Source organism: Tursiops truncatus, chromosome 1 (genome assembly GCF_011762595.2).
Source record: "Tursiops truncatus isolate mTurTru1 chromosome 1, mTurTru1.mat.Y, whole genome shotgun sequence".
In the NCBI taxonomy this organism is placed as follows: Eukaryota; Metazoa; Chordata; class Mammalia; order Artiodactyla; family Delphinidae; genus Tursiops; species Tursiops truncatus.
The window spans coordinates 94,812,248-94,877,118 of record NC_047034.1 but is presented as its reverse complement, the minus strand read 5'-3'; the positions used below and the strand labels follow the sequence as shown (position 1 = coordinate 94,877,118).

Sequence of the window (64,871 nt, the reverse complement as noted above, 5' to 3'; positions counted from 1 at the left end):
TGAATAGTGTTTCCTCCAAGGCCACAAAGCAGGTATGGAGGGGCTTGGAACAACTCCTGTCCGGAGTAAGAGGTTGCTTCAGGAAGGGGAAAAATTTGATGGAGACGTGATTACTGGACTTGTTGACACTGGGGAAAATTTCATGGTTAGTGGAAAATTTAGCTCCTGACTAGACCATGGAACTAGAAAATAAAACTTCACTGACCAACCTGAAGCAAGAGTACCTGACTGCTATTTCAAATCCAGGATGACTGCTACAGCTAGTGTTTAGAAAAGGTGAAGAATTTATTCCAGGGTTTCTCTGGTGGCGCAGTGGTTGAGAGTCCGCCTGCCGATGCAGGGGACATGGGTTCGTGCCCCGGTCCGGGAAGATCCCACATGCCGCGGAGCTGCTGGGCCCGTGAGCCATGGCCGCTGAGCCTGCACGTCCGGAGCCTGTGCTCTGCAATGGGAGAGGCCACAACAGTGAGAGGCCCGCGTACAAAAAAGAATTTATTCCAAGGAGCTCATCCCTTTGGGGCAGGAAACATAATGAATATGGACGCAAATAACATTGCAGAGAAATTAAATGTTTTTCCCAATCACGATGCATATGTAAATCACATTAAAACTAAATTGCTACTGTATTTGATAATGCTATCCATTAAGTGCTATTCATATAAAACATTTCTCCCCTCAGTTTAAGTGTATGGGGGCAGGGGACTGGCTTTCTCTCTTAGACGTGTCTTTGTGCTCGTTCAAAATGTTTCGAGTGCTTTAACCTTTACAAAAACGGAAAGGTTGCCAGTAAACATTTCTGTGTTGCTACTAATTTTGATCCTGCTGATTTCTGGCTTGTAGAAAGAAATAATATTGAGATTTTTTTCAAAATCTTGTTATGACCCACTAAATTGACTTGATGTCTCATTAATGGGTCACAAACCACATTTTGAGAAATAATTAGGTGATTGTTACATTCATCCATGTAAGAACAAATGAAAGGTATAACTAAAGTAGTAGCATAGTGAAGTAGTGAAAATGAGAGAAATAGATGCAATAATTATTTGGGAAGTAGAATCAACAGGTCCTTAAGACTGCGTGAGGGGAAGAGAGAATGAGGAGTTTGCCAGCCTGGACGACCTCATTCATTGGACAGGGAGCACACTGGAGGAAGTGCTCTTTTTTTAAAATTCTTTCATAGTTACATGTTTTATTAATCACATCTGAGAAAAGTCATTGATTTTCATTTTGTACAGCATTATCTTGTAAGGACAAGATACAGTGACAACTTCCAAGCTTTTTGCATATCAGAGCTGAAATTGAAAGTACCTCCATAACTGAATTTTCACTTATTTGTAATAACTTTATCCTTAGGAGGATACTTTCATAGTGTTTGATCACAGATGAGTTTGGGCATTGCTATCACTCAATAATGTTAAGCATCTGTCAGGTTCTCTCCTATACTATATATTAATTTTTTCTCCGTGAAGCAAATATTTATTGGCGGCCTGTGGGAATAAGATACACCTAGGTCCTCTTTCCTTGGTATATTCACAAAATTCTCTGAAACTAAATTTCCAAGTCAGGTCATACTAAGGCCTTGCATAATAAGTAGGAAGAGCTCTTTTGATGGAAAATAAAATCTGCTTTGGAAATACTGAGTGTGTGATGCCCAGGGGCATCTAGACAGAGTTGTCTAGTAAGTATGTTGGAAGAGTGAGTCGGAGATGAGGAGAGGAATCTGGGCCGGGGGGATAGATTCATCAGCATGTAGATGGTAGTTGAAGTTATGGCAATGGACTTGACTACTGAGGGGATCAGTGGGGAAGGTGGGCCAAGAGTGGAACTCAGGATTAGCTGAAAGAAAGGTAGAGGGAGAAGAGGCAGAGAAGAGATGGAGAGACCCCAGAGAGACTGAAGGTAAAAGAGAAGGGCCTTTGAATAATACCCCTTTAGTTACCTGTACTCAAGTTATTATGCAGTCAATGGCACCAAGGTGCAGTAGAGTTTGGCTGGAAGAAGGTGACTGGCTGCTTGGTTTGCAGAAGAGATCTGGAAGAAGAGCAAGAGCGAGTCCCAAGATAACCTTCACCTCAGCTGACAGGTTTCTTCCCCTATGAAATGAGAGTGTTGAGCTAGATGATCTGTGTGGTGTTTAATTTGGAGCAGTGGGTGGATGGATGGAGAGTCCGAGAAGATATGAAAATTCACCGATTCATTCCTTCAACAAATATTTATCGACTTTCTATGATGTTCAGTTACTATTTTAGTCACAGGGACATAAAGATGAACCGGACAGATTACAAAGCTGACACTGCAGTGATGGAAACAGACCATAAACAATTAAACAATGTAAGTTATAGTGTATTTTCAGGTACCGCTAAGAACTAGGAAGAAAAATAAAATGCGCAAGGAAAAGATACAATGATTTGGGCAGATTTCTTTAAGTAGCTGATAGAGCTGAATGAAGTGAGGATGCTTTAATGCAACGGGTTTGCTGAAGAGCATTCCTGTAAAGGAGGACAGCAAGTGCAAAGGTCCTGGAATGACTTGGCATATCTGAGAATCAGTAGGAAGGGAAAATTTACGTGAAGACCAGTGCAAAGAGAGAGCTGTAGATGTGAAGCCAGACCAGCTTGGGCCTTGTTGGCCATGGTAAGATCTTTGGATTTCTTTTGCGATTGGGAAGCTATTGTAGGGTTTTTACAGGTGAATGGCTTGACATGATTTCTGTTTTTAAAACTTCTGTTTAAATATAAGGTGGAAGTAATGTAGTATAATGTTAGAGAAATATTGTCCTGGGATCAGTCTCTCAGCCTTTTCACATATTCTTAGTCAAATGCAATTTCCATTTGGGAAATCGAATGGGATAGTTTACTAATAATGCAGCCAAACATGCGAGTCAGCCAGATATCACTTTTATCAGCAATCAGTCAGTGAGCAAATGTTTTTAATAAGAAACTCCCAGGAAGCTCATCACCTCGGACCTCAGGTCAGAGTACCAGGTACTGCAACCCTCAACTTTCTAGGGTTTCTAAGAGGGCAGATTCTCCCAGCTAGAGAATTAAAGCTGACTTTGGCTTTGCCACCACAGTGCCCCTGCCTCCACCGCTGCCTGTCGGTTGCTGAACCTCTTCTGCATAACACACAAGATTGCACAATCCCAAACTTGCTCAGATTAACAAAATACTGCCCCCTTGTCTGCATCATCCCACCTTAGTATTTGCCTTTTCGCTTTATCTGACCTCGGATGATCCAATCCCTTTAGACAGGCCTCAAACTTAAGACTCACCCTCCTGGTCCTGTCTCGTCCTCCCTGAGCCGAGTCTGATGCCTACTGAGCGCTTACTTTGCTAGAAATGCTGCCTGTCTTGATTGGTAGGGTGGGTGGTTACTCAAGTACATATGTTTTTCAATACTCATCAAACTATACACTTAGCATCTCAATTTTAAAATACTTCATATTGAAAAATGATATTATGCTAGGTGCTTTTCAAATAAAAAAATTTTTTTGCCCTCAAGAAGCTTATAATCTGAAGAAGGTATAATAGCAAACAATAGCAGATAACATCTAAGTGCTAAGTGAGTAGCCTCCAAATAAATGTTATAGGAATTGGATCGTGAAAAAAAAAAAAACTTCACAGAGAAGAGGTCCCTTGATTTAAGCATTAGGGGTTTAATAGACCGAAGAAACATAGAGAAGAGGAAGATTCTAGACAAGGGAAATAGTGTGAGCAAAGGTGCTGATACGAGAATGAAAAGAACTTCTGGGGAGACTGTGAGTAGACCGGCCTGGATTTATTTTAAGAAACAGTGGAAAGTAATATTGAGAGGGACCCAATTTATCGAGGCTCTTCATTGTCAAGATAAGAAGTTTAGAAAGTACTGTAAGGGCAGCAAGGACCTATCGAGAGTGGTTGAGCAGAAGACGTATGTAATCTGTGTTTTTTAAAGGAAATCTGCCCTCCCCCTCAACATTCCACTGCAGAATCATTGGTTTATGTGACTCACAGTTCGAGGCATAGAGTGTTTTCGGTATATCCTCCTTAACAAGACCTTCTGGGACATGGGTCAAAGAAAAATGTCCTAGCTCTGGGTAATCAGATTTTCATGCATCCATGGCCCTGTTTTCATTCCAGAGCTTTTTCTACCTTTATTCTGAGTCTATTCCAGCTGTATCTTCACATTCTCTTCTTCACTTGACTTTTCCATCCACCTTTAAAAAGTGTGGCGACTGGGCTTCCCTGGTGGCGCAGTGGTTGAAAGTCCGCCTGCCGATTCAGGGGACACGGGTTCGTGCCCCGGTCCAGGAAGATCCCACATGCCGCGGAGCTGCTGGGCCCGTGAGCCATGGCCGCTGAGCCTGCGCGTCCGGAGCCTGTGCTCCGCAACGGGAGAGGCCACAGCAGTAAGAGGCCCGCGTAACGCAAAAAAAAAAATGTGGCGACTTGTGTCAATCGCCCTTCAGGCTCATCTGCTTTTCGAACTGCCTTTTACTAAGGCATTTCTGATGACAGAGAAGGAAGTAACAGCCTCCGTCCTTGTTTTCCTTAACTCTTTTGCTACATTGATTCTGTTGACCTCTTGAGTTTTTTAGAATTCTCTCTTCCTTGGTCCCATTAAAGTCATGACCCTGGTTCTCCTCTTGCTTCTCTGGGTGACCTTCTCTGTCTCTCACTAGTTTTTCTAATATTCAAACATCCTCATCCTCTCTTAAATGGACCATTTAAATTCTATAAAGAAGCTCAGTTGAATCCATCCAATATACTGCTACAAAAATATTCTTCTTAAGACATTGTGTTAGTCCTCTACTCAATATCCTTCAGTGATTCCCATTCAGTTGAAAAAATAAAGCCAAATGCCTTCCGCCTGAATTTGAGGCTCTCGTGTACTGAATCCAATCTACCTCTCCAAGTCTGTCTCATCACTCTCTTTCCAGTACCCTGTGATCTGTCCAAACTCAACTACTTGCTGTTTCCTGGACATTTCTCACACTCTCTTACCCCCATGCTTTTGCTTACACTGCCTGCCATGATTAGATACTCCAGCTGAAACCCCTTCATTTGACACGGTCCAGCTTAAATTCACGACGTGTCTGTTCCAAATTGAGGGAAATGGGCCTTTGCAAGAGATTGGGTAACTCTACATGTACTTTGCATACTCTAAAGAACCTAGTACAACGCCTAGTGCAAACTGAGTTTTCAATCAATGAAGGTAAAAATGTTATCTGAATGTAAATATACCTGCTTTTACATCTCCAAATGACTGCCAGCATTTCTTTTAATAGGACATTTTTCCTTACTTTTTAAAAATTATTTTTAAATTCATGAATATATTTTTATCATAAAAAGGAAATCAAACAATTGATAAATTGCTAAAGGTTTCTTCACTATTTCCAATCTGGTTCTCCAAAACGGGATTTACTGTCAGCCACATCATATGTATCTTTTCAGATCTGTTTCTGTGCATTTGTGTCCCTATTCAAACAAGTAGTTACATACATAAATGGTGAATCAACTTATGCTCTGTGATAAGAATGCTGAATTCTAAATTTAAAAACCAATTTACACATGGATATGAAATATTCATAATCAGTATCATTCTGAATTTAATCATTTTAAGTATGTAGGTGCACCCAATAATAATGCTACATTCATTGGACATTTACTCCTTTTATTTATTTATTTATGGCTGCATTGGGTCTTTGTTGCTGCATGCGGGCTTTCTCTAGTTGCAGTGAGCAGGGCTACTTTTTTTTTTTTTTTTTTTTTTTTTTTGCAGTACGCGGGCCTCTCACTGTTGTGGCCTCTCTCGTTGCGGAACACAGGCTCCGGACGCGCAGGCTCAGCGGCCATGGCTCACGGGCCTAGCCGCTCCGCGGCACGTGGGATCTTCCCGGACCGGGGCACGAACCCGTGTCCCCTGCATCGGCAGGCGGACTCTCAACCACTGCGCCACCAGGGAAGCCCGGGGCTACTCTTTGTTGCGGTGTGTGGGCTTCTCATTTTAGTGGCTTCTTTTGTTGAGAGCACGGGCTTTAGGTGTGCAGGCTTCAGTAGTTGTGGCTCTTAGGCTCTAGAGTGCAGGCTCAGTAGTTGTGGCTCACGGACTTAGTTCCTCCTCGGCAGGTGGGATCTTCCCAGACCAGGGCTCGATCCCGTGACCCCTGCATTGGCAGGCAGATTCTTAACCACTGTGCTACCAGGGAAGCCCTGGACATTTATTCTTGCCAGCCACTCTTCTAAGTGCTTCAGGTAAGTGAATTCTAACAACCATGAGGTAGCTACTATTGTTATCCTCTTTACAGAGATGAGGTATTGTAGCCCCATCAAAGTCTGGTAATTTATCTGGAATCATACTTCCAGCTCACAAATGGAAAAATGAAATTCTGACCCAGGAAGTCTGGCTCCAGAGCCTGCACCCTTAAACACTCCATTCTACCTGTGCATGAGTCCTTCACTGAGGCAAGAAACTTCATGAACCAGGGTCATGCCTTTAATGACCCTGTTAAATAATTCAGTGCTTGTGATTATATCCTCATGGTTTCTCCTCCAGCGTGACGGTAGGTGCTGCGTTTCTGGGCTCAAACCTCCCTAACTGCTCACGCCGTTTGGATGACTACTTGGTAGTACTGCATATCAGACCACCACTCAGCTAAGTAGAGAAGGAGGGGAGGTCAAAATTAAATAACAACTGTCTTATACTCATCCTTCCCACAAATGTAAGCTCCATGAGAGCAAGGACCACGTCCCTCTTGCCCACCACCATATCCCCCATGCCCGACATGTAGTGATCAGCAACAAATATGTTGAGATGAATAGAATTGTACTCAGTCGACCAGGGAGTTCCTGAGTGAGTGTGTCTTCCATTCCAAAAATTGAGAGCTAGTTGTGAAAGCCGTGGATGGAAGAAAGGACTGAAGAGAAAGAGCTAAGCTGGTTTTTTATTTTCCTTATTTTTATCATGTGCATACATATGATAGAAGATAAAATAAAAGGGTGTATAATGAAAAGCAACAATCCCCTGCTCTACCTTTCCCAACCACCAGTTACTTTCCCAGGGCCAACACTTGAAACATTTTCTATTTTTAGTTCTTCTAGTGGTTAGCTCCATATCTTTAAATATGTTTATGTCGTTACTTCTTAATTAATTAACTTAGACACTATCATTACCTTCCCATTGAGAAATATGAGGATTTATAAGCTTGTTCTTTAAAATATGAATATATGGTAGAACTGGGGTAGTAAGAAGTAAGCCTGCTTCTTCTTTTTTTTTTAATTTTAAATTTATTTATTAATGGCTGCGTGGGTTTCTCATTGCGGTGGCCTCTCTTGTTGTGGAGCACAGGCTCTAGATGCAAGGGCTTCAGTAGCTGTGGCTCGAAGGCTCTAGAGCGCAGGCTCAGTAGTTCTGGTGCACGGGCTTAGTTGCTTGGTGGCATGTGGGATCTTCCCAGACCAGGGCTTGAACCCATGTCTCCTGCACTGGCAGGCGGATTCTTAACCACTGCACCACCAGGGAAGCCCAAGCCTGCTTCCTGTCTAAGGATTTACTAGAGCTCTCTGTGCATAATTCTATTATATTAAGGCAATTGTCACATTCTTGGAAATCATCAACTTTCTTGATGGTTCCCTTGTGAGAAGCTGAGTAATTTGAGGACAACAGTCATATCTCTAATTTTGTGTCACCCAGACCTACCAGTGCCTTCCAATTAGCAGACAAGCTCATTATATCTATTTATTGAATGAATCAGTGGATGACTCATTGATAAATTTACTGAATGAATCAATGACTGTTGGTAAAGTTACTGAAAACTGATGAGTCATAAAAAAGGGAAGATCTCAATGACTGATCATCCAAGAAACAAGTGAACAACTGGTTTCAAGGTTGACTGACCAAATCTTCCCGCCACCCAAACAGCCAAAACTTGATATGGCCAAACACTGTCTGAACTGAGCATGGATAGACTGCATCCATTTCCCAGTGAGGGGAACTGTTCTCATCATTTCTGAATAAGTAATAAGATGTTTAAATATAAGAATTATCATTATTACCATTATGTCATTCAGAAAAACAGGGAAGTCATCAGGAAGGCAACCTTAGGAAAGACGATGGGTTTGTTTTGGGAGTTGTTGACACTGAATTGCTAGATGGTCATCTGAGCTGAAACAAACACCAGTCATTTGAAGATCCGTGTTCCTGCACAGAGAAGATGGTCAAAGATGTAGGCATGGATAAGATGGTCTGGTAGAAAGTGTAGAGCAAGAGAAGGATGATGACAGAGACTTGAGGAATGGTTTACTTTTAGGATGTTGGAATATTAGAAAAACTAGTGAGAGACAGAGAAGGTCACCCAGAGAGGCAAGAGGAGAACCAGGGTCATGCCTTTAATGGAACCAAGGATAAAGAGAATTCTAAAAAAAAAAAGGAGAGGTCAACTACTGATAGAAGTAATTCTGAGTAGTATAGAGTCATAGTTGATACATTTTAAGTGATTATTTAAATTAACAGATCTTTTCAAACAGGAGTTGGAGATTTATTCTACTCTTAACAATTGTTTCAAACTAATAATTTTAATCAACTCTATTATATTCCATAGTCTAGAATTAGAACCTAAAAATTATATATATTTATTAACTATTTTAGAAAGGGCCTATAAGTTCCTCTCTAAACTTGATCTTTCTCCTTATTTCCTGTCTCAGTAAATGACATCTTCAGGACTTCCCCGGTGGCGTAGTGCTTAAGAATCTGCCTGCCAATGCAGGGGACATGGGTTTGAGTCCTGGTCAGGGAAGATACCACATGCCACGGAGCAACTAAGCCCGTGTGCCACAACTACTGAGCCTGTGTTCTAGAGCCTGGGCTCCGCAACAAGAGAAGCCACCACAAGAAGCCCGCGCACTGCATCGAAGAGTAGCCCCCGCTCGCAGAAACTAGAAAAAGCCCATGCGCAGCAGTGAAGAACCAACACAGCCAAAAATAGGTATAAATAAATAAATTAATTTAAAAAATGGCATCTTCATTGACTGAGTAATCCACACCAAAACTCGTTTTCTTGGCCTCTCTCTTGTCCCCTATGTATACTCTGTGATCAGGGCCTATTAGTTCTATTTTCTTAGTATTCCTTGCATCTGTTTCCTCCTACCAACATCTCTGTAGCTCCCATATATCAGGCAAGCTCTCATCACCTTTTTTCAAGGCCTTTGCAATAACCTCCTGCTTCAGTCTCCCTCCATACTCAATCAACAATCCCTCTGCCACATGCCACCAGAGTGGTCTTTTGAAAATATAAATCTCATTAGGGTATTTTTTTAATGTACCCAGGTTGTTTGATGCTCAAGAGCTCCCTTAGCCTGGAATACCTTCCACTTCCTTTCTCCCATCCTCTTCTTGAGGCAGGCTATCTTAGAGCTTAACATTAATTTGACTATTCATCCTGATTTGTCCAGAACAATCGCATTTTATCGTGTTGTCTCTGCATATTTACTGATAACTACCCTTTGGCCATTCTCAAAAGTTTCCCATTGTACATGCTTGCTAGGACTGCTATAACAAAATACCACCAGAGACTGAGGTTGCTCAAACAACAGAAATTAATTTTCTTACAGTTCTGGAGGCTGGAAGTCCAAAATCAAGGTGTAGGCAGGTTTGGTCTTTCCTGAGGCCCCTCTCCTTGGCTTGCAGATGGCCTCCTGTGTCCTCACGTGGTCTTCTCTCTGTGGGTATGTATCCCTGGTGTCTCTCCCTGTGTCCTAATCTCCTCTTATAAGAACACCAGTCAGATTAGATTAAGGCTCACCCTAAGGGCCTCATTTTAACTTAATGATCTCTCTGAAGGTCTTCTCTCCAAATACAGTCATATTCTGACCTACTAGGAGTTAGGAATTCAACATATGAATTTGGAGGGACACAGTTCAGTCTGTAGCACCCAGATTGGGTGTTGTAAAGTTACTCTACTTAAAATAGGTCTTCTGCAGACCTCTGTCATAGATCCTAAAGCTAGGTAAAGGAAAATGAGGTGGAAATGGCACTAAAAGTCAGGGAGAAGAGTAGTATCATGTCTCTCTGGCAATTCCTGATGCACCCTAATAGTCAAGGGACCTAGAGGGCAGGATTGAGGGAGAGGATTGATAAAAGATATGTAGTTGATATTCAGGGTTAAACTCTAGTCCTTGGTGGCAGATGGAGGGTTAGGTAAGGAAAGTGAGACACGAGTACAAGGATGCAGGTAATGCTAGAGTTCAGAGGCTTCCTGCATCCAGACCTTCTTCTGGGTACACCAGATGCACAGGCTGTCCACAGCAAGACTCAGTTCCAGGCTTCACCCGCACAATGCAGCTGATGCCCCTACCTATACTACCTGCCTCCAGTTAGTTGATTTTGGAATGAAGAGTAATTCTCAACTCTGGGGAGCAAGTATCAGCATAGTCAAAAGTTACTCCTGATTCTAGGAAGTTCAAGTCCGTTGAATCACATGAAAATATAAGTGGTACTTTCCACTACCATAGAAAGTAATCATTTTCACTGAATACATCAATATATAATAATTCTATGAAAGCTAAACTGTTCCTTCCAAGATTCACTAAAAGCCAAAATATTATTTCAGTAAAGTCTTGCTCAGAGAAATGAGAATAATTGTTTTACTCTTTGTAAACTCTGACTTTTATCAATGATGTGATTAGATGATTTTATAATTTTACAATTTGGGGAGATTAACACTAGACCTTAACTCTTTAAAACCACTATATAACTCAGTGAGTTTTATGTGACTTAATCAAATGTAACTTAAAATTTTTTTCTTTGAATTAGATGTCCAATTTGTTTCTGAAAGAAGAGGGTATGGACTTGTTAAACTCAAAGAACAGCAGCAAACAGTTAATTCATCTCACCTACCCATTACGGAAAGGAAAGCAGAAAACTGGAATTGATTTCTACACAAAAAACAAATCGATTAATGTAAAATAAGGAACATTCCCTATCAACTTGTTCATTTTCTTTCAAAAGTGCTAAACATTTTCATTTTATATGATACATCTGTACTACTGATATGCTTTTCATTCCTTTACCTCTGTATGACAGAATACTGTATTTCATTGTATATAGTTTTTCAAATTTAAAACTAAGCCCTCTATTGTCACTTCACTGCAGTAAGAGGATTATTTTAAGTATTAAAGTGTTTACTCTTTTTTTTTTTTTTTTTTTTTGCGGTACGCGGGCGTCTCACTGTTGTGACCTCTCCCGCTGCGGAGCACAGGCTCCGGACGCGCAGGCTCAGCGGCCATGGCTCACGGGCCCAGCGGCTCCGCGGCATGTGGGATCTTCCCGGACCGGGGCACGAACCCGTGTCCCCTGCATCGGCAGGCGGACTCTCAACCACTGCGTCACCAGGGAAGCCCTTTTTCCCTAATTTTTGTCCTCATTTTTTATTTGTTAATAGATGTACTCTCTTTCTTATGTAACTGGTAGGCATACTCCTAGGTCATAGAAACACGTGGGCTCTTGAGTTGTGTCCCAAATACCACCATGTTAATCCCATTATCCAAGAATTTGGCTGATAGAATAAGGTAAAGTAAGCCACTTAAATATTGCGTTGACAATATTGAAGAACTACCATGAAAGAATATGAAGTGTCTTTGTATTCTATCTTCCATTTTTGGAAATCTCCTATTTATCTGAATTCTGGTTTTTACTGAAGAGTTCAAATAGCTAGGGTTCCCCTCTTCCCTTTGCGTTAGTTTCCTATGGCTGCTGTAATAAGTCACCACAAAGTTAGTGGCTTAAAACAACACAATTTATTCTTTCATAATTCCATATGTGAGAAGTCCAAAATTGGGTCTTATGGCGTTAAAATCAAGTGTCAGCAGGGTCGGTTTTTTTCTGAACGCTCTAGGGGAGAATCTATTTCCTGCTTTTTCCAGCTTCTAAATGCTGCCTGCATTCCTTGGCTCCAGGCCTCTTACATCTCTCCAGCCTCTTCCGTCCACCCGTACATATCCTTGTACTGAATTTGATCCATCTGCTCCTTCTTATAAAGGCCCATGTGATTACATTAGACCCACTCAAATAATCCATGTTAATCTCCCCATCTCAAGATCCTTAACCTAATTGCATGTGCAGAGTCCCTTTTGCCATATAGACATCATATTCAGAAGTTTCAAGGGTTAGGATGTGGATATCTTTGGTGGGGAGGCATTACTTAACCTACCATACCCTTATTGACGTCTCTATTTTTATCCTATTGCATTATACTTTTGTACATTTATTTTTTTATAATTAGGTATTGTAGCAAACAATATACCTTGGATTTGTTTTAAAATCACCCAGTTTATATAATGGACAGTGCCTCTTTTGACTCCCTTAATGGATAAGGCTTAGGAGAGTCAGAGCCCAAATTCTTGCTACAGAAGCTCAGGGGGCCTGATTCTCCCTTCCCCCATGCCCTGGCATCTGAGCTGTTGTTCTGTGACCTTGGTCCAGCCCATGTGGACTCCAGCTCCATATACAGAAACCATTTAGACATTCTTTACAGTACGGTGGGACAGCCAGGGTCCAATGGCAGCAAATCCATACAGCTCCTGTAGAATGACGTCAGCTGTGATTTCTGCTGTCTAATCTCCTTTGGCTGATTTTTAAAAATTGAAGTATAATCAACGTATAACATTGTATTGGTTCAGGTGTACATCATGATTCAATATTGTATACATTGCCAAATGATCACCACAATAAATTTAGTTAACGTCTATTACCTTGTATAGTTACAAATTTTTTTTTCTTGTGATGAGAACTTTTAAGAGCTACTCTCTTAGCAACTTTCAAATATGCAATACAGTGTTATTAACTATAGTCACCAACCAGTACACTACACCCCCATGATTTATTTATTTTATGAAGCTTTTACCTTCTGAGGCCCCTCCATCATTTCTCCCACACTCCAGTCTCTGGCAACCACTAATCTGTTCTCTGTAACTATAAGCTTGTTTTTTGTTTTTTTTTCTATTTCTTTCTTTCTTCTTTTTTTTAGATTCCACATATAAATGAGACCATACAGTATTTGTCTCTGTCTGACTTATTTCACTTAGCATAATGCCCTTGAGGTCCAGCCTTGTTGAAAATGGCAAGATTTCCTTCTTTTTATGGCTAAATAATATTCCTATATATACATATATTTACACTATATTTTCTTTATCCATTCAACCCTTCACGGACAATTAGGTTGTTTCCATATCTTGGCTATTGTAAATAATGCTGCAGTGAACATGGGGGTACATATATCTTTTCAATTTAGTATTTTTGTTTTCTTAGGATAAATACCAGAAGTGGAATTGCTGGATGAAGTTCCATACTGTTTTCCATAGTGGTTGCAACAATTTATTACATTCCCACCAACAATGCACAAGGATTCCCTTTTCTCCACATTCTTGCCAGCACTTGTTATGCATTGTCTTTTTGATAATAGCCATTCTCACAGGTGTGAAGTACTATTTCACTGTAGTCTTGATTTACATTTCCCTAGTGATTAATGACGTTGAGCATTTTTCACGTACCTGTTGGCCATCTGTATGTCTTCTTTGGAAAAATGTCTAATCAGATGTTCTGTCCATTTATTAATTGGGTTGTTTCTTTGCTATTGTGTTGTATGAGTTCTTTATAAATTTGGGATATTAACCTGTTATCAGATATATAATTTGCAAATATTTTCTCTCGTTCAGTAGGTTGCCTTTTCATTTTGTTGATGGTTTATCATTATCTTTCAAATGAATTTCTTTTATATTTAGTTTAGTCAGAGTTAGTTTCGGTTGCTTTCACAAACAACATTCTTTTTTTTTTTTTAATTAATTTATTTATTTATTTATTTTTGGCTGTGTTGGGTCTTCGTTGCTGTGCAAGGGCTTTCTCTAGTTGTGGCGAGCGGGAGCTACTCTTCATCACGGTGCACGGGCCTCTCACTATTGCAGCCTCTCTTGTTGTGGAGCACGGGCTCCAGACGCGCAGGCTCAGTAATTGTGGCTCATGGGCTTAGTTGCTCCGCGGCATGTGGGATCTTCCCAGACCAGGGCTCGAACCCGTGTCCCCTGCATTGGCAGGCAGATTCTCAACCACTGCGCCACCAGGGAAGCCCAACAACATTCTTTTAATATAGGGTTCTTTACTTTTTTCTTAATTATTTTTTAAATAATTAACTGTAGTCTAGGGGTCTCATCATAATTATGTATTATCAATTGAGTATAAAAAAATAAATATCAGTAAGAGGAAGAGTATTTACTAATCCAAGCTCTTAACCCCATGTACAGATAGAGCTTGTACAATGGTAAATGGTTCCTTAATGACAACTGTGAGATACACATTGCCTTTTAATCATCAAGGAATGATTTAATGTTGTGTTTAGGTATTGAGTTTATTTTTAAATTGATATTACCAGGACTTCCCTGGTGGCACAGTGGTTAAGAATCTGCCTGCCAATTCAGGGGACACGGGTTCGAGCCCTCTTTCGGGAAGATCCTACATGCCACGGAGCAACTAAGCCCATGCACCACAACTACTGAGCCTGCGCTCTAGAACCCGTGAGCCACAACTACTGAGCCCACGTGCCACAACTACTGAAGCCCACATGCTCTAGGGCCCATGTGCCACAACTACTGAGCTCATGTGCTGCAACTACTGAAGCCCGGGCATCTAGAGCCCATGCTCCACAAGAGAAGCCACCACAATGAGAAGCTCGTGCACAATTAGAGAAAGCCTGCGCACAGCAATGAAGACCCAACGTAGCCAAAAAATAATTTAAAAAAAGAATTTGATGTTGGCAAATACAGACGTCTCTATTACATAACAAAATATTTAATTGGAATGCTCTAGCCTTTAACCACTAGATAAACAGGAACGTATTAAACAGTTGTCTAATTGCCACAGGTTGATTTTCCTAATTCAAAAAGCTTGGGTATTATAGCATATTTTGAGAAAACACATTCAAGTAACCACGACCACAGTGTTTGGGTTTAGCCCCCTCAGTGAGTCATATTTTACCCATGGCACTTATTGAATGCCTGCCATGTGCTGGCTTCTGGATGAGATGCTGGGTACAAGGATGAATAAAGCTCCTGGCTCCTCACACAATGCCTGGCAGTGGCAAGAGACCCCTGATGAATGCTTTTTGAATTAATGACCTAATCCCTGCCTCTAAGGATCTCTATCCTGTGGGAAAGGCAGACACCTAATTGTGACGTACCGTGCTGTGTCAGTGCCCAAAAGTGCGTTTGAGTGAGAGTGGGTGTGCAGAGGCATGTTTCAGTTGCCTTTGTGAGTTCTTATCATGGTGTTGAGGTCACACTGTCCTGTCCAATAACACCTCCTGGCTCTCAGAATTGTTATTCCGGCCTCTCTTTCCAGGCCCTCATAGTTAAGCTTGTGACACTGTGTTTGAACTCCTATTAATAGGCCGAGTCAGCTCCTCAGCAGATTGCATCTTAACATCAAACAGCCAGAATCCCCAGCAATCTCAGCAATGACTTCTTGGCGCAAAGCCAATCCTCAAGCATCAAAGCCATATTCCTCGTAAATCAGCTCCACGTGATGATAAATAATGGCATCAGGATTCCAAACCAATTATCCCCCAGTGAAAGGCATATTCCTCAAGGGCACGCTGGGCTTTATTTAAAAAATGGTAACATCACAGGTGCTAGCCCTGAAACGTGAACAATGAACAAAACAAGCGGATGAGAGCAACACACACATTGCATCAACTCTCTTGAAAAGTTCAAGAAAAAGTGCGTCTAGGAACACTTTAAAAACTTTCCACCAGGAAAGCTACTGGAACCCTATCTTGCCTGGAACTGTATAATGGAGTAGACGCGTGTGCTTTTAAATTCAGATCCTAACACTCGCATTAGCTATGTGATCGTAGGCAAATAATTCTCTAAGCCTCAATCTCCATACCTGTAAAATGAGGGGTATTAAGACCTACCTTAAGTCTGTTTTATGGATAGCAATATCATGTCAAAAACTCAATAACTGGTAGATATTAATGTTAATTAGAACTACTATGTCAATCATCACACGAAGCATTTTACGAGCAGTATGTTAGTCCTCCTATCAACACTCTGAGGTAGGTATTTTTACCCCCAACAGTAGATGAGCAAATGGAGACTTGGGTTACTTACCCGACACCCCAGATAGTGAGAGAGAGAGTGGATTCAAACTCAGGCTGGCTGACTCCTATGGCCAGGCTCTTACCCACACTGCTGATGCTTCCCTCTGACAGCCATCAGGGTCCTCATCTTGCTGTCTTGTTCCTCTCTATTGCTCCCACGACTCCCCATATCTCTCAGTTGACCTAACCAGCACAGGACAGTCATCAACACTGTGTTCACCAGATTCACTGGACAATCTGCCTTGTGAGTCAAATTCTCATGGCGGATATGCAGCAAAGGACCTCCTTAGGGATCTTCATTGAAGTAACTCAGTTTGAAACAGAATATTATATTTGACCCAAACAACACAATACTTCTCAATCATCAGCAACTAAGCCATTAACTAAGTGTATTGGAAAAAAACACTGGCTTCAGAGGGTCTGGAAACTTGCATTTAAGTCTCAGATCAGGGATTATGAGTTGTGTCAATTTAATCGGGCACTTAATCTCTCTGAGCCTGTTCTATTCTGAGTTAATATATGTGGTTGGTTATTCTCTGGATTTTCCCCCAGACACATTTCCCTCCCCTCCTCTGCTTTCTCTGTGCCCTAAGGATTTGCTGTCTCCTACTAACTCCATTGCCAGAACCCCCTTGCCATCTGGCTTCTGGTTCAGTAGATCAGAAGGTGGGAAGGAGGAACAAGATAATTCTGCCTTGGGCTTCCCTGGTGGCGCAGTGGTTGAGAGTCCGCCTGCCGATTCAGGGGACACGAGTTCGTGCCCCGGTCCGGGAAGATCCCACATGCCACGGAACGGCTGGGCCCGTGAGCCATGGCTGCTGAGCCTGTGCATCCGGAGCCTGTGCTCCGCAGCGGGAGAGGCCACAACAGTGAGAGGCCCGCGTACCGCAAAAAAAAAAAAGATAATTCTGCCTTCTCTCACAGCTTCCATACTACATCTGTGGCATCAGCAGGGTGACCCCTCTTCCTTAGCTCTTAACTTTCCATGGGGCTCTGGTAATGCTGTTTTCATCTTTTAGACGTTAGGTTCTAGAGGAAGTAATGGCTTTCTGCTCTCGCTAGTCTCTGGTGGCCTCAACATCCTTGTTTGCTCTATAACCTCTCTACAACCTCCGTAAGTAGTCCCTTCATTAAACTCTTTTCATTGAATCTTCTGAGCAAATTCTGTTGTTTTCCTCAGAACCTGATGGGTACAGTATTCAAAAATATTTGAAAACTATAAAACACTATCTATAAAAATATGTCATCAGGGACTTCCCTGGTGGTCCAGTGGGTCAGACTCTGCACTCCCAATGCAGGGTGCCCCGGTTTGATCCCTGGTTCGGGGAACTAGATCCCACAGCAACTATGAAGTCCACATGACACAACTAAGAGCCTGCATGCCACAACAAAGATCCTGCATGTTGCAGCTAAAAGATCCCACATGCCGCATCTAAGAGCCGCACAGCCAAAATTAGAAAAACAAAAAAAGTCATCAAGTTAGTGGTACTTATTATTATTTGTCCACATTTTCACAATCAACACTATATTCTGAAGTTTGCAGAACTTACCCGATTCATCTAAACATTGTGCCAGCCAGAAATTAAAAAATGAGAAGCCAGTGAGCAAGGTTATGTTGATTAAGATGCACCTGGATCTGATTTGCTTCCTCTTTATAAATTAGGAAATGGTGACAAAGCTGAGTAATTATCAGAACTGAAAGATTTCCAATCATAATTAAACTCTACATCTTCAAGGAATGGTTGCCTGAAAGCAGAATAAGTAGATATTGTTTTTGTACAGATGTAAATATATGTGTGTCTATACACACACACACATATATATATATATATATGACCTTTCTTAGTGAAGGGACTATGGCAGTGGCTCCCAAAGGAAACTATTACAGTGACTCATTTTATTTCTGCTCTAAGAATCTCATTTTGGAAGCTGGAGTTTACGTGCATTACAGAATTTATTTGAACATTAACAGTTTTACATAAAAATGCCAGTAGGTGCAGTAGTTGGGAATCTGCCTTCCAATGCAGCAGACACGGGTTCGAGCCCTGGTCTGGGAAGATCCCACATGCCGCGGAGCAACTAAGCCCATGAGCCACAACTACTGAGCCTGCGCGTCTGGAGTCTGTGCTCTGCAGCAGGAAAGGCCGCAACAGTGAGAGGCCCACGCACCATGATGAAGAGTGGCCCCCACTCACCGCAACTGGAGAAAGCCCTCGCACAGAAACGAAGACCCAACACAGCCAAAAATAAATAAATAAATTTATTTTAGAAAAGGCCACTATATTTATAATTCCTTTTTAAAAATAATGTTTTTTTAAATAAATAAATAAAATGTGTTTTTTTAAGAATACAGTTTTTCTCAATACATTAAGAAAAGTTATGCTTTTTGAGTATATATTTAAACTGTGTTTTTGTGCCCTGGGGAGCGAACTTTTGGATGACTCAAGGAAAAACAAAATTAATTCTCATTTTTGTCAGTCTCAACAAATGTATTTTTAAAGGTCTGATAATTATTTATTACATTCTCCAATCTATTTATATGGGTAAGTATATTAGGATTCATTGGGCACAAGCAACAGCAGTCAATTTAGGCATATTGAAGTAAAAGGGAATTTTACTGGAAGGATATATGGGGAAGTTCAGTTAAGCTTGGTGATCTAGATGGCAGGAAAGAATGGATGATTTCTTCAGGCCTCCACCATCAGAAAGTCCTGGCTACAAATATTTTCTGACCTTGAGTCACCCTGCTCAGGATTCAAATCCCAGGAGAATCAGCCTCGCCTGGCTCAGGTCCCAGGCACAGTGGTTGGCCAAGGGAGTTGGGTTGGTTGATTGGCAGTCCTGGCATGTGGAATGAAGTGGATGGTCTGCCAGAGGACAAGTGGGGTGCTGAGATCGGGGGAAGAGGGAAGAAACTTTAAACCAGCAAAAAGAACAGATTCTACCACAAAAATCTTTGGAGCATTTTATAACATATTAAGATATTGGATATGGTACATTTTTTTCCTTAAGATAACTTCTCCAATTTGGACATTGGAACATTAAGAATATGACATGAACCTAGGGTTCAAAGGAGGCCACAGAGGTGGTTCTTGAAATTCCCGGAGAAACTACAGTTTCTTCGCCCAGATTGCCTGCCTGAGGAGGGTGCAGGAAGGAGCAGCTTTCCCTGCTCCTTCTTCAATGATTCAGTTAACACACCTTCCATAAGGGGTAGCAAAGATTTCCTTGTCACAGTGAAAATGAAATAACATTGGCAGCAGTAAAGACTGTTACCCATATCCATCCCTCCAGTTAGAAACAATGTTTTGGATTTCAGGAGCTTTTCAATTGACAAACAGGAGAGAGGTAGTTATTAACTTTAGGGTAAATGTGCTATGCAGACTCATGCTTTTTCAAATCCATGCCTTCTCCATGAAATCCTGGTATGAATATAAAATATTTGCCCATGAGGACAGGGATTGTGTCTATACTGTTGCTGCCATTTTCTGTACCAAATAAGCCCTTGATACATAATTTTGAACTAAATGGGCCAATGACTGAATGAATATACCTGTTATTAATAAAAGACATCTTATTACTACATACATTTCTGCAGAAAATTTCTTTAAAAAGTGAATGGGGGCTTCCCTGGTGGCGCAGTGGTTGGGAGTCCGCCTGCCGATGCAGGGGACACGGGTTCATGCACCGGTCCGGGAAGATCCCACATGCCGGGGAGCGGCTGGGTCCGTGAGCCACGGCCACTGAGCCTGCGCGTCCGGAGCCTGTGCTCCGCAACGGGAGAGGCCACAACAGTGAGAGGCCCGCGTACCGCAAAAAAAAAAAAAAAAAAAAAAAAAAAAATATTGAATGGTTTTTGCTTTCATAGTATGCAGAAGCTTTGAAATTTTTGGAAGGAAAGAAAATATATTTCAGGACTTCCCTGGTCGTGCACTGGTTAACAATCCACCTGCCATTGCGAGGGACACGGGTTCGATCCTTGGTCGGTAAAGAGCCCACATGCCGCGGAACAACTAAGCCCATGCGCCACAACTACCAAGCTTGTACTCTAGAGCCCGTGAGCCACAACTACTGAACCTGCATGCCACAACTACTGAAGCCTGCGCACCTAGAGCCCTTGCTCCACAGCAAGAAAAGCCACTGCAATGAGAAGCCCGTGCATTGAAACGAAGAGTATCACCCACTCGCCACAACTAGAGAAAGCCTGTGTGCAGCAATGAAGACCCAATGCAGCCAAAAATAAATAAATAAAGTAAATAAATTTATTTTTAAAAAAAGAAAATATATTTCAACCATTTCCTCTGTTTTGGATTTAGATTTATTAGTTTTAACTCTTTCTAATGTGCTATATAATTTACTTATTTATTATGTTTGCTGTCTATCTCCCCTTGTTAGAAAGTGGAATGCACAGGGATAGAGATCTTTGTCTGGTTTGTTTACTGCTAGGCTTCTAAATATTCAATAAATATTTTAATGGATTAATACTACATAATTTACTTATTATATTGATGGTTAATTGGATGTCTCCTCTATTAGAATATAATCTCCACAAGGGCAAGAATCTTTTTCTGCTTTATTCGTGAGGTATATCCCAAGTACCTTGAACCGGACGTGGTGCTTTTTTTTTTTTTTTTGACCATATCACACGTCTTGTGGGATCTTAGTTCACCAACCAGGGATTGAACTCAGGCCCACAGCAGTGAAAGCACCACATCCTAACCACTGGGCCACCAGGGAATGACATGGTTAATTTTTGGTTTTAAACAAATATTTGATGAATGGGTTAAAGAATGAATACAATATCTTAATAAAAGTCATTCTATCTCTAACCACACCTCAATTATAGAAACAGTTTCAGAACTTATTTAAAATGTTGCTAAATTGAAGCTTTAACGTAATATTTCCTTATTGAAGATTTTTTTAAAAAAATAAGACATAATTGACATTTAACACTTTGTAAGTTTAAGGTGTACAGTGTGTTGGTTTCCTACATTTGTATATTGCAACATGCTTACCACAGTAGAGTTAGCGAACACATCTCTCACATCGCATAATTATCATTTCTTTTTTTTTGTGGTGAGAACATTTAAGATCTAGTCTCTAAGCACCTCTGAGGTTTATAGTACAGTATTGTTAACTATAATCACTACGTTGTTCATTAGATCTCCAGGACTTATTCATCTTCAGGTTGCCGTTTTGTATCCTTTAACATCTCCCCAATCCCCCAAGTTCTGGTAACCACAATTTTACTCTCCATGTCTATGAGTTCAGCTAAAGATAGCCTTTAAAAAGAACATATACTACAGGACCACATTCTCTGCTATTTGTAGAATTTGCACAAGATTTGAGCCCTACTGGAACCTATTCCCACTTCCATTCCAAGAACAATTCCAAGAGGCTGGCTGAGCCTCTCCTTTCTCAGTTCATAGTTCAAAAAGTCATTTACAATATTTAATAAAACTTTAAAGGTTTCCTCTAAAACTTCATTTTAATATAATACCTACTTAAGTTTAATCCTTATTAAAAATAAAAGTCAGTGGTGCCCACATTCCAAAGATCAGTTAACTTGTTGAGGATTATACGTTTATTTGTCTGAGGAAAATACAGAAGGTATTAAAGAGTCAGAACAAAGAAAATCATTCTCTGCCAACTAGTTTCTTTTTCTGTCTCCATAGGCAAAAATATCACCTAAGTAGCAGCTGGAGCCCTGCTTCTTATATAATTAACAAAAGGCATGCTGGTGGGCTCTTCATGAACTGTTTCCTAGGAGGCCCAAGAGGTCTAATGATAGCATTAGAATTGGGAATAATTTTCTTCTTTGCAGAATATCTACTTCAGAGAAAAAAGAAAGGAATATTATCATACTTTTTGTTATAGCTGTAGTCATTTTACACACAAGACAGCCAGAATAAATTTTTTTATGTTACCTAATTACAAGAATATTATATATCCTTGCAAATGAATTCTAGTGTTGAAAAGATTGACAGATCTCACCTGAAACATACTTGTATTGTTCTGATGTATATGTGATTATGTAGATATGAGCTAGAGGTTTCACTCACTTGCACAACTAGCAGTTATTGACACCTTGCTGTGCACCAGGCATTGTGCCAGCGAGACCACAATAAACAGCATGACAAAATCTCTGGCCTCATAGAGCTTACAATCTAATAAGAATATCCCCATTATGCAGACCAACTACACAAAGATTCAATCAACTGTGACTTAATATGTGCCAAAACAGAATACAAGTGAAATGCCAGCATGTAACATGGGGGCTTGACCCAGTCAAGAGGGTCAGGGAAGGCTTCCCTGAGAAGTGATGTTTAAACTGGCACTCAAAGGGCATGAAGAAGGAGTTAGCCTGGTGCAGAGAGGGTGGTGGGGCTGGTGGCAGGTTGGAAAGAATATTTCTTACAACAGAAACAGCATGTGTGAAGGCCTTGAGGTGTGCAAGGGCAGGCATGTGTAGAGAAGCAAAGGAAGTCCCCTATGACTGGAGAATAAAAAGCAAGGAGGGAGAACAGATAGAAATGCAGAGGTTGGCAGAGGGTCTTGGAAGCCTTTTTAAATATCTGGGCTTCATTCTAAGGACAAGAAGAAGCCTTCGCAGGATTTGTTTTTAAAACACAGTAAAGTTTTTAAAAACTTCTTCTGTTGGAGGATTGACACTGCCCAACTTTAAGTCTTACTATAAAGCTATAGTAGTCAAGATAGTATGGTATTGGTGAAAGAATAGACAAGTAGATCAGTGGAACAGAATAGAGAGCCCAGAAATAGGTCCACATAAATACAGTCAAGTGATATTTGACAAAGAAGTAAAGGCAACACAATGGAGAAAAGACAGGCTTTTTAGCAAATGGTGTTGAAACAACCAGACGTCAAACATGCAAAATAATGAATCTAGACACAGACCATACTCCCTTCACAACAATTAACTCAAAATGGATCATAGACCTAAATGTAAAGTTCAAAATTATAAAACTCCTAGAAGATAACATAGAGGAAATCTAGGTGACCTTGGGTATAACAATGCCTTTTTAGATACAACACAAAAGGCAGGATCTGCAAGAGAAAACATGGAGAAGCTGGACTTCATTAAAATTAAAAACTTCTTGACACTGTCAAGGGAATAAGGAGATAAGCCACCGACTAAGAGAAAATATTTTCAAAAGACAAATCTGATAAAGCGCTATTATCCAAAATATACAAAGAGCACTTAGGCTGGGACGAAGTGAGGGAGTAGCGTGGACATATATACACTACCAAACGTAAAATAGATAGCTAGTGGGTAGCAGCTGCATAGCACAGGGGGATCAGCTCAGTGCTTTGTGACCACCTAGAGGGGTGGGATAGGGAGGGTGGGAGGGAGGGAGACGCAAGAGGGAGGAGATTTGGGGATATATGTATAAGTATAGCTGATGCACTTTGTTATAAAGCAGAAACTAACACACCATTGTAAAGCAATTATACTCCAATAAAGATGTTAAAAAACAAAACAAAACAAAACTTAATGATAAGAAAATGAACAACTCAATTAAAAAATGAGCCAAAGACCTGAACAGACACCTCACCAGAAAAGACATACAGATGACAAATAAGCACGTGAAAATATATTTAACATCATATATCATTAGGGAATTACAAAACAACAGTGAGATACCTCTGTACACTTATTAGAATGACCAAAATCCAAAACACTGACAACAAATGCTGATGAGGATGTGAAGCAATAGGAACTCTCATTCATTGCTGGTGGGAATGCAAAAACGACACTTTGGAAAACAATTTGATAGTTTCTTACAAAACTAAACATGTGATCCAAAAATTGTGCTCCTTGGTACTTACCCAAATGAATTGTTATATCCGCACAAAAGTCTGCACACAGATGTCTATAGTAACTTTATTTATAATTGCCAAAACTTGGAAGCAACCTGGATGTCCTTTAGGTGGTGAATGGATAAATAACTGTGGTACATCCAAATTATGGAATATTATTCGGTGCTAAAAGTAACTGAGCTGTCAAGCCATTAAAAGACATGAGAGGGCTTCCCTGGTGGTGCAGTGGTTGAGAGTCCGCCTGCCGATCCAGGGGATGCGGGTTTGTGCCCCGGTCCGGGAAGATCCCACATGCCGCAGAGCGGCTGGGCCCGTGAGCCATGGCCGCTGGGCCTGCGCGTCTGGAGCCTGTGCTCTGCAACGGGAGAGGCCACAACAGTGAGAAGCCCACGTACCGCAAAAAAAAAAAAAACAAAAAACAAAAAAAAAAAACAAAAAAAAAGACATGACAGAACCTAAAACTCATATTACTAAGTGAAAGAAGCCAATCTGAAATGGTTCTATACTGTATGATCCCAACTCTATGACATTCTGGAAAAGGCAAGCTATGGAGACAGTCAAAAGACTAGTAGTGGTTGTCAGAGGTTAGCAGGGAGGGGGTGATGAACAGGAGGAACACAGAGGACTTTTAGGGCAGTGTAACTATCCTATATGATACTATAATGGTGGATAGATCTTTATATAGTTGTCAAAATTAGAGAATGTACAACACCAAGAGTGACTCTTAATGTAAACGGTGGACTTGGGTGATTATGATGTGTCAATGTTGGTTCATCAATTGTAACAAATGTCCCATTCTGGTGGGAGATGTTGGCAGTGGGGAGGTTGTGTGTGTGCAGGTATAAGGGGTATGTGGGGACTCCTTGTACCACCCACTCAACTTTGCTGCGAACTTAGAACTCCTCTAAAAAATTAAGTTCATTAATTTAAAAAAAATGGAATTACCTAGCAAAAGATGAAAATAAGCTCCTTGTTGTTCCTGAGTGGAGAATGGACTGGAGATGAGCAGAAGCGGAAGCTGAAGAAACTACTGCAGTAATCCAGTGAGAGGTGATGGCAGCTTGGACACAAGGGGGACACTGGAACAAGAAAGAAGTGGACAGATTCAGGATGTGTTTTGGTGATTGGATGCCAGAACTTGCTGAAGGATTGGATCTGTTGGTAAAGAAAAGGAACAACCAAGGGTGACCCTGGGTGAGAACTGGAAAATGGGAGGGAGCTGGGGGTGGCTGTGGGGCACAGGGGGTTTTTGGGAAGGAGAAACCAAGCGTTCCACTGTAGTTGTGCTGAGTCTGAGATATTCAATTGGAGACAGTAGGTTATTTTTGTTTGTTCTTACTTTGTGGCAATAGAAGTTTCACTCTCTGATGGCACAGTTTCTCAAAAGTGACCTTTCCTGATTTGGATTTTTAACTTTTCATTTACATAACTGTTGGGCCCATTTTGATGGTTTTTCAATAAAAGAAAAATCTGACTCAGATACATATTGAGTGTCAAATTCTCCAGAAAATTGCTTGCAGTTTTGAAATGAGTTTTTCCATCTGTCTTTCCATCCTTGCCGAGGTTTCAGTGATTTGAGGCCAGTTTCAGACAGCTCAGGCCCTAGTAGTCTCTACAAGAAGGAAAACTCTGAGTCTGGGTGCATAAGAACACAAGCTCAGCTGAGGACGTGGAACCACACACTGATGACAATACTTACTGTGCTGGACGGTACATATTTTTTATTTCTCAGTCATCCCTACTAGACTGTGAGCATGCTAAGGCCAGGGATTTTATATCCTTAGCATTAGCATATATGCAATATTGGATATTTGTGTATTGGATTAACATATAGGCCAACTTTGAGCCACTGGGTTTTTCATTTAGAGATTCAATGCTGTCTTACCCGAAGTCAGGTCAATGGTTAAAAACTATAACCAAGCAACCTGTTGTTTTCTCTATGCAATGACAACCAGTTAAGACTGATTTCTTTCACTGGATTGACTAAATTTAGTAATTTAGTCATAATTTAGCGGAAACTCCCTCTTGTAAAGTTGATGCAATGCCAGTGTTAGGTGTGGTTTGAGGCTGTCCATAAACACTGTTATGAAAGCTCTAGATTTTACTTTAAAGATTTAGATGTTCTGATTCTTTCTTTTTGGCCTTTAATGAGAACTGGTTTTTTTCAATCAGAGAATATTCACTTTCCAAAAAAACAAAATCATTTGGTGTTTAAGGAGAAATATCACTATTTTTTTTGTGATTTTTCATTCATTCACTCAACAAATATCTGCGTGACTGCTGTCTCAGAGACTTTTCTGGGCCACCAACAAAACAGTTCACTTCTAGAGTTTATGCTCTGGTGGGAGAAGACAAACAAATTACGAACAAATGATGTGTTTGGTGTTAATTTAAGTACTATAAAGAAAAATTAAGTAGATGGAGTGTAGAGAAAATTGTGCATTTTTAGATAGGGGTCAGGGCCAACTTCTCTGAGGAGACAACATTTGATCTAAGATCTGAATGAAGTAAGGATGGGAGTTATTTGAGGATAGTAAGAACATTCCAGAAAGAATAGCAAGTGCAAAAGCCTAGAGTTGAAGGATTTGCACACAATTTCTAGTGTATTTAAATAACAAGCTTTAATTATTTTCCTTTTCATTACTTAAAGTAGCTTATTTTTATGTGTAATATACACATACTTATGTATATCTAATATAGACATATATATAATAACATATAAGTACTTATATTACCTAAAGTAGTACACTTTTATTTCAAATAAGCAGGACATCAGGGGAGTAATTATTTTGGAGTAACCTTCCAAAATTCCTCAGTTTTCGGCAATTTGAATTTAACCATCGAGAGAAAACTCCAGTGGTTGAAAATCCTTGACTGAATTGTGGGACCATAGAGAAGTCACTTTATCTGTTTATCCTTTTGTCTTTCTGTTCAATTATCAACTTCTCCTCTGCCACAGAAAAGAGATTTAAAACGTTATAAGCAATGCAACATATAAGAGTCACGATGGACTGAGGGCAAAATAATCTGTGAAGACAAAGTTTACTAAGCTGTTTGAGTCTAAACAATTCTTAAGGGCTCTGAGTAAACATGTTAAGATCCCTTAAGCCCTTGAGAGGCATTTGTTTATCTCACATATATGAGAGCTGGTTTTGACCCATTCTTCTCATTCAGTCAAAGCCACGTCCTGGGACTTCCCTGGTGGTGCAGTGGTTAAGAATCCGCCTGCCAATGCAGGGGACACGGGTTCGAGCCCTGGTCTGAGAAGATCCCACATGCCGCGGAGCAACTACGCCCGTGCACCACAACTACTGAGCCTGGGCTCTAGAGCCCGCGAGCCACAACTACGGAGCCTGTATGCCACAACTGCTGAACCCCGTGCACCTAGGCCCTGTGTTCCACAACAAGAGAGGCCACCGCAATGAGAAGTACACGTACTGCCATGAAGAGTAGCCGCTGCTCGCGCCAACTAGAGAAAGCCCACGTGCAACAACGAAGACCCAATGCAGCCAAAAATAAATAAATAAAATTAAAAAAAGAAAAAAGCCACCCCCTAAACAATATGTGGTTACCCTCATTCTTGTAATTCAGGGAATTTTAATGGAATTAGGCTGAATTTACTTTTAAAATACTTTTTTTTTTTTCTTTTCTGGCCACATTGCGCAGCACGCGGGATCTTAGTTCCCGACCAGAGATCAAACCCACGCCCCCTGCAGTGGAAGCGTGGAGTCTTAACCACTGGACCACCAGGGAAGTCCCAATACTTTCTATTTCGATGTCTCACTAATCTGATTCGGCCTTTTCTACGTAACAACGATTAATGTGATTTTGCCATGTTGATATTAACAAATTTGCAGGAACAGTATTATTTGTAATTTATGTAAATAAAATTTACATCATCATGCAAAACTTGCTGGACAGACTTTTCTCAAAATGAGAGGTTGTAATTAAGATGGTTTGACTTAAAATATGTAGATAAAAACTTAGAGTGCCACAGGATACCCCAGAAAGACTAGGTTAACATTCTTCAGTGCAGCTGGAGCAATGGAACAAAGAGAGATTAAAGTTACTGTCTCTAGGAACATGAACCCTAGACGGAGGCAACAAAATTATGAAATTCTTCTATTAAAAAAAAATTTAATAAACTGTATTTTACTTTATTTTTTAAAGATCTTTATTGGAGTATAATTGCTTTACAATGTTGTGTTAGTTTCTGCTTTATAACAAAGTGAATCAGCTATACATATACATATATCCCCAAATCTCCTCCCTCTTGCGTCTCCCTCCCTCCCACCCTCCCTATCCCACCCCTCTAGGTGGTCACAAAGCACCGAGCTGATCTCCCTGTGCTATGCGGCTGCTTCCCACTAGCTATTTATTTTACACTTGGTAGTGTATATATGTCTATGCCACTCTCTCACTTTGTCACAGCTTACCCTTCCCTCTCTCGGTATTCTCAAGTCCATTCTCTAGTAGGTCTGCATCTTTATTCTCGTCTTGCCCCTGGGCTCTTCTGATCATTTTTTTTTCTTTTCTTTTCTTTTTTTTTTTAGATTCCATATATATGTGTTAGCATACGGTATTTGTTTTTCTCTTTCTGACTTACTTCACTCTGTATGACAGTCTCTAGGTCCATCCACCTCAATACAAATAACTCAGTTTTGTTCCTTTTTATGGCTGAGTAATATTCCATTGTATATATGTACCACATCTTCTTTATCCATTCATCTGTTAATGGACACTTAGGTAGCTTCCATGTCCTGGCTATTGTAAATAGTGCTGCAATGAACATTGTGGTACATGTCTCTTTTTGAATTATGGTTTTCTCAGGGTATATGCCCAGTAGTGGCATTGTTGGGTCGTATGGTAGTTCTATTTTTAGTTTTTTTAAGGAACCTCCATACTGTTCTCCATAGTGGCTGTATCAATTTACATTCCCACCAACAGTGCAAGAGGGTTCCCTTTTCTCCACACCCTCTCCAGCATTTCTTCTTTGTAGATTTTTTGATGATGGCCATTCTGACTGGTGTGAGATGATATATCATTGTAGAATAAACTGTATTTTAGAGCAGAATTGAGTGGAAGGTACAGAGATCTCCCATATACCATCTACCTCCACATCACAGCCTCCCCCATTAGCAGCATCCCCCACTAGAGTTTTGCTACAACTGCTGAACCTACAGTGACACATCATTGTCCCCCACAGTCCAGAGTTTACAGTATGGTTCACTTTTGATGTTGCACATTCTGTGGGTTTGGACAATTGTACAATGAGTGACATGTATTCATCATTATAGTATTATACAGAGTAGTTTCACTGCCTTAAAAATCCTCTGTGCCCTGCCTATCCATCTTTCCCACCCCCCCAACCCCTGGTAACCACTGATTTTTGACTGTCTCCATAACTTTCCAGAATGTCATGCAGCTGGAATCGTACAGTGATTCTATTCACTATTCTATTTACTATTCACTTAGTAATAGTGCATCTTAGCTCCCTCCATGTCTTTTCATGGATCAATAGCTCCATATCTTTATAATTAGAAACTAAAATAAAAAATCAAAATAACACTCCAATTTATAATCTAGCTGCTTTCAAATGGTTCATCTCATTTGACATAATTCAGGATGAATCAGAGACACTTTTAATTTATTCATTCACTCATCATCAATATTTATTGAGTATCTCTATGTGCCAGGCACTATGCTAGGTACTAATATATAATATACAGCAGTAAAAGATACAGACAACATGTTGTCTTTATGGAACTTACACTCCAGTAGGAGAGTCAGACAATAAACAAATTAGTAAGCAATATAGAATAGCAAATACTAGTTGAGTATTTCTCTCTTTTTCCCTCCTTTCGTTTATTTCTTCTCTCCTTCATCCCTTCAACATTTTCATTTAACTCTTCTTCAAGCACTGGTAAGGAGCCAGGAATCTATCATTTCTCATCTGGCTCTGCTACAGACTCTCTGTTAGACCTTGGGCAGCTCACTTTCCTTCCTAGGCATTTTCCTTAGCCTGTAAAATGAGGATGACAATCCCTGCTTACTACTTAGTAGGGAGGTACAAACAAATGAAAAGTTGTGAACTTGTTTTAAAAGTATAATAATACCTTCAATTTGTGAGATTAAAATGCCTTTGGATTTCTTATCAATTTAAAATTCGTATTTATGTACAGACAATTCAGTTCAATCTCCTTAAACACACAAATGTGGCAGCAATCACTGTTTCTTCCTCCTCGTGGCCTGCTCTGCTGGGCGGTGCAGAGCAAGATGTTCTCTTTAGGTTTTATCTCAACACTGCACAACTGGGAAAGAAAATTACAGCCCAGAGTGCCCTTAATTACCTCTTCAATTCATGTGAATAATAAGATTTTTTGAGGCTTGTGAAAATGACACAATAAAAGAAAATACAAATGTAAAAGACAGCTAACTTCAAACCTATAAGGCACATTTGGAAACTCTAAAAACAGAGTTAGATAACATAAAATTTGTTGGAGAATCTGTCTTCATTTTGCTTCTAAAATACCTGGAGAAATGATTCAAGAGAAAGATCATCTATTGAGCGGATTTTCAAAGCCAACGACTTCTTGATTTAGTTTATATGAAGCAAAATTCCTTCTGAAATTTTTATTCACTGTAAATTTATATATATTTATATAAATTTTTATATATAATATGAATTTATATATATATTACATATATAAATTTATGTGTAATTTATATAGAAAAATAAAGTCATTTTAATTGATTTTCTTTATTTAATAAATTCATCTTGAATACTTAAATTATTTATTTATTTATTGTTTATTTGGTTGCAGCAAGCAGGCTCCTTAGTTGCAGCTCACTGTCTCCTTAGTTGTGACATGCGAACTCTTAGAACTCTTAGTTGTGGCATGCATGTAGGATCTAGTTTCCTTACCAGGGATCGAACCCAGACCCCCTGCATTAGGAGCATGGAGTCAACCACTGCACCACCAAGGAAGTCCCTTGAATACTTAGATTTTGCTAACATGTTACTTACAGATGTGTAATCCTTCAATTGAACAGAGATTATTTTCCCTCAGGAGAAAACTTTCCTCAGAAGAAGGTGGTCTTTCTTTTCTTTTTTTGGGGGGGGGGGCGTGCTGTGTTGAGTCTTTGTTGCTGTGCTAGGGCTTTCTCTAGTTGCCGCAAGCAGGGGCTTCTCATTGCAGTGGCTTCTCTTGTTGCGGAGCACTGGCTCTAGGCATGTGGGCTTCAGTAGTTGTGGCATGCAGGCTTAGTAGTTGTGGTGCATGGGCTTAGTTGCTCTCTGGCATGTGGGATCTTCCCGGACCAGGGCTCGAACCCGTGTCCCCTGTATTGGCAGGCGAATTCTTAACCTCTGTGCCATCAGGAAAGTCCTGAGAAGGTGGTCTTATGGAATGTTAGAGAGGCTTTTCTGCAGTTCCGATGTCCCTCAAGACCCTCCAGCCTGGTAGAGTTAAGGGACCCACCAGTCACGTGTTTGCTGAGAGCTGCTCCCGGCATTTACCACCCTACGCTCTGGCTGCCTGATGCTCTCCTCACCACTGGCCAAGCAAGGTTCCATGGCAGATGGAGCAGAGGCTCAGCCAGGCCTTGCAGTTGAGGTCCTAAACTGGAGAAAAAGAGGTAGCAGTTGTAGAAGATTGTTTTGGGGGACCCAGGACCCAAGAAAGCAAGTAATGGAGAGCTGGAGGTAGAAAGGACTTTAGAGGTCCAGAGAGAGGTGGAAACTTGTTTTAGGCCACTGAGCGAGTCCGCTGGGTTGGTCCCATGGCTCCTACTTCAGAGCTCCCCTCACTGGGCCTGCTGCTCTCAGGACAGAGTTCTACTCAGGCCTTCCTGATGTCGTTCCAGGGAGCCCCGAGTCTGCCATGGTGCACTGGTATCCAATGCCAGCCACTCAGAGAGGTCAACGCTGGCCACCCAGAGCAACAACTCAAGGCCACGTCATCCTGCCTTCATGCTCAGCATTGTTCTCATTACTTTCTGATACCTTCTTATTTACTTATTTCTTTAGTATTAGTCTTCAGTATAAGAATGTAAACTCCATGGTATCAGGGAGCTTATCTGTCTTTTTCAAGGCTGCAATGCCAGTTCCTAGAAGAATGCCTGTTGGTTCATAGTAGGTGCTCAATGACAAATTATTGAATAAATAAATGAAGGTCCATTTTTATCTCTATGATTCCAGAATTGCTTTAGCTTAGTTTCTGATTAGTACTTAATCATCAATGGTTTGGAACATTACAGCTTTCAGTTTCTCTTGGTATGTGTCTATTGATCTGTAAAACACATACATGTGGTGTTTCTTGAAGGGATCTTGCTATCCTTCTGTTATGTAAGGAACCCTTCCCTCCCATGGAGATTACCTGTCCACCCTCAATAAGCAGAAAATACAGAACTTAGGCATTTAGGAAAGCAACTCTGATGGTGGTCAGGCCAGTTAGGAGGAAGACATTATAAATAGGGGATAAGGACCTAACAATGACACTGGAAGGATGGTGAGGAAATGAATTCAGAAGCCCCTTCAGAGGACAACAGTCTTGGCAGCAAATTTCACATAGAGGGTGAGACAGAAGGAGCAGTCAGAATGGACTCAATGTTGTAGCTCGTCTGATGAGATGAATGGATGCCGTTAACTGATATGTATGACAAGAGTAGGTTGAGTTGTTCCGAAAAGTGAATGGTGAAAATGACATGGCTAGGCCTTGGATATTTTTATCTTGAGGTGGGTGTGAGACATGCAAAAGGAGGCTTCCAATAAATATTTGGGAATTGAGTCTGTAGCTTAAGAGAAAGGGGGCCTAGAGATATACAGTTCAGAGTTGTCTACATGTGATAGAAAAAGTCCTAGAAGTAGATGAGGAAAGCCAAGAAAGGGTAAATGAATAAGAGGGTAGACCAAGGATACAGCATTTGAAGAGGCAATATTCACAGTGGGAAAAAGCTGGGAACTGGGACAAATTACTTAAGCTTTCTGTGCCTCAGTTTCTTCACCTGTAAAATGGGTTTTTTAATAGTATCTCGCTTGTAGAGGTGTTGAGGGGACAAACTTATTACAAAATGCTTATTTAGTACAGTGACTGGAACATAATACAGGTTATATAATTATTTCCTATTACTGGAGTAAGGATATTCAAGATAATATAGAAAAGGAGAAGGCAGTTAAGAGTTCTGGGAAAGAGCAATCTGAGTCAGAAGAGAATGAGAGAGAGTAGCACTACAGAAGAGCCCAGTGGAGAGTTTCAACAAGGGGGAGGTCAATGGTGCTAAATGTTACAGTAAGTTCCCCTAAGTGAGGATTCACTAGAGGCCTTTGTCTCTGTCCATTAAAGAGTCATTTGTGTCCTTAGAAAGGGCAAGCTCAGGAGAACGACTGCAGCAGAAGCCAGACTGCCGCGGGTTTAAGAGAAAATGGAAATGACCTCTCTTCAGAGGTGGTAAATTAAACACTTTCACTTCCTTCTACTCCTACACTTCAGGGACATAATAGTAAAGGGCTTTTTTTTTTTTTTTTTTTTTTTTGCATAAACAAACAAAGAGAAGGAAAAGACAAGTGATCACAGCAACAAAATTCTGAAAACTGAAAAGCAGAGGATGGATGCTAATTTACTTAGTACAATTAGGAAAACTGAAAACTAAGGCTGCTATAGACCAAAAACCAGGTGAGTCATGCTATAGAACTGCAGAAAAGCCCCAAATTGGGAATTTTAGGTATCTCTGAAAGTGGGGTTGAAAGTTAAGACGAAAAGAGAAAGTCTGCTTTAGAAGAAGTTAAACTCTTGTAAATCAACTTTATATATGTGTGTGTGTGTGTGTGTGTGTGTGTGTGTGTGTAACAACTACATAAAACATTTTAAAAATTAGAAGCTGAAAAAATCTTTAAAAAAAAGAAAAATGAAGCAGTTAGACTCATCTTCATCCCCTCATACTGTGACCTTCACTAACCTTGCATAGCCAGAGTGAATGTCTCTTTCCCCTTGGGGCAGAAGCTGTGGGGTAGAACAGAATGACTTTTTAAAAAATATTTTATCGGAGTATAGTTGATTTTCAATGTTGTGTTAGTTTCAGGTGTGCAGCAAAGTGATTCCATTATACATATACATATTCATTCTTTTTCAGATTCTTTTCTCATATAGGTTATTACAGAGTATTAAGTACAGTTCCCTGTGCTATATAGTAGGCCCTTGTTGGTTATCTATCTTATATATAGTAGCGTGTATACATAGAACAGAACAACTTTGACTGTGGAACACTACAGTAGAAACAGGTGGATTAAGTGGAAGTCTGTATGCTGAACAGTTATATATGTCCAAATGAGGAGTCTGTAATTTCTCTCATATTTTATTGAAATAATCCTAAGCTTATTTCCAAATTGCAATAGTTATACCCTACAAATACTGAACATATACACAAATTCTGATCAATCTTTTTTGTGTGAATTCCATCAAAAATGGAAAAAAGTATATGATGTGTTTAATAATTATATATACTAAGTTATCAAATATATTCTGGAAAGAAGAGAACTTCTGTTTTAACTAGGTATTAGTGAGAATCAAATGCTCCAATTACAATTTACACACAACATCTCTGGAAGAATTTCCCCAGACTAGCTTCTGGCTCAGAGTCATGTGACACTGGCCTTGCATTTTATATCGTGATAGCGTGAGTAGCCATGGAGGGCAGTGCAAGTCCTGAAAATCAGTTCTACACTAGGAGGGCTAGTAATAACATGGAAGTAACTGTGAATCTCACTCACATATCTTCTAAACTCAATCTAAATATAGCCCCCTCCTCCCCTTATTCAATCTAAACGCAGCTCAACTTCCCTTCAGCCAGATCCCAAAAATGCCTACAGCAACTCCAAAACCACCCCTACATAGAAGAAAATGAAATAGAGAAGGCTTCCTAATGGAAGGAGACAACAAACTTAGCCAGCTATGGTTAAAATGTCTTATTTTTAATATTTATATAACCATGGGGACATATTGCTAGGACTCCTTCCAGGACCTTGGAAGCGGGACCCTAAAGTTTGAGCTACATTAGCTTCAAGGTTAACTGCCTCTGACAAAAGCAATACAATTTTGGAAAACAAATTAATGTGTGTAAACGACTTGTCAGACTAGAGAAAGTTGAAACTTGAGCTAGAAGCAGGAGAATCCTAGAAGCAAGTTAAATTCCCACTACAGATCCTCAGCTAGGGTCAGGAAATGCAAGCTCCAGGTATTTCTGAAAAGTGGTGTAAATGCTGATCTGAAAATAAGAGGACTGAGTGTGAAACACTTACTAGAGAGAAGATGCTCTATACACCACCTCCTACCCGCCTCTCTCCAACCCTACTAGACTCATTGCTTTCAGCATCTTACTTCTCATTCATTTTCCTTTTTGATTTTTAAATCAAATTTTTAAAAATCAAAGTAAAATTAGCAGCCAAATCTCCAGCCCTCCATTTCCAACTTGTACAACAGGACAAATACCAATACCCCCATTTCAGCAGAAGACTGGAGATTTCCTGGAGGCTAAATCAGAGGGGTCTTTGGGACACCTGGTTGAGCTGAGAGTATGTATGTGGGGATCCCCATTATTGTGATTCAGTCAAATCTAAATACTGAGTGGTAAGATTCTCCCTACTTCTCTTCCCTGCTCTTCCTTGATTCACTTGAGAAAATATTAGAAGGCAGACAAGAGATTTTGGAATTCCCGTCTAGTGAAATTGACCAGCCTAGGAATAGAGATCTCCAGATATTGACATTTTGGGCCCTCCAACAAAAGAACACAGCCTGGTCACCCAGCACCCTTCCATTGACAAGCTCCGCACAGAGTTTTAACTAGCTTTCAGTGTCTCTGTCTGAAATATGAATAGGCAGCCAGAGATCCCACATGCCTTGGAGCAAAACTAAGCCCGTGTGCCACAACTACTGAGCCTGCGTGCTGCAACTACTGAAGCCTGCATGCCTAGAGCCTGTGCTCTGCAACAAGAGAAGCCACTGCAATGAGAAGCCCGTACACCTCAACGAAGAGTAGCCCCTGCTCACTGCAACTAGAGAAAGCCCACGCGCAGCAACGAAGACCCAGTGCAACCAAAAATAAATAAATAAATAAAAAAGAAAAGGAACACCAATAAGATTTCAAAGTGGTTGGGAGGATTAGAGGGTCAGGGAGCCTCGGAGGACTGATGCTCTTCCCTGCGAGTTTTCTACTATTTGATTTTTTTAAACCATATGCATGTATTAATTTTATTAAAAATAATTTTATTTTACAGTCAAAAAGGAAGGTGAATGGTAAGATGGAAAGTGAGGTAATAAAAGCAGTGAATATAATAGAGTTAAAGATAGAGGTGGTGGGAGAGTGAACATTTACCATAATATTTTTTTTAAAAAGTATTTATTTATTTGGTTTCATGGGGTTTTAGTTGCCGCAGGTGGGCTCCTTAGTTGCAACACGTGGGCTCCTTAGTTGCAGCATGCATGTGGGATCTAGTTCCCTGACCAGGGATCGAACCCGTGCCCCTTGCATTGGGAGCATGGAGTCTTATCCACTGTGCCACCGGGGAAGTCCCTTACTGTAATACTCTTTACACACATGAAGCTCTTTAATCCTCCCAATGACTGAAAGAAATATCACTATACCATTTTAGAGATGAGGAAGCTGAGGCTCCAGGAAGTTAAAGGAACTTGCCTAAAGTCACACAGCTAGGAACTGGCAGAATTAAGGCTGAACCCAAGTCTGTCTGGTTCCAAAGCTCAACCATGTTCCATTACATAGTTTTGAATGTTGGCAAACAAGAGAAGAGAGAGTCCTGGGACCTAGTGTGAGGGGTAGACAGTGAGTTTTTGGTAGAGGAAACACATAACTATTAAGGTAAGTTTCAAGTGAAGAGTCATCAGAGGGAAAGAGCTGAAAATACAAAAGAGAGAAGGAATAATTGTCTTAGAAATTTTGGAGGAAGCAGCATGGTGATACAGGCAAGAGGAGCAGAGCTGTGGGAAGGAGGTTAGGGTGGGTGAAGTTATTATTAAGCTGAAATTTATAAGTGGTGATACTCTTTTCTCCACGAAGTCAGAGGCTAGTTATTCTCCTATGAACAAATGAGTAAGTAGAGAGTTGGATCTTTACAGGTGACTAGGGGGAGGAGAGGGAGTTGGAAAGTGAATGGAGCCTTTAGGAAAGAGAGTGGAGTTGCCAGATTTAGTGAATAAAAATACAGCTCACTCAGTTAAATCTGAATTGCAGATTAAAACAACAATTTTTTCAGTATATGTCCTAAATATTGAATGGTATTTTATCTGGCAACCCTTAAAGAGAGACACTGAGGCATGCATAAAGAACAGCAAAGCTGCTTTGAAATCAGAAATTTGGAATGGATCAACCTCAATGTGATGGGCATCAGATGGTAACCTCAGCATGCCAGTAAGTAAGGGAGGAACATTGGACTTGCAGCAGAAAGGAAGCCGGGCTAACAGCTTTTTGAAGATGCAGTTCTTGGGGGGCTCTCATGAGAGTAATGGGAAGAGACACATGTGGGAACCAGAGACTTGAAACTGGCAGGGAAGCCATTGTGGCAAATCACTTTGCCTACTTTCTAATTTTGCCCGAGTGGTCGTCTATATTTTGTATCTCATAGCTGTGCATTAAGGATGAATATTGCTAAGTAATCGTCTGCAAAGTGTTTGAGCTCTTCTAAATGTTGAATCAATATTGAATGTTGTCCTCACCAACATTATTCACAAGAAAAGGACTGACTTCCCTCACACAAATCTTTGACATGGTTGAGGTTCATCGCGGTGGTTTAGAGCAGCAGTTAAGAATCTGCAGCTTGTCTACGGTCAAAGCCCACGCTAACCAAGTTACTTAATAGGTTTGGAACTCAGTTTCCTTGTTTGTAGAATTAGGATATTAACAGTACCTAACCTGCAGAGTCATGGTAAGGATTAGATGTGTTAATATGTGTAACACTTGCATAGTCAGGAAAGAAGTGGTTTTAAAGGACTTCATTTGTCAAACCGTTGTATACATACAGAACACCTTAACTGTTTACTGAAGGCATTTGACATGGCATCTGCAGTATTTGAGTTTTGGAACCTAGCTCAGCCACTCATTAGCTGGGACATCTAGTGGCTTAAACTGCCTGACATTTCCTTCATCAACAAAATGACCAACAATGTTTGCTTCATAGAGTAGTAGCGTTAAATTAGATAATCTACCACGTCTGATATAGTCTGGGTGTGCAATTTACTTTAATTCCTTTTCCTTTAAAGAACTCATAAATGAGTGGATGAGGTGAAGTTTGCCAAGTCCACACATTTTGTTGTGCTGAGTAGACACAACATATCTTCCCTTTTAAGTGAAATACATTCTCAGACCCAATCAAAGTCTATTCTAGAGTATAGAGGACAGTTATCTTAGTTTCTATGTCGTTCGCACTTACTGCTGTTAAATTTTTGGGTGTGTGCTGGGTGCAATGCTGCTGATGAGAGCTTTCGGGCAACTGTGTATTAACTGTCATTTTTTTCCTTTGCAAAGTCGTAAGATCCCAGAAGACAGGAGTCTGTTGTTTATTCATTCAGCCTCCTTCTGAGTCATTCAGGTACAGGGTGTGTCTGTACTGTGTTAATTGAAACTGCACAACGGAGAAGTTTTGCGTTCACATCTGTTAGGATGGGAAGCCAGTGCGACCAGGAACTGGGTGGAAACCGTCTTTGAAGCAGGCGGGCCGTCAGAAGTGCTCTCAGCTTATCATTTAGGCGGAGCTGACCAAGGCCGCCTCGCAGTCTCACGTTCTGAAGTAGCATCCAAGGGAAAGGAAAGAGTGGGCGAGTTGTGAGCATTGAGGCTTGGGGGCCTCTCAAGTAGAAAGGGAGAGAAGCGCGCTGGCCCCGAGATGGGCAGCTGCAGGCCCCAGGCTGATCGGGCCCGGCAGCTCTTCCCCTCTGGAAATTCCTGAGCTGCCCAACTGTTTAAATCTCTCGGGCCCCGGCAGCTGCCCACCTCCTCAAAGACCTCACCACTGGCCAGAATCTAGGACACAAGGCCTGATTTTGCACCCAGTTGAGTGAGGGGAACCCCCGCCCAACACCTCGCCCGGAGCTGGCCCATTTCACTGCGCGCCCCGAGAAAGCCACTTTCTGCCCCTCAGACCGCAAGTTTCGAGGCAGCAGCGGGATGGGGGTGAGAGATGGAGGCGGGCAGAAGGGGAGGAACCTCCCGGGCCATTCTCCCTCCCAGGCTGCTCGCCTCCTCCATACCTCTGGCAGCCCCTTCCCAGCCTCTCCGCCCCCAGAACGCAGCCGGGACTCGCGGGGTCGCGGCGCCTGTTTCCCCTGCCTCCGCAGACGCGGCCGGGGCCGGAGAGGAGGGCGGAGCCCGGCCACAATCACCGGACTCCAATCCCCCAAGGGCTGCGGGGCTGGGGGACCAGAGAGGTGCACTACACACGCCAGGCCGTCCTCTGTCCCTTAAGACTTTTCTGGAGAAAAGCTTCCAACAGCTCTTCACCTCCCCCCTTTTCTAAGGCGCGGGAGAACGGTCTCCACCGCCCAGGAGCGGCGGATTGCAGGGCGAGGGCCGAGATTTATACATTAAGAGTCCTGGGGGCACCAGGCTCCGCCCCTTTTCGGGTTTTTTTTTTCCTTTTTTTTGGTTGCCTGTGGGGAAGGCGGGGTTCTTCTTGTGTGTGTGTTTCTGCCCCAGATCTTTCCTGGACAGTGAGTCTCAGCAGCACTGATCCTGAGGCCCCCAGCCGCGGGCGGAGGGCGTGTGGGGTTGAGGCACTCACTCCTCCCTGTCTCTTCCTAAAGAAGCCACTCAGCCTCAGCGGGGCGCTCGGCGACTTCAGCTGACCGGTCGGCCGGGCCGCGGCGAGCGCGCTGGCCATTGGAGTGCGCGGCTGCGGAGGGAGGGGACCCCGACGCGAGTAAGTTGAGAACGCGGCGCGCTCAGTCGAGGGCAGCAGCAAGATGCCGAGCGCGCCGTGCAGACCCGGAGCTCCCCGAACGCAGCTTCGTCCAGCCTGAGCCAGGTAGGGAGTGCGCGCGGAGGAGCATCGCGGCGGGAGGTCTTCAGAGGCAGAAACAAAATTTTTAAACCGGAATGAAGCAAAACGAACACTTTTAAAACATCTGTCTTTGGGTGCTGAAAACAAGCATCTCTGGGCTACCAAGGAGACCAACCGGATCGGATTGTTCTTGGCGCACTTGTGACTTAACAAAGTTTGGAAAAGGGTTAAGTTCCCATTGTAGAACCGTCTGGGGTTGGGAGATAGCGGAAGCTGCGGTGGGTCGGAGGAGAGGCGCTTATTCTGGGAAATCCTATAGACAAAGACCGGGGGAGGTGGGGTAAGGGCTTAAACTTGCACTGCGAGCGAGCGGGGTGTGGAATTAGATGAGGGAAACGCGGAGCTACTGGGCGCGAGCTGCCTCTGCAGTCCTGGGAATTTCTGGAATTGCTGTCGCCTCGATGACTCCACTTTTATCGCATTTGCTACGTTACCTTGAAACACTTCAACAACTCTCTGGTAGACTTCTGATCACCAGTGCCACGTTTCATTCCCCCCACACTTTCTAGTTCTATGAGAGGAGGCAACGTGTTGGGGAAGAGCAGTGAATAAAACTGCCCGCGCTAGCTTAGCAATGCACCGACAGACTTCTGTTTGTGTGAGTTTCTGGAGAGTAATTTGGCATTTGGAATTTGGAATGCAGTGGCATGTATCTTTATCACTTGTAGTTTAACTTCTCTTATTGTGTGCGTGTTTCGGCTATATCCACAGTAACTAAAAATACTCCTTTTGCAATCAACGAATGTACGGCACTTCTGGGATTTATTGCAATATCTTATGAATGATTTTCACTGCGTGCCTTTATATTTTCTTGCACTGGCTCGCAAGAAAAAAAAAAGAAGAAGAAGAAGAACGAAAAGGCTGTTGCTTCACGGAGGCGCTAAGCTTTCCTGTTTACCGCAAGGCCAGGGCGGGCTTGGCTGCCCACACCATGCTGCGCCTTCGGACCCTAAGCACACCTGCTCCTAGAGAGTTATTAATAGAGCCCAAAAAGTGACTGACGCTGTCAAATGGTTTTCGTGCAAACCTAATTTCTTGCATGGCAATTAGGAGGTGGTTTTAGCTGGGTGGTGGTGGAGGGCAGAGGTGTGCGTCTCCGCCCTCACATTGGCGGTTGAGGCTCTTCGAAGGAGCGACCAGAAGCTGGTGGTGAGCCCGCCGCCGAGCGGGTGAACGTTTCAGAGACTCTTTCGACTGCGGCTGGAAACCTTGTGGGGTGGGAGCAGCGTTGGGCGGGGGTGGGGGGGGGGTTGAGGAGGCAAGAGTGGGGATAACTGAGGTTCACTTTTCCAGTTTTCCCATTTCCATTTAAGTGGATGTAACCATAGGGGACGATTTTCGTCTTGTCGCGTCGGAGTTTTCAGTTTGGGTACATTTTTGTTTTTTCTCCCTTTCTTTCTTCCCCTTCTTCCTTTTTTTTTTTCTTTGCAAGAAATGAGAGTTTGATTTTTTGTTTTGTTTTGTTTTCTTTAATCCTTCTTCCTGCACTCTCCCCAAGTTTCTTTAAAACAAATCAACAAGAAAACTGGAGCAGTACCTTCCTTAGAATGAATGACGCCAGTGTGCTGTGGCTTTTTCCCTGACTCTCTCTTTGTGATTTGTTTAAGGCTGCGGTTTCTGAGGCCCTCTCCAGCCACGGAAAAGCTGCACAAAAAAGCCTGGATCTCTCTCGCTCAACCACCCCCGCTGCCAGTGAAGGCTCTCTCCGCCTCGCCCTCTAGCGTTCATCTGGAGAAGTACCGCCCCGGGCTCCTGGGGACAGCGCGCATCATGGGGTCCACCAACATCCCTCTGGTCAAGGCCCTCCGCAGCTCTGTCTCCGATTATGTCAACTACGACATCATCGTCCGGCATTATAACTACACGGGAAAGCTGAATATCGGCGCGGACAAGGAAAACGGCATTAAACTGATCTCAGTGGTGTTCATTCTCATCTGCTGCTTTATCATCCTAGAGAACATCTTTGTTTTGCTGACCATTTGGAAAACCAAGAAGTTCCACCGACCCATGTACTATTTTATTGGCAACCTCGCCCTCTCAGACCTGTTGGCAGGAGTGGCCTACACAGCCAACCTGCTTTTGTCTGGGGCCACCACCTACAAGCTAACCCCCGCCCAGTGGTTTCTGCGGGAAGGGAGTATGTTTGTGGCCCTGTCTGCCTCCGTGTTCAGCCTCCTAGCCATTGCCATTGAGCGCTATATCACCATGCTGAAGATGAAACTCCACAATGGGAGCAACAGGTTCCGCTCCTTCCTGCTCATCAGTGCCTGCTGGGTTATCTCCCTCATCCTGGGGGGCCTGCCCATCATGGGCTGGAACTGCATCAGCACGCTGCCCAGCTGCTCCACAGTGCTGCCGCTCTACCACAAGCACTATATCCTCTTCTGCACCACGGTCTTCACTCTGCTCCTTCTCTCCATCGTCATCCTGTACTGCAGGATCTACTCCTTGGTCAGGACTCGGAGCCGCCGTCTGACTTTCCGCAAGAACATTTCGAAGGCCAGCCGCAGCTCTGAGAAGTCGCTGGCACTGCTCAAGACTGTGATTATCGTCCTGGGCGTCTTCATCGCCTGCTGGGCGCCACTCTTCATCCTGCTTCTGCTGGACGTGGGCTGCAAGGTGAAGACCTGCGACATCCTCTTCAGAACGGAGTACTTCCTGGTGTTGGCTGTGCTCAACTCTGGCACCAACCCCATCATTTACACTTTGTCCAACAAGGAGATGCGTCGGGCCTTCGTCCGGATCATGTCCTGCTGCAAGTGCCCCAGCGGAGACTCCACCGGCAAATTCACACGACCCATCATCGCCGGCATGGAATTCAGCCGCAGTAAGTCAGACAACTCCTCCCACCCTCAGAAGGATGATGGGGATAACCCAGAGACCATTATGTCTTCTGGAAACGTCAACTCTTCTTCCTAAAAGTGAAAACTGCTGACCCATGGGGAGCTTGCATGGTTGCCCACCACCCCAGTGTTTGGAAAAAAACCCAACAACTCTGTGCCTCCGCTGCTGCCAGGCAGGAGCTGTCTCAAGCCAGAGGGAGGGAGGGGGAGCTGAAGAACAGCCTGGTGGTGCCTGGTGTTGGTGGGTAGACTTAGTTCCTGTGAACAATGCACTGGGAAGGGTGGAGATCAGGTCCTCGCCTGGGATCTATTTCCTCCCCTCGCTGGAGCTTTGATTTTGCACTGAGCCAAAGGTCTAGCATTGTCAAGCTCCTGAAGGGTTCATCTGGCCCCTCCTCAAAGACTAATGTCCCCGTGTGAAAGCGTCTCTGTCGGGAGCTTTGAGGAGATGTTTTCTTTCACTTTAGTTTCCAGCCCAAGTGAGTGTGTGCACTTCTGCTTCGCTAGGTATGCTCTGCATATCCTGCCCTCCCTTCCCCTTCACACCCCTCCTCAGAATTCCTTTACTTTATATTTTAACTACCTGGCATTCAGAGTTGGGAGTGTGGCACGGTCCATTTCTTGATGATGTGTAGCAGGTAGGCTGTGTCCAGCAGGTAGACTGTGGTGGAGATGGTTTGGAAATGTAAAGCAATTTCACTTGCTGAAGCCAAAGTTTCCACGTAAGCTGGATGAGTGTTTTTGATTTTAGTTGCAGTCACTTTAAAAAAAAAAACCTTTGCAATGAAATGTATTACAGTATCATATCCATCATGGCTGAAAACTGCATAAGGAAGTCCAATTTATTTAAATGACATCAGCCAGGATCCTTAGTGTTATAGGAGAAACAAACAAGCAAAACAAGGTGAAAACTGACTGGGGGGTGACTTTGTAAACCAAGAAAGATTTCTTAACGAATTTGTCTAACAAATACAGCATCTGTCTTTGGCACTTTTGTTGATGTTTCTTTCAGAGTGTTGTGTGAATCATTTCAACCAACAGGATGGCTGTATTTTGTTGTGTTAAAAGTACTTTTTTTAATAATTTTTGAATGTATTTGTTTCAACATTTTATTGGATTTTCCTAACCTGTGTTAACACCATTGAATGCGTATTTCTTCAGAAGATACCATCCTCTTGTGCCCTTAAAGCATTACTTTAACTGATAGGGAACATAAGAAGTTTTTCAGTACATTAAATAGTTAATTGAAGATGTGTATAAATGTCACAAAGAATAAAAATATATTGGTGTCTGTTTAGTGTGGTTTCCAGTGCAATTAAACCGAGAAATGTCTTTTTTTTTTTAAAAAAAATAGTATTTAATAGGTTTCTGACAATGTGGATCATTTTGCACATAGCTTTATCAACTTTTAAACATTAATAAACTGATTTTTTTTAAAGATTCCTTTGTGAAGAGCATTTTTAAAAAAAATAATTATTAAGACATTCTATTTGACTATGTGCCTCTTCAGAACCAGTTAAAGGCAAATTTCTGTTATTCTTTAGAGGATTTTACCCTGATAAACTAGGGTGTGAAAAAAGAATGTGGTTTGTTTAGAAACCACTCTTTTTTTTTCAGGAAGAGAAACTTCAATAACTTAACATTGAAGAGTAGTAAAGAATGAGATGAAAACCACCAGCTTCTAAATACCACATTGACAAGTAAATGTAATTGTTTGAGTTTTAAATGACATTCAAGCCAAACTAAATTAAGTACAATAATTCCGTCTTAAAACATGAGTTTTAAAAGAAATAATGTACAACAATGTGGTTGTAAATCAAAGTTAAATTATGACACTCAATGGTCGGTTCACACCCATCCCTAGAAGCTTACATTCTTGGCTTGCCATCAACATACTGGGGAAGTGGGGATATGGCTATGGGAGATTATATTAAATTACTTAATTCTTTCAGGACATTGTCTTGGCTTCTCCCAGTCTACCCGCTGAACAATATAAAACTGCACATTAGAATAAAGTTACAAGTTGTAGAATGTTGGCTGAATAGCATACATCTTTTATCTGAAAATTTTTGATTCGTAGTATCTGAAAGCTTTAACATCCCTAGTCAATTTCTCCAACTATAAAATGGCAAGCCTCACAAAATTTTTAATTCTTGTTTTGATATTACCATCTTCATTGGGGGTTACATAGAAGTACTTTGGTGTGTTTGCCTCTTCAGTGCTATTGTTAACTTTCAGAATTTGTGCTTTCAAGTGTCATTGAATATGCACAGGACACAGTTGGGACACGAAGATAAACCTCACCTAATAGAGTAGATGTCATTTCTGGGTAAAGTTAACTGTGGGAAACAGAAGCATGTTCACTAAGGAAACCTTAGGTCACAACCTCCAGTTTCCTGAAGGAAATGCCAAAAATGCTCCGAAGACAAAAGACTGGAAACAAACTGGAATGTCTCTATCCATCTGTCTGCTGAGGCGGAAGGAATGAATTCATGTTACACTCACTTCCTAGACCTTTCATTACAGAATCAAGCATAATGGAAAAGCGTGTCCATTTTGTGTTTCTATGGAAGATAAAGTGGTTGTACTCTTGGACTTATCTTTATAAGCACAGCAGTGACTCACATGATGTGGGGAAGAATGAGGTGGGACAGTTGACCTTGGTGGGGACTGGGGAGCTCATCAGTGACAAGGGAGCACAGCCTCGCTTGCCTACCTGTGAGCACGTTATCCAATGATTAAATGTGTTTTCTTCCTGGAAATTCCAGACAGTGCATTTCATTCCAAGACAACTGGACAGTCGTGGACTGTGGTTTCCCTGGGTAGATGCGGGTCAGAGCCCTAGTTCTGGCCAAGAGCAATGGCTAAGATGAAGGAATCCTTGGCCGTATCCCAACATGAATATCTGGTTTTAATTCAGTATATTTTGAGAATTGAGGATGAAAAAAGAAAAAAAGCCCTCAGTACGTATATGTTTATACTAAAATAAACTCCCTAAAGTTTTAATTAAAAACGATGTAGAATGCCACGGAGCAACTAAACCCGTGCATCACAACTACTGAGCCTGCGCTCTAGAGCCCACAAAGCACAACTACTGAGCCCGCAGGCCACAACTACTGAAGCCCTCGTGCCTAGAGCCTGTGCTCTGCAACAAGAGAAGCCACCACAATGAGAAGCCCCTGCGCAGCAATGAAGACCCAATGCAGCCATAAATTAATAAATAAATAAATTAATTAATTAATTAAAAAATTATAAAAACATGTAGAGCTTTTTTTAAGAGGAGGAAAACAGACAACCAGAACAATACTTTATGGCTTATAAATATTCAGGAAAATTACAAAATGACACCAAATAATACTTTCTTCCCAACAACATTAAATGTGATTATAATTTTACAGAGTATTCAAATAAAAATCTTATATAAGACAATGCTTGTTCTTCCTTTGTAGTCTCTTAATAAGTAGAAAAATTAATTCTTTAAAAAAGTTGATTTAGTGATATTATAAATTCAAAAATGTACAGGAATAGGAGTTTTGCATTCATGCTAATTAGATACTTTATTTTATTTTAGTAATATCAGTAGTACCAGCACTACAGTTGTCATTTATGGCATCTTTAATTTTTTCCCAATGTAAAAATACATAAAGATTTTAATGGTTCTTATCTTCATATTGGATTAATTTCTCCTCTGGACATGACCTATGTTAAATATATGTCCGGTCCAATACTCTTTATAGTACTTTTAACCTAGACTATAGTTTTTGCATGATTTTGACCATTCATGCCTCCATTCAATATATCAATATATCACCTGTCAGGTTTTCTAAGCAACTACAAATGAACTATTTCTGGGAGCTATTACTCTGAAATAGCACCTTCAGAAAGATGATGGACCATGTTGGGAAAATCCTACAAAGTGAGGGCTTGAAGTTCAAGTAATTCTGAATATTAAAAATCCCTTTTTCAACTGAGACACAAGGGATAATACTTGAGTGACACATTAAAAAGAAATTCTACCTGCAGAACCGTTAAAGATTTGATTCTGTAAATAGTCACTGGCTTAAAATTAATCTCTAATTTAGAACCATTATTCATCCACGGTATTTGCAATAATGAATTTTTATAATCTCAGTATAATGTTCAGTTATTCTTTTTTTTTTTTTTTTTTTTTAATGCTGGTTGCTCCATTCTCATCTGGAATGATGTTTCCTGCGGACACCTAACTAATTAGATCAAATTAGATTGATCTCATTTGTTTTCTAACAAATTAGATCAAACTAGATTTGTCTATGCTTTCTCAAAATTTGTTTTAAAGCTCTTGAGGGAGGAATCACAAATAACCAAAAGAAACCTTTATAGGAACTATTATTCTTTCCCCGTGGACACAAGTTCTTGATGATGAGAAATCATAATAAATTGCATAATTTCCTCCAACTTTCCTTCCTGCTTTTTTGATGTGTGCTTGGTCACAAGGAAAGGAACTCAAAATACATTTCTGTATACACCATTGCCTTCACTGTCATTCTAACTGAAACTACAGACTACAAGGCTTTCTTGAATAGGTGAAAGTCTTTAGATTGTCTACAGAGAAAAATAATTTTTAACCAGTGGTCAAAAGAGCTAGGAAAGATAAGAGGAAGATAACACTGAGAGAGGGTTAGGGTTAGACCTGCATTTAATTCAGTCTTTTCACAATCCTTGACAAGAGCCAGGACCTAGAGCAAATTTGGTTCATGTTGAAGATATCTCCCCTAATACCTCCTATCTCTTACTCCTGCTTTCTGCTCAGATTCTTCAGACTCTCAAGAAGTTTTTCTCATGCTCTCTTTGAGGACTGAAGGATTAAAAATCAGCTTTGGATCTGGATATAGTCATTAGCAAAAGCCAAGTATAAACTGCAGATTTGAAAGAACAGGAATTGCTACATTTGTTTTATTGAAGCACCAGCATGTGCCCATGCAGCTTCTGTGTTAATTAATAATGGATAAACACACTGTGGTAAATTCATAGAATGGAATATTATTCAGCAATTAAAAAAGGAACTGCTACTGTTACTTGCAACAATCAGCGTAAATCTCAAAACCATTACGTTGAGCAAAAGAAGCCAGCCACAAAGAGAACATACTGCGTGATTCCATTTATGTGAAATTTAAGAATAGACAAAACTAATCTATGGAGATAGAAGTCATCAGAATAGTGGTTGCCTGGGGGAGGAGAATAAACTGAAAAGGAACATGAAGGAGCTCTCTAGGCTGTTAACAATGTTCTCTATCTTAATTTTTTAAGGTGTTTGTTACTCGATGTATGCATTTGTCTAAACTTATCCAACCATATTCTTAAGACCTGTGAAAATAAAAAAAAAATTCAATATGGTAAACTTCTACTTCTGAGTATGAGGGCTATATGGGTCTTCGTGAAATTACAGAAAAAGTTTTCAGAGTTCAGTAGAATGTGGCAAAAGCCCCAGAGTGTTCCATAGAAGGGACACATGCTCTTTTAGTATTCTCCTAAGCCCCAGAACCAAAACATTAAAATGCTAAATAACTGTGACCTGATGATATATCTTTGCTTCTATAGAATGAAAATTTGGCCTAGTATTGGTATTTGTAATCTCTGAAGAATTTCTGTGTCTTGAAAGAGTCTAGGGTTATAATTGAAATTCTCACAATGAAAGTTTCTTAACAGATTTCAGTCTTAGGTGTATATGGTGCATTGTAAATCACCTAATGAAGAATGGACTTTTACACACTGGCAGGGATACTGAAACATATTAGTATTGGTGACACAAACTGGAGTGTGACCAAACAGATAAAAGGTATTCAGTCACATGATTACACTTGTCTCAGTGTAAGATCTGCATTGTTAGAAGTAGTAGGCAGAGACACAAAAGAAATGGATGATAAGCTTATGCTCGCTCTCTGTCGCTCGCTCGCGTACTCTCTCTCTCATACATTCTTTTTTTAATATTCTTTTCCATTATGATTTACCTCAGGATATTGAATATAGTTCCCTGTGCTATACAATAGGACCTAGTTGTTTATCCATTAAGGTCATGCTTTTGAGGGCTTTATAAGCTTGTTGCAGCTAGATAGCTTGTTGGCCTGTGCTCAGCCCTGTTTAAGGATTCCTTCCTTCAGCCAGCTCTGGGAGTGGCCAGGCAGAGGTGAAGTGCTTCAGGTGCTGCGGTGGTCTTGGGACAGGCTGATTTGATACAAGGAGGAACGGGAACAGGAAAGAAGGGACATTGCTTCCAGTGTTGACCGGAATGGGGAAAGGTAGATAGCTGCTTACCTACTTCCCTATTATTGCTCCAGGGCAGAAAGAACAACCCCAGAGGAAGCACTGATTTAGCTCGTGCTTCCTTCTCCCACCCCTCCTAATGGGTGCACCCACCCATGCACCCATCCCTTCAACAAGAATGCTTGCCCTCGGCTGTGTGCCATGGATACCACACGAACGATAAACAAGGTCCCTGCCTTCATAGAGCTTATAGGATCCATTCCACCAGCTCTAGTGCTTCAATGGCTCCTTCTGTTTGGGGCCCAGGAAGCCTGATACAGCAAGAAACATTTCTTCTTTCCAAGAGTTTGTCCAATGTTGTACACTTCCCGGAATATATTCGCTTCTCAAGCAGTGTAAAATAATTTCATTTAATAAATATGATCCACGTTGGCAGCTTTTAATCTTTGGCTTTTATTTAACCAATATCTCTAAATAACTTAAAGTTAAATAATGGTGAATTAACTTTTAGATTAAGAATGAAGTCCTTTATGGTATTGGACTCTGTGGTAAATATCAGAATTGGTATTCAATTTTTTTCTTCCAGTTTTACTGAGATATAATAGACATACAGCACTGTATAAATTTAAGGTATACAACATAATGATTTGACTCACATACATCATGAAATGATTACCACAATAAGTTTAGTGACCATACATCATCTCGTATAGATACAAAATTAAAGTAACAGGAAAAAAATGTCCTTGTGATGAGAACTCTCAAGGACTCACTCCCTTCACAACTTTCATATGTAACATACAGCAGAGTTCATTATACCTATTATGTTGTAACTTACATCCCTCGCATTTGGTTTTTCAAGTTGTTCTAGACCGCGTGTGAAATCAAAGCATTCAACTTTTTAGTTTATATCTCACTTCACTTTGTGCTTTTCTCTCAAGAGCACTGCTGTGAACTCTGTTGGGTGGAGCCACTTGGGTGAAATAGGCAAATGAAGTCTGCATTTGAATAAGTCTTAGGTGGTGTCCTAATTTAACCTGGATGCAAAAGAAAGGAGACAAAAATGCGCAACTGAAGAAGAAACATGACACGCATCCTTCATTATTAACGTCATGAACAAACTCATCTAAGGGTGAGCAATCACAAATCCTCTAGAGGACCAGAGAAAGAAGCCGAAGTAGGTCTTTTGTGTGTTGTATGTTTCAGTGACTTCTGATGCCAGGGAGTGGAGCTAGATCCCAAGCAGCCCAAGGACTCTGCATTGTAGTCTTACATAACAATCCCACTGAACCTGCCAATAGCTCAGATGCCCACCCACCATGACCAGATCCACCCCTCAGAGGTCTACTGGTGGGACAGCTGGGTGGTTTCATTCTTTGGTACAAAGGAAAGCACACTTCTTTCTAATTTCAGGGTTTCTTTTATGCCTGTCCAGACACTTCAGGAAAAACAAATTTAAGTCACCAGAAAGTTATGTTCTAAAATAAGAGAAGACTTGTGCTAAATCACTTCGAAAGGCATTAACTATCATATGCCTGGAGAGTCTTCACTCACCAAGCTTCTGCAGAATTTTGCAGCACCAGAAATAGTGGTTAGGTCTCACATGCTTTTCTGCTTCAGCTAGCTTCAGTGGCCACCTGCAGAAATAGTTCTTGGTTTCTCTTCCTTGTCTAGATGTTGGTCAGGGCAGCATTTAGAAAAACATAGATTTTCATATTCCCATTCACACGTGCAAAGTGAATTAGGGTATTAAAGAATTACCTACATTATTCAATATATAAAATCCTTTGCCTCAATTATCTAAATATTTTATGTCAATACTTTCCCCAGCTGAATTATTATACTGTCATAAGCACCATAGTAGGAGTTGCAAAATTACAAGAAATTTAGAAGACGTACCCACAAGGACCTCCTAATTTAAAGGGGAAAAATGACCCCTATAACAACACAGTTTTATATACATTACCTCATTTTATATATTCATTGTATTAGTTTTTCTTTTAAAAATTATGCTTATAGAGAGCTTTTTTTTCCCCCATAATCAGTTATTTTTGAATTGTGGCCCTTTGTAGCAAAAGTTGAAATGGGTTGAAGTAATTTAAACATCTGTGAGTGATTTGAGTCAAATAGATTTCCATCCTCTGCTCACTTTCTAGAACATTCAATACAAGCAGTTTAGTTACTGAACTTGTTAAAGTAAAGAGCTATCTGGATGACACTATCTTTCCCTTAAAGAGATACTCTTGGAACAGGGGCTGTGCTAAAGTGTATGTGGCCTACAAGATAAGGAGACTTGGATTTCTGGGGTTGTTTATTTGGTATCTTTCTCTACTCATCTGGGCTTTCTATTAGATTTGTAAAAAGGCCATTGCTATTCTCACAAATTCTAGGCTAAATACTAATCAAGGCACTAGAGTACAAATTTGAAGTGTGTGTTAATACTGAACACACTTAGCAGCTAATAGCTAGCAGTGTGGGATCTTGGATGCCTAAATACACATCGGATTTCCACTAGAGGGAAAAAAATGTGTTCAATCTTTTGTCTTTTCAAAAAAGGAGTGAATTAACTAATTCGTCCCTAAAGTAAAAATTTAGAATAAATGTTTTAATTCAACACAATGTTCCAACGTTGGAAACCTAAAGTATTTTAAAATTAAGGAATGGACAATTACTTTCCTTTGTGTTTTGAAATAGATTTTCTTGATTTATAGAAAGGTGGCTTTTTGGAAATGCTATATAATTTTATCAGAGTCTTAAAGAAACAATTATTTATACATAATTTTTGCCTAATGGATAGAATAAGCCTATGGAGAATTTGGAGGAATTAAATAAACACTAGAAAGAAAAAAAAAAAAAAGCACACAAGAGATGAGTTTCACTGAAAAACCACAAAATGATTGAATGTTGATTCCTTCCCTGGTGAGGACAGTTTTCAGGCCACCAAAACTGCCTTGCGTCATGTCAGGGTTGAGTCTGGCACTGCGTGTGATATTATTAGGTGGTTTGCAGAATTTTGATTCATACAGAATTGTGTGCCTGTGTTACCACAGTAAGTTTACTTTAGAGTTTGCATTTCATTATCAATTAAGAATGCACTGGTAACTGGCAGGAAACGTCCATTTGGAGCGAAGTAATCGGAACATTTTCTCTTTGTTGAAAGCACTTTAACTTCCTCCCTACTTCCATTTAAATCTATCTGAAGGAAAAAGAGCAATTTGTATTCCATACAAAAGAAGTCTTAGACATCAGGGATTACTATAGTTTCTTTGCATTATAAACTCTCTACATTCTTTTTATGTCACTCCATGAACTTTTCTGTAATTTAGAGGAAATCCACAGCACTAACTCTTACTTTAGAGGCTGTAACCCACTGCCTAAAGCAAATAAAAGGTAGCAGCGTCATTTCCCTTGCTGAATTCTTTTTTCAGTCAACTTAAGGAGGGGTATAAATTGAGGGCGTAACTTTGTTTCCTGTATTTTTGAACCGGCAGGGTATCCCTAGGATGGGTGGCTGCCTACTTGAATAATCTCTTCGATGAATACTATTCACATCTCACGGCTCTCACTAGGAAGCACTAGCAGCCCAGCACAGAGTTCTGCTTTCACTTAACTTGTAAGAGAATGAAGAGGCCTTGCCAAGGTTCAGAAAAGGATAACAAAGCATAAGCTCTTTAATGGGATGTAATAACATAAAAGTCTAAGTGCACCGAAGCCCTTTCCCACAAGCAAGACCTGATTGCGGGGCTGGCATTCAGGCTGATGACGACCATTACACATGGGGAAACAGCACTACGGAGAAACAAAAGTAATTCCACTGAAATGAGCCAAGTATAGGCTTTGGGAAAAATAAGGATCTGTCTGTTAAGCTTTGCTAAGATCAGGATCTCTGTGATTTATAGTATTTTCCATGGAACTGAGTTTATTTTTATGGAAGAAAATTGTAGGATCTAGAAAACATTTAGTTTAGTGAAGCCCTGTTTGAATTCTTTAAGCGAGCTGAAATACTCTTTTATATGGTGAAACGCTTCCATATATTTGTTGGCTAATGAACATGATATCTTATAAAATGACATTTTATATACCATACATGGCAGAGCAGAGCGGTCGAAACGCAATCATAATGCTAAAACAGTACTTCTGGTCTGGCCATCGTTCCTTGTCAGCGTTGTAAGGACTTCCAGGCCTGCTTGTCAGCTCTGAGCTAGCCAGCCTCCTTCCATCATTTGGCTTTCAGGGCTCCCTAGCACAGGGGTCTTGTTAGATCAGCTTTATGATTAGATGCCAGAGTAGTCACTTAGATCCAGATGTGGTTACCTTCCAGCAGTTGAGGGGCCTTCAGAAGGTTTCCTATTCTATTTAGATCTTCGAGTCAGTGGTTGCCTTCAAATGCCTCTGGGAACCAGGCAGAGAACTTATTGGAGTGAAGTGAGTCAGGTAGGATTGTGACGAACTTGAGAGGAAAGTCCATCTCAGTGGCGAAGTCCTTACCTCCTCCAGTCCTTTGCTGCCAGCTGAGAATGGGAGCCCAGTGTTTTGAGGTGTTCCAAAGGAAGCTGGAAATATGGATTTTGATGTGTAATCTCCTGATTTTTAAATGTTAGTAACTGATTCAATTTCAGAATAACCTTATATAGGCCAAATGTCAAATGACAGTAGCTACGGTGACCTCAGGGCTCCTATTTGTCACTTGATTTAAGTAGGAATAACTGAGCTGCTCAGTCTAGGTCCAGCATTAGTGTTAAATCAGTCCCACGTTGAAGCAGTCTCCTTCCGTTGGCCTGGGGTGTGACAGCCCATGGTGGATTTGGGAAACAGGTTAGATTGGGTTCTGGGACTTAGGGTTAGAAAAGCTTCTTGGTTGGTGTGTCTGATCATTGGAGGCTACCACATATCTGAATGGGATGTCCTAGCTCCTGGATTTCCACTGCGTGGTGATAATGGATATCAAACCACTAGTGTCTCAACCTTTCCAAAATGTGCCATCTCATATAATGCAGTAGCATAATGACAACATCAGCCATGCATATTGGATGCTGCAGTACTTTCTAAATGTTGGTTCCCTCCGTCACCCTCCTTTCTAAAATTACTTTAAAAATTAAAAGCTTTAAAAAGTGTATGAGTGGGCTTTCCTGGTGGCGCAATGGTTGAGAGTCCACCTGCCGATGCAGGGGACACGGGTTCGTGCCCCGGTCCGGGAAGATCCCACATGCCGCAGAGCGGCTGGGCCCGTGAGCCATGGCCGCTGAGCCTGCGCGTCCGGAGCCTGTGCTCCTCAACGGGAGAGGCCACAACAGTGAGAGGCCCGCGTACCGCAAAAAAAAAAAAAAAGTGTATGAGCAAGTCTGACTTTTCCACTAGCTATACACAATAATCCTATGAACTGTGTATCACTACCTATTCCCTCAGGATGAAGAATCTTAAACTAATGAGGTTAATCAACCTCCCCCAAGAAGCTGAGCTATGCTTTTCCATTACACAGAGCAGCCAAGAAAACTTCCTCAGGCTTCCCAGACTCATAATCACAGATCCATTGAGTTGGAACGGACCTTAGAGAGTCACATGTCCAACTGTCTCAATGTGGCTTGCTCCTGATTCCTGATCATTTCTCTTTTCCATATGCTATTTGGAAATCATAGTCTTATTAGAAAGACCCATGATTGAAAGTGAAATATTTGTGTTGCTGGTTGTATTTCCAGTTTTATGCATCCAGCTTTATTTCTTTTAGATTCAGCTAGGTTTTCTTTAGACCCTTAGGCTATTGACCCTTGCTAATTTTTATAACTGGGATAAATGGAGTGCAAGTCTTTGAAATGACAATGATTTTGCTTCTGCAGCAGTGTGAATGCCTGTTAAATTTAGAGGGAATCTCAGATCAAAGCAGAAGGGTGTGGCAAATGTTAATGTAGATGGTAGTGTTCGACCAAACAACCCACCAGAGGGTAAAACGCCATGCTGTAATTTAAAAAATGGTGGAGCGTTTTGTGGTTTGTAATGTCACTGGAAACCCAAGAAAGGCCTTATTTTACGCAATTTGGCCTATTTTGTCGTTTATTTTGATTACAAAAATGTCAAGAGTTATTTTGACATTTAAAAATGCTTATTTCAGTTAAAGTTCGGACTTGTTATGATTTCCCTTTTTTCTTTCTTTTTCTTTTTCTAGGATTGCATTTTGGTTTCCCACACAGCCTTTTCAACTTTCCTGTGTTTCCTTTCTCTCCAGATAACTATGAACATTTTAATTTCGACACAGTATCTGCCACAAAATCAGTTACTTTCGTAGCAGAAGGATCATTTTTGCAGTAGGGATCAGTTTTGCAGGGGTCATGGCATCTGGTCATGGCAGAAAACACCAGGATCTTCCTTGTGATATAAAATGGAAGGTGGAAATATCATTGGAATTTCTTCCATATGAAGAGATTTCCTTCCACAGGAGGAAATACATTGAGAAGTCACAGTCGTCCATTTGGCCTGTGCATGAATTCTGTCCACATCACACACTTCTCAGGTGTGTGACCCTGGAGAAGTTATTCAACCTGTCTGAACCCCTTTATGTATCAAATAATGATGATAATTACAACTTTAAAAGTCTGTTGTGAAAATTAAATAAGATCATGTTTACAATGTCGGGCACAAGATTGGTACTCAATTCACGTCTATTTCTTCATTCATTTAACATGTTTATGGAGCACTTATTATGGTCCAGGCACTGCCAGCACATCTGAGAAAAAATAGACAAAATCTTTGCCCATAGACCGCATTCCCTTTCCTCCCTCCATCCTTCTCAGTCACTTGATACTCCCCACTAAAGCCAGACCACTTAGGATGAATAGCCCTGTTTTGTTTTCAAAGAATTCATTCCTTTGGAAGTCCTACCAGTCAACAAGTACATTTTGTGCTGAGATTGCCTTTTTACTTGAAACCAAAGAAAGAACGTGTGATGGAATTGCAAAATTCAACTTTATTTAATCTATGCTATTTTGGCTTCCTTCCCAAGCTCTTACCTCCTGGTCAGAGGGAGGAATAAAATTGACTAAATACCTGGTTAAAATGTAGTTCCATTCACCTAGAGATGATCATGCTAAGTGAAGTAAGTCAGAGAAAGACAAATATCATATGATATCACATATATGTGGAATCTAAAATAATGATACAAATGAACTTATTTACAAAACAGAAATAGACTCACAGACATAAAAAACAAATGTAAGGTCATCAAAGAAGAAAGCAGGGGGTGTGTGGCGGGGGGGAGCGGGGGATAAATCAGGAGGTTGGGATTAACATATACACACGACTGTATATAAAACAGATAAACAACAAGGACCTACTGAGTAGCACAGGGAACTATACTCAATATCTCGTAATAACTTATAATGGAAAAGAATCTGAAAAAGAATATATATATGTACTGTATGTATATGTATATATATATATGTATGTATGTCTATGTATGACTGAATCACTTTGCTATACACTTGAAACTAACACAACATTGTAAGTCAACTATACTGCAATAAAAATTTTTCAAAAAATATAGTCCCATTCAATATTGGATACTATTCTGCTCCCCTTGGTTAAAAATTCTCAGGCTCACAGGCCACCTCTTCCTCCCCAGCTTGTCTGGAGCAGGGAGAAGGGCTGAGGCTTATGCAGCCTTGGGTGGTGGGAAGAGACAGTGTCTTCAGGCACAGCTGCCTACCCCTCCCTGGCCCTCCAGGCTGTTGTCCCATCCACCTGGTGCTGCTGGCCCTGTGGGTGTTTGTGGCCAGCTTGGGTGGGTGTGACCTGTGGTTGATCTCCCACCCAGTCAAAGTCTGTAGTGGGCTCTGGTTGACCTGCTTTCATTTCAGTTTCCCCTGCTGCCCTTTGAAGTCTGGCTGGCTTTTGTCTGCCTCTGAGGAGCAGAGGGGCCTGAGGTGTCTGGGTCCTCTCTATCTACATCATTCTGTCTGGCCATACTGCACGGACTGGGGCGGGCTGGGTCCCTGGGCTTGTCTGGGGGTGTGCCATATGCAGGGCTACCTCATTTCAGAGTCCATGAGGGTCTCTTGCTCTGCCTTTGGAAGTAACTAACCTTGCTTTCTTAGTGCACGTTTCCCTGCCTGGGCCAAACTCAGAAGAGCTGGGTAAGGGGAGATTAGGACCACCTTCGCTATTTCTCTCTCTGTCTCTCTCCCCTTCTCTTTCTAATTCCCACAATTCCCCACATTAACAAAGACGAGATCTTTCCAGTGTATCTTCTTTCCTGACTTCATTCACCTGGCTAAATCTTAGTGACAAACAGGTTACTCTTTTTTTTCACTTTATTGTGGTAGATCTCTATGATCTGAAGCCTCCATGTATGGTGGTTAAACTACTCAGGTCTCACAAAGGAGTAGAGAGAATTCCTTTTTAAGAGGCTTGCAAAACCCTATTTTTTGAATGACAGAAGCAAAACATTACTCTTTGTCTTGTTCTCTTTCTATAATAAATTCTAACCTTCCTTCCAGGCACATCATTACCTCAGGCAGACCAGTGCAAAGATTTCTACTCAGGATGACAAAAAAGAGAAAAGCACTTTAAACATGTAAGAATTTACTTCTGTTACAGAATGATGGCTCTTGCCATCAAGGAACTCACTGTTTATTTAGCTTTGTGGTCCAGGTGACTGGCCTGTACCCAGATGCTGGTGGTCCTGGGAAGGTGGCTTACCGTCCATGGATTCGGAGTCGGTGGCAGATTACATGATTTCACGTCACGCTTCTCCTCCACCCAGTGGAGTCTCCCTTCTTCTTGCTCTTCAGTACCCTCTTCTTGTTTTCAGTTTTCTCTCCTTGATCGCACACTTGCGCTTTGCTCCCACACTGAACTCACATCCAGGAATGTGGGTGCCCAGAAAGGCACACCGCTTCTCTCGTCCGTACATCCGCACTGACAGCCCCTTTGCTCCAGCTCTTCTTCCAGATCTTTCTCTCTTGTCCTTCTATATATGTGAACATTGATTTCTTAATGTGCTGATAATCATTGCTATACTTTATCGAGTACATTTTACATAGTAGAGATGAGAAAGGTCCTTTTATTTGGCTCTCTCATTTAATCCTGAGAACGCCCATTGTGTGCAGGAGGAAAGAGAGGCTCAGAAAAGTTAGAACATTTTTGCTCAACACTACTGAACCATCCTTTCCCTAGTTCTCCATTTTATCCAAAACTACCTTCCAGGAAGATTTCAAATAACCTCTGCCTTTTGAAAGCTTCATCAATTTTGGCAGATTTGCTTTCTCTGTTCTTATAGAGATGTGTCTATATCTCTTTTATAGCACATATTACAGTCTGCCTTGTATGATAGTTAATTGTAAGAATTTCTCCTCTACTGTATTATAAATCTTTGAAGGCAAGGATTAGCTTTTACTGATATATTCCTTGCTCCCAGAACCTAATAATACAGTAGCATCGAACATAATGGACACTTTAAAAAATGTCAAATATCTTGCAGTTTGTTGAAAAAGTATTTAATAAATTATTCATTCATTTGTTAAAAATTAGTCTACTGTGTCAATTACTATTAAACAAATGACAAATAAATGATAAGTAAAATTAGAAATTATCTCTGTCCTTGAAGAGACTTCATTTATTGGGTAAGGCAGACTATCAAATAATCAACTGAATAAATTGAAACTTTAATAAGTAAGAAAAAAGACTACAGAACCAATAATTAGCAGAGCTAGGACTTGAACCCAGATTTCAATGGTCTCAAAGCCCATTACACTAAGGCACACTGCTCTGAAAAAAGGTTTAGATTTTTGGGTGAAGATTTTATATAAACTGAATTATCCTACAATAACTCTGAATATGGAACTTAAAAATTATCTTATAGGGCTTCCTTGGTGGCACAGTTGTTGAAAATCTGCCTGCCAATGCAGGGGACACGGGTTCGAGCCCTGGTCTGGGAGGATCCCACATGCCGCGGAGCAACTAGGCCCGTGAGCCACAATTACTGAGCCTGCGCGTCTGGAGCCTGTGCTCTGCAACAAGAGACCCCGCAATAGTGAGAGGCCCGCACACCGCGATGAAGAGGGGCCCCCACTTGCCGCAACTAGAGAAAGCCCTCGCACAGAAACGAAGGCCCAACACAGCCATAAATTAATTAATTAATTAAATTTTTAAAAAATTATCTTATAATAACTATCTAAAAATCATTATAGCTGGCCCTCCATATCCATGGGATCTGCATCCAACCCACATTCAGTCAACCACAGATGGAAAATATTTGAAAAACAAAAATTCCAGAAAGTTCCAAAAACCAAAACTTGAATTTGCTACACACCGGTGACTATTTCTTTACAAAGCATTTACCTTGTATGTACAACTACATAGCATTTACATTGCATTTGGTACTATAAGTTATCCAGAGATGATTTAAAGTATGCTGGAGGATGTGGATTGCTTATATGCAAATCCTACACCGTTTTCTATAAGGGACCTGAGCATCGGTAGATTTTGGCGTCTGTGGATTTGGGGCCTGGAACCAATCCCCCGTGGATACCAAGGGGCAACTGTACTTTGAAGGGAAGAATGGGGAACTCCTTTTCAGAGATGATTAATCCTTGATGCAATTCTGTTAGAAGTGCTGACTAATGGTCTGATGACTGCTTATTTTGATCTTGGTGTTGGTAAAGAGGGCAGTACAAGTCAGGAAATGAAAAGAAACACAGATTTCGGACGCTCAAAATTGCTAACAGTGGAGGTCTTCATATTATTTTGGTTCCAGCTTTTTTTTTTCCTGGGCTAATTTAACCACTTCCTCTTCCATTCTTCTGTTTTGTCCTTGAAGGCCAAATTGTTTTTCCCTTTTCTGTTTAGGTTATTATTAATTTAAAAAATCATATTTAATTTCCCATTTTTTAGCATCTTTTACCACCCACTCTTATCTTCTTCCCTTTCTTTATATTTTCCGTCTTATTCTCTTGTTTTACTTCTTGTATCCTCGCTCACATGCTCTGCCCCATTGTTACTGAAAATCAAATATACTGGAATCCTAATCTCTAAAATCCTGGCCATCACAGGTAAGGCCCTTTGAAGTTTGCTTTCAGCCTCTGTTCATGGATGGTCAACTCACTCACCAATTACAACTGTGCTATTGCAGCATTTGGAGGTGGTGTGTGGAGCCCTGCCTGTATACTTTTTTATTCTGTGAGGTTTTGCTAAAAATAATGGGTGGCTAGATAAAAAAAAAAACCCTGATTGGGCATTCACTCTAGAAAAAAGTGAGTGGGTGTGTCTTTGGGAATGAGAAGGAAGATTAATTCTACCTAAAAATGTATAGTTATTTGCTATGAGTTACTTCTCAGCATCCTCTTGAATCGCGGTCGACTTAGTATCAGAACAAAATGATGATTCAGGGTGGTTAAGTGACTGACATTTTAAGGACTAGGGAAGGGAGAGGGATAAAAGAAGGAGAACTTTCAAAAAGACTATACAAACTAAAACTAAAGCATGTTTAAATCTCTTTCCTCTGCTGTTGCCTTTCCCTTTTCCCTCCGATTTCCTTGATTGGCTTGTCCTTAAGGGAAACAGGGAGGATTCCTATTGGGCACCCCTTCTCAGAACAAAGAAAGATCTCCAGGTTCCTGTTTCAGAGGAAGGGGGTAGGGGTGCAGATCCTTTATGGCCTGGAAGAAGTCAAGGCTATTTCCTCAAGTTTCTCTGTTATTTTGAGATGCATGATTCTTTGTCTGAAGCTGCTGTGACCTTTCAGGAAACTTCACTACTGGTGATATCAGAGGCACTTGGAAGAAATAACTGGTTATTGATGGGCATAAGGTGTTAGTAAAGACCAACTTCAATGTGTAATATTTATTAATTGTTAAATTTTAAGAAGTTTTAAGAAAATTTTAAGAGGGGAAGCTGGGAAGAAAATTTTAAGAGAGAATAGCATTGACATATATACACAACCAAATGTAAAATGGTTAGCTGCTGCATAGCTCAGGGAGATCAGCCCAATGCTTTGTGATGACCTAGAGGGGTGGGTTAGGGAGGGTGGGAGGGAGGCTCAAGAGGGAGGGGATATGGGGATATATGTATGCATATGGCTGATTCACTTTGTTTGTTGTACAACAGAAACTAACACAACATTGTAAAGCAATTATACTCCAATAAAGATATTAAAAAAATAATAAAGGCAGCAGAGAAAAAATACAAATGATTTTTAAAGGAAAATAAAAAGAAAACTTTAAGAAATGATTTGTATAAACAGGGGTATTGTCGAATCACATAACATCTGTATCCATGAGTTTTATTTTTGTACATGTCATTTAATCCAAGGGTCCCTGCAGAATAACATGTGCATTTAGAGCCATCCACGATGTCCAGCCTGAGGTGACAGACGATGGTGCATATATCCGGATGAGACTCTTTACTCATTTTTTTTAACTGAAGTATAGTTGATGTACAATATAAGTTACAGGTGTACAGTATGGTAAATCACAATTTTTAAAGGTTATCCTCTTAACACCCTGAGCAGAGAAGTGGTATGTTCAGGGGGATCTGCTTCTGGCCCCTTCGCCAAATCCTCTGCTTTACTTTCTTTGGGAGTGATGCCATAACATCCTGCCAGAAGTGACAGGGGGAGAAATGCAGTCAATATGCTGATCTTCACAAAGAAGCAGTCACCAATCCACTTGGAACAGGGCGTGCGTTCTGCATCACGTTTCTAGTTGTGACCAGGCCTAGCTTTAAAATTTAGCCTTCTTTACCAGGCCCAGGCCTGTCCTTAACCAGAAAACGGGCTTTTGGATTGAAGTGGAGGAACACTAATTGACTGATAGGGGTAAACAGATCCAGACAAGCCCAGGGGAATCAGTAATGAGAAACAAACAGGGATGCATAGCAGATACAAGGGAGGAAATTAAAACAACAACAACAACAACGACAATTTAGCCTCTCAGTGTGCTTTCTTATACTTTTTCTTTTTAATTCTAATTAGGGTCTCATTCAAAGGACTTAAGGGGCAAGGAGTAGCTTCCCAAAAGAAAAGTTTAGACTTATAAAAAGAGCATTCTTTTCCTATAGGTCAAATAAGCATAATCAGTTCGGGAAAATACTCCCTGGAAACTATGAAAACATAACATCATATTAGGAAGATCAGCCAATAAGGTGGTCAGAGAGCCTATTGGACCAATCAGGAAATGTGATTCTAATGGCTCTCTGGGCCCTTCTTTTCTAGCAGGGATTACAAACACTCCTTCTCTTTAAAATGTCACCTTCAGGGACGTGTTGCCAGCCCTTTCAGTTGTAATCCCCAAAGGAAAAAGGGAGATTTAATAAGAACTGTGGGATGCCAATATTCAGATAAATTTCAACTTCCAGAGACAAATACAACCAAGATTTCCAGCAATTTTAACAATATGCTTGTCATTATAAGCAGGCTTCACTGAATCATGTGGTTTTCAAAATTTAGGAGGCAGGCTAACTCTATAAGAAGAAACTAAATTTATAGAAAACAGAGACTAGAGGTAAAAAAAAAAAAAATCCCCCAAACCAAAACCTCTGTTATTTGGTTGCCGGGGTAACTATTCCTGATTGGAATAAGACAGACATGTGATACAAGAACATAGCTGGTTCCTCTGAACACAGCTTTACCATATCTCTTTGTGCTTGAACTTTATGGGAGAGAAGGGACAAAGTTTTCTTTCTCATTGTACAGAGAGAGATGCAATGGAGGTAGAGTGGAAATAAGACAATTTCGAGTGAGGAAGAGGCACTGATTGCCCTCTTTCTGATAAATTGCAAGCCCGCAGTGAAGGGATGGAACGCTTCTGGCATTCAAGTAGTTAAGAGATTCTGAGGTCAAAGCCACAAACACCAGTGAAGGTATGCATAGGCTTTTCAAAACTCAGAAAGCTTCTTTGAGAGGAGAGCAGGAATTAGAATAAGCTAATGTTGCTTAACTCTTGAAATTGGTTGTTAGTAACTCACCAAGCCCAGGAGATACTCAGCTTCTAGAGGGCATTCCAAACTCAGCCCCATCAAAACAATGGCACGTGTTGAAAAGAACAAAGTCAGACCAGAGCAGAAGAAAGGAAAGAACTCCCAAACCTATATCTGATACAATTATGAGTTGCAAGCAGAGAGAGGAGGAACCACAAAATTTGTATGTAAATGACAGGGTTTACCAGGGACCTGATACCGGCTCTAAAATGAACTTCTATTTTTTTTTATTTACAAAAGTAATGCATATAGAAAAATTAATAACTACTGATAAAATTTTAAAATAAAAACATCACCTGTATTTTCAATACTCAGAGCTAACTTTATATTTGGATCATAATCACTTAATACATGCTAGCCATTTAAAAAAATAATATATATACTTCCATACATATCTATCTATTGACCTGCATTTTTAAAAATCCTCATTTATTGCTAAACTATTTTCCCATGTTTATAAACACATTTAATAGTTATATTTTATAGTCTTTGTCTTACCACAAATATCTGTATGCTTTACAACATAACAAGATAGAATGGAGACCATCTTGGCTGTATCTGGAAACCAACAAACCTTATCTGTAAATGCAATGAAATCCCTCTAGTCAGGAAAGAGATTATAAAAACAACAGAGTCTCAAAGGGAAAAAATATGTCAAAGATCGAATGTGCACACGTTTATTTGAATATATGCAAAGATATGGACTAAAGAAACGAAGATTCAATTTGAGCCCAGACAAGAGAAAGGAGCCCCTCCCTTCCTTGCTACACGACCCCTCCCTCTTCTCCTTCCCCTCCCTCCCTTCTTTGTCGCCCCAGATGTGCTCTTGCTGGCTGGGGTCACTCCAGGATTTCCTGATTATAATGAGGAAACACAGCTGATCAAGCCAATGAGTTTAGATTGAGATCTATCACCTTTTGACCTTTAGCCCCACCCACCCTCTGTTTACCAGTCTGAGAGTTGGCACAGATGACTCTAAATGGAAGAAAAAAGAAAGAAGGCAAAAAAGCAAAGTGACATGTGCCAGCTTTGCAAGCCACACCTTGTTCTCTCTTCCTGTGTAATGATGAGAAGCAGAGCCTTGGGCCATTATATTGATAGTTTAGGGTAGGAACAGAGCTGCAGTGTACAAGCAGATTATTTACTTCTCAAAGCAATTATATCTCATTGAGAAAATACAAGACATCAGTTGGAACTTCTTTATTGTCTCACCACCGAATCATTAATTCTGCTCATACCTTTTCCCATCTTCTTTTCTCCTGGTCCTGCTCTTACCAAAGGCCAGTCTCTCCAGTTCTGCCCTGGGACCCACTGCCTCTGCCCACTAGACTTCGATTCCATTTCTTCTCTTAACTCTTCTCCAGCATTCGTCCATCTCTTCCTCCAACTTGCAAACATACTTTCGTAGCTATCAAATGAAAAAGCAAGCACAAATTAAAAAGATGCAAAATCCTCTTTGAACTCTTGTCTCCTTCCAGCTACCATCCCCGCCTATGCTTATGTTCCCTTTTACAGTAAAACTCAAAAAAGTTTTGTTAATATGCTGACTCTCCTGCCTGAACTTCATTTTATCCTTCAACACACTCTAATCTGGCCTCTGTCTCTACTAGCCACTAGAAGAGCTTTGGTCAAAGTTAACAATGACCTCCAGGCTGACAAGGCAATGGCCATGCTCTGTCTTATACTTGTCAGCCTCTCAGCATCATTCCATATGGTGAACCATTCCATCCTTCTTTCTTGATTTTAGTGACACTTTCTGTTTTATTTTTCTCTTTCTTTTTGTCTTATTTATTTATTTAAA

General features: G+C 40.9%; 1 protein-coding gene across 4 annotated transcripts; it reads left to right on the top strand.

The window, feature by feature from the left end:
• Positions 1-39,251: 39,251 nt before the first annotated feature.
• S1PR1 (sphingosine-1-phosphate receptor 1) lies at positions 39,252-44,308 on the top strand. 4 transcript variants are annotated; one of them, XM_073810244.1, is made up of 3 exons: positions 39,252-39,393; positions 39,769-39,989; positions 41,633-44,308. In XM_073810244.1, the coding sequence occupies exon 3, from the start codon at positions 41,796-41,798 to the stop codon at positions 42,942-42,944; it is 1,149 nt and encodes a 382-aa protein (XP_073666345.1). In that variant the 5' UTR covers positions 39,252-39,393; positions 39,769-39,989; positions 41,633-41,795; the 3' UTR covers positions 42,945-44,308. The 4 variants fall into 4 exon arrangements, with proteins under 4 accessions (XP_073666345.1, XP_004328498.1, XP_073666354.1 ...); XM_004328450.4 differs by lacking the exon at positions 39,252-39,393 and having other exon boundaries at positions 39,438-39,989; XM_073810253.1 differs by lacking the exons at positions 39,252-39,393; positions 39,769-39,989 and adding an exon at positions 39,996-40,623.
• The last annotated feature ends 20,563 nt before the right edge of the window (positions 44,309-64,871 follow it).

Bases quoted from the DNA above. Each gene is read 5' to 3' on its own strand.
- S1PR1 (XM_073810244.1), top strand. From the start codon at position 41,796: ATGGGGTCCACCAACATCCCTCTGGTCAAGGCCCTCCGCAGCTCTGTC.